Source organism: Strix uralensis, chromosome 12, assembly GCF_047716275.1.
Source record: "Strix uralensis isolate ZFMK-TIS-50842 chromosome 12, bStrUra1, whole genome shotgun sequence".
NCBI lineage: Eukaryota > Metazoa > Chordata > Aves > Strigiformes > Strigidae > Strix > Strix uralensis.
Genome location: NC_133983.1, coordinates 15,109,716 through 15,181,804, shown reverse-complemented (window position 1 = coordinate 15,181,804; position 72,089 = coordinate 15,109,716). Strand labels below are relative to the sequence as shown.

Genomic DNA, 72,089 nt, shown 5'->3' with positions numbered 1-72,089 from the left:
CTAGACTGTGCTTTTGCCAAGAAAGGTCAGACCAGATGATCCTTGAGGTCCCTTTCAACCTGGTATTCTGTGATTCTATGATATTTCAGAAGAGTCATGCCACTTTCTCTCTCCCTCTCTATGTATACTTTTTCAAAAGTTCTATATAACAGCTCTTCCATGAACAGCGAACACTTCCTCTAGTTTCTTCCTCTCTTTGAAGATGGAGAGGGGAAGTTAATACCTCTTCAAGCAACTTTAACTTCCAGAGCTAGCATCATCTCAGCAACACACAGTGCCTCAGTAGCATCAGGATGTATGGCAGTCAGATGTTCAGTTGGATGAACTAACTTTTCAAAGTATCTTGCATTATCTTCCATTCTGAGTTACACTGTTTTTTCTACACACTCTACCAGTTGCAGCCAGAACATTAAAAAAAACAAACAAAAAAAAAAAAACCCAAAAAAAACCAAAAACAAACAAACAAACAAAAAAAAAAAAAAAAAAAAGAACAATAAGCAATTTTCCATTCAGGTTCAAATCACTTTGCATCTTAACTAAAGCACAAAATTCTATTGCACTTTTTAAGGGCACCACCCAGTGTTGAGTATAATCAAGTCAGAATGTAAATTTACTATTACACTCATATTTCCAGGAGGAACTTGCTTGTCTGTTCATTGGAGACAGCAGGGTCAGACCAAGCCGGTGGCTGCTGAAGACACAGCCCAAAGCTGTTCGTGGAAGTGGAACAGCCGGACCCGAGCACTCTGGTGTGGCCAGTTTATTCCCCAGAGGTTTATCTCAAGTGTCCACAAAAACCAACAGAAAGTTTTGCTGTCTGCATCAGGGGAAACAAATATATCATGTTTTGTTCATGTTTTCCCAAGCAGTTTCCTGTGAATATTTATAAGGTAGGTTTAACGTCAACACAGTTTCAAGCAAACCCAGAGAGCACATCAGACAATCTGAGAAAGCACACATTAAATGCTGAAATACTAAGTGAGACCTCGAGAGAAATAAGCTGCGGAATTAATTTATAATGCTATTGTGTTTTTCTGAATAATATGGCCTGTTATATATAAGGTACCTATTTAAGTATTTTCCCTTTTCTTCAACCTCCAGAAAATAAAGTTTGAAAAGCATTCTTCTCCTTAAAAGCTCTCTTCGGTGTTTTATATTACACATGAAGTCTGAATTTCTTCTACAATTATTCAGATAATTTATCTACCAAAAGTGTAAAACGGATAATTTCCCAGCAATGAAAATAACAGGATTCCACTTCAATACATGCTGTTATTTCCTTACCTACAAAAAAAGCAACTGAAATCATTATCTACCTGTTACAAAGAGATTTCAACTTTCTAAAAAGCTGAGATAAGTAGAATTCCCATTCTCAAAGGTCTCCTTTAAAGCAAGTAAGGTACATTTTATATTTAAAGGTGAAGTTTCTTCTTTCACCCTAAGGGCTTTACATTCTCATCTTGATGTATTAATTAAAGCACATTTATGGTGAATTTTTAATTATCTCCCTAATAAATGGCATCACAAGGAATAAAATGGTCTCTTCACAAGTCTCTCTAGACTCCCCTGTGTCTTGGAAACAGCACTAATTCCACAGCAAAATAAGAATGCAAATTGCTGGGAAGACTGTGAATGCTGACGGGCAGGGACCAGATGGCTGTCTTGCACTCTTTCTTGATCAAGGAGCGCTGCAAAATACTGCAGCCAGAGTTGGCCACACAAAAAGATGAGACTGTGCTGTATTTCCTTCTGAAATGTATTTCCTTCCACTGAAAATCAGAGGGAAAGGAGGAAATTTTTTTTAGTGAGGTTAGTTCCTATACTCTCTTCCTTGAGTCAATTTATGCTCCTCTGTATTCCAAGGCAGAGAGGGAAAGGACGAGACATTTGAGGTATTTCCACTCACCAGTGCTGTTGACATTTATTTAGAGTGCAGAGTAAATCTTCAGCCAGTGGAGGACCAGCCCAGGAGTGCATGACAGCAGCTGCATGACCTAGCATGGCCAGTCCCAGGCCAATTCAGCACCTCCTGAGCTACAACGACTCCACATCACCAGCAGTCACGCAGGTTTTTCAGCTATTAAAATACATGGCTAACAGGGGAAGCATCATGACTGCTATGGAATACCATCTAAGGTCACTCAGCTTCAAAGAAAAGGAAGAATGACTATACAAAAAAACAGTGATATTGTCAAATATGAAGAGAAAAAGTGCAAATCCTTGTACAATATCACCAAGGCATTCAGAGGGTGAAGGAACATGATTCTACCTTTTAAATGTCAAGCAATGACAGCACACAGCAGGTGACAAATGGGATGTTTACTATCCAAATGATAGACAGTGTTGCCTATTCACCCATATTTACGTACACACATGCATAAAATAAATATATAGGGTGGTCTCTAATCTTGTGGGAAGATTTGATTCTTGGGTCATTTTCCAAGAGCTACTTTACACAAGATGCTCCAGACCTTGCCAGACAAAGTTTACAGACCCATATTGATCAGAGAGTAAACCACAAGTACAATAAGCCTCACCACAGTGAACTATGGGTTTCCCCCTTTAAGAAAGGGCTAATAAACACCTCTGGGGGAGGTGAGCGCAGGCTGCTTTGCTTTTTATCACCCACCTATCCCTCCTGCAGAATACCAATGATAAAATCAAGCCAACACTTCTAAATAGCTTTCAGTGTATTAAACGAGTAGAGGTATTACTATTTCACTCATAGCTGGAACTATGGACCCATCTTTTTTGTGAAAGCTAGAAGCCAATTGGTATCATGCAGCTAAAATCCTGTTTGCTGTTTTCAAAACAGACTGCACCCCATAGCCTCAGTACCTTTGGCCTGTTGCCGGTCACTTTCAATACAGAAAAATATATCAGAATACATTACTGCTAGACAGAATACTTCATCGATTAACAGGGAACTTATGACTATTTCTTTAAACCACAGTCTAGCTGTTCTAATCAATTTTCTCCACCTTCAGTTAAGAAAGCTACTTCAACTGTGCAGAATAGCAATAAGTAGTAGCATTTTGTAAATACACTTGCAAGACAAGACCCTAAAGTATTGTGCCACAGCATTATACAGATGAGCATTAAGGGACTACAAGACCAAGACCGTAGCATTAATTGACAATTGCACATTTAATTATTTGTGAAATTGAGCTTCTTGTGTTTCTTGTGCAACACTTAAAGGCCCAACAAGCAGTAGATAATTGAGAAGAACTGGTATCTCCTAACTTGTACTGAGAAGTGTCTGTACACATTGACCAAATTGATGAGAAGTATGTAAATAACATTTTCAACATATTTAATGATTAGAATCCCTGTGGTATTTTCCTGCTCAGCTACAGTTTGATGCTTTAGCAATTACATGTTTTCCAAACTGCCTCCTCTTAGCTGCAAAGACTTCAGGAGTTTTGCAAGACTTCTCCACTTACCATTTCAGAAGCTACTATTCGTTCAAGGTGCTAAACAGCAAAAAAATCAATAGGAATTATATACATTATGTATTGTCATTACATGCTGGGATGATTTCCCTGCATAACAGATTAGGCTACATCTCCAACATGTTGATTTCCTAATAAAGCATATTAATTTGTCTATGACAGTTATTGCCCTAAACCACCACAAATTAAAGATGAAATAAAGTATTTTATTTTTAACATTTTCATTTATATGCTCATCTGTTGAAGTACAGGCATTATTTTAATGCAAGTTATGATGTGCATGAATTAGATTCACTTGCTTGTAAACTCTTAGTAGCTTGTAATTAAATAGCTTATTTTATATGCAATGCAGGGTAGAGATTTACTGCATGTGCACTGTCCTGGCATGCGTGCAACTTCCCTTGCAGACCCGCACAGTATGGGCACTACAAACCTCTATTTTTATACTTTGAATATTCTAAGTCATGCATGATTAGCATTACCCTACAGAAGAACAGACACAAAGCCAGGGGATGACTGACCTAGGTCTGCTGAGGCCACCCAGTTCTGAGCGCCCTTAACTCACACACAAATGCATTAAAAGCCAAATATTCCTTGGGTTTTCTGGTCCTGGCTGGCCATGGTTAACTCACAGCTGCTCACTGGGGCTGTGTGTTCCAAAAGCACAAGTAACCAGACTGGGTAAGAGTGTGAGGTGGCTGCTGGCTGAGTCAGTAACACCACAATAAAACATTCAGATCATATATCATGGCCTTAAATTGCAAAACTCCCCCATGGCTGGAAAGACAGATCAGAGCTCTTCAGTTTGAGCACTCAGCAGTCAGAATTTTCATCAGCTTTAATGTGGGCTTTATTACCCCCCACAGAGCAGGCAGCACACGGGCTGCCTCTGAGAGATGGGGACGAATCCTCTTAGCTGTATTCTGGTCACAGCTTCTGCTCACAGCTTCTACAATAATTCAGTGTCAGAGCATGGTTCCTCATTTTCATATTCCTATCTCATTTGTGTCACGGGGCCAAACTGGAACAGGAGCATTATTATGCCAGATATTGGAGGGAGGTCACAGATGCATACTGCTAACTACAGCAATTACTGCCAACAGAAAACCGGCAGTTGCTACAGAGCTACAACGCAAGGCATTGCAGCATACCTTTCAACTGGGGGGGACACTGAGGACTGCGTGAAAACAAAGTATGGGTGACTTCATAAAGATGACTGTGCTTCCATTTACAAAGCAGTATGTGGCAATCAGGATACAGTTAAAATTTAAAAAAATCTATGGCACTTACAGTAAAATAACACAGACAGCTGAAGCCAAAGTCATGGAGCATCATTCAGAAAGTTACTCAAGTATTCTGCAGAAAGGTCATTCCTTTCTAAATCATGCAGCAAGCAGAAATGTCTGCAGCCTTCTAACAGCAGAGAAGCCACCAAATCACAGGCTTTGTCCCTTCCAGCTAAGGCCAAGTCACAGCTATAAAACCCTGTGAGGTACCAGGGAAACCTCCAGCTTTCTCACAGAGCTGCCTTTTGTTCTCCAAAGAAATCCCACACTGGGTGAGCCCTTCTCTCAAACAGTAAAGCAGGTACACTAAGTACCAATGGTCAACCTATAGTCTCTGGTTTCCTTCTGGTCCCTTCAGCTGATCTCAGAGCACCTAAAATTTAGCTCTTAAGCAATTGATATTTCCACTCTGACATGAAACACATCGGAAATTACACTATTAATAATCTCTTGCACCTGTCAGCCACTGAAGTGTCAACTTTTTGACAGCTGAATTGTTGAGGTTGTGTCAATAAGTGACGTTAATAAGTTTTTCCATAATAGTCAGTGCAACCATTGGTTGCTAGGCAAACTTTTTATTATAGCATTGCATTAGATGAAGAGGTGCAAAAAGATTCATGAAAAAATGGCAAGGAAGTCTCCCTTCCCCAAAGCACTTTAAGAAAAAGCCATTTATAAAATCAAGACAAAATAGAGTAGAAATTACTGAGAAAGTTGAAGAAGAGGAAATGTGTTGAATTATGCATCATTTGGCTGAGTTTTACACAGCAAAATATTTATCAGAAACTTTGAAACAGTAGTTTCTTCCTGAAAATTCAACAAAGCAAAACATGGATATTTGCCAGTTTCCATATGAATTCTCCCAAATCACTAAGTATCAGCGCAGCTGCATTAGCATCAAAGGGAGTACTTGGGAAGTAAGGCTCTATTCACAGGAATCTATCCCCTGGTTCTGACTAATATTTATTCTGGGATATGTACTTAATTTCTAAATAATTCACTTTCAGTCATGTCTTCATTTTCTGCATAGACCTAAACTCACCTGAATAGCTGCATCATATTAATGACAACGAGGGAACATTTGTCCCAGAATTCACATTTTTACAGGATGTGTGTATACTACAGCTTTATGCCCTTAATGGAGACTCTGTCAAGTGGCAGAATATAAAACAAAGACCTGTAATTAAGCCTCATTCACCCTAGCCACCCTCTAGCAACCCCTCTCTCTTCCTTTGTCTGGCTTTAAATAAGAGACACAGCCTGCCCCAATCTCTCGCTCTCGTTCCTGCACCACCTCAGTATCTGCTGATAACCCCTCCTAGACTCGGAGGAAGAAATCTATCTCCTTTTCTTCAAAAAGGAGATTAAAGGCTCAAAAACCTCTTACCACCTCTCACCAGGAGGTTTGGCTAACGCCCTGAAATACTCCCTTTCTTGCGACTCTATGAAGATTATTAATCCTTTCCCACCAAGCCTGTGCCACCCGGGAGCTTTCACTCCAGCCTGCGGTGGCAGGGAGGCCCCTGCAGCCCCCATCACCAGACAGCAACCAGCCCGGCTGCACACTGAATGGATTTTCTGTCTGCTCTGTGCTGTGAAAAGCTCTTGCTCTTCACTTCCAACCTATCTAAAATATTTAATGAATATTTGAAATGGGCATGAACGTTTAGTTTGCCTCCTGAAAAACAAGGGGGAAAACATATGGGTAATATGCAGCTTGTTTTGCAAAACAATAATGAAGCATCTGGTAACTTCTCCAGGAAAAGAAATGAAAGCTGAGGGGATATTTTACAGAACTTGGAAGCATACATGGGATGGTGTACTGTTATCCAGCATGTGTCTAAACACACACAGTCTCCTAGCACAGCTTGAGGAAAGATATTCGGTATATTCATTGTAAATCTCTGGCAAGCACACCATACGGCTACTCTGTTCCCGCCAGCAGGCACAGGAGCCAATCCCACTCCCATAGTCAGCCTAGACACAAGATAGGTCTGAAAATGCAGAGACTAAGGTTCGTGACAGAGCTGCAGGCAGAATCATACCTTTGTTGTGGCATCAGCTGCCAGAGCAAACCCCTCACATGCGGATGGATTACTTCCTGGCGGGGTAATACACCTAACCTAAAATTCAGGTTTTCCCTGTGTTTAAAGTTTATCATCAAGTCTAATACTATCCCCTGCTATGACAAATAAGCAAATTCAGTTTGTATGATTGAAATCTGAGGCATCAAAAATATACCTTCCAGGTATTGCTCTTATTGTATTACTGTACTACCTGTAACCATGTATAAAATGCCAAATTTAACAAGCATTACATATTATGCACTACATATTGCTCATGTACATGTATTAGGTAGTATGTGTCGAGCCACACTATCAGCTGGTATAACAGACCCAGGATTTGCCTTAGCAGTGTAAGAAAGGAATACTAATTAGAGAACTGTAAGACAATTTATACACAAGTTGTTATAAAATACTATAAAAAGGATCGATGCTGCTAGAGGGAAGGGCATGCAACTAGAATACAGTCAGCAAGGACATGATCAAAGCTAGGACAAATAGACTGCAAATACCGTATAATGTGCAAACACCTCTAAGGTATGCATAAGAATCTGTGAAGCATCCTCACAGCAGGAGGCTGCAAGCACATTTGGTGTGGCCTAATTTGCCAACATATCACAGCCAACTAATAAAAGCATTTCTCAAAGACAGGCAAGTTCTGCTGGGCTGGCCTAGCACCATGTAGTAAAATTAAAAAGCTGTTCTCCACGCAGCACACAGCATCCATCCAAATCTTTGTTACACTTTCAGCAGTGCATGTAATACATTGTTAGAGCGTGTTGCTTTTTGCAGAAATCAGTGGTGGGAGGGCATTCATCAGCAGGCAGCCTCGCATTAGCAAGGAAGACAGTTCAGCATCAGGCCGCTGATGGGGTCCCCGCTTGCACCTCGCGCAGGATCAGGGCCTGCTGGCCCCCCTCGCACCTCAGAGGGGCACCTCACACGCCCCACTCACCCTCCCTGCTGCCCTGGGGCTGGCAGGCTGCAAGGCCAGGGTGCTGAGCCCCTGCATCCCACCCACACCAGCGAGCATCTGGGGTCCCTCAAGTTAGCCTCCATCTGAGGTGAAGAAATACTTTCCTTTCAAATGCAACTTGTTTCCCAGAGCAATCCTCAGAAACACAGTGCCTCGGATGTGCTTCTTTCAAGCAACAACTCTGTCCTGCTTTCCCTCTGTTCAGGAAATCTCACGGGGGAACGGTGCAAGGGAGTGGCCATGCTATCGAGCACCTGGGGGTTAAGAGTAGCCTCCAGCCAGACAGTATTAGCCCCAGATGCCATGCAGTAACTCTGCTGCCGCATCAGCTGCGTTGAGCTGCTTTACCTATTCCTTTCATGTCCCAGTGCAAGAGCAAAAAAGCCCACACTGGATAAGGAGGGTTTCATACCTGTTCCCCAGCTGTAGCTAAAGTCACAGTTTGTTCCCGAACTTGTTTTAACTCTCTGCACCCATCACTGCAGACAGTCCCTTGGGCTCCTGAATACCCATGTCCTTTGAAATTAGAAGGGGAAGGGGGCACTTATGAAAATTCCAGCCTTAACCCAAACCAGTCTTTTGTACAAGTACGTGCAAAGCCTAAGCTCACAAATTTCCAAGGAAGAATTAATTATTAATAACTTAATGCAATGAGAGCTGCTGTTTTCATTCTCCTCACAGCTGTCAGGGAGGCACAGATGCAGCACCACCTTCTGTAATTGGAATCTTTATTTTACAAACAGTGCAATAGACTGTGTTTTATCTCCTTTGATCCCTGTGTAATACAAACAAGGCTCACTAATCAAGGCTCCTTCCCCTTTGTTTGCCCTTCAAATGCTGCAGAGAGCCTCCTCCTGCTGGATATTGTCATTACGTACATTGCACAGTGAAAACGTGTGTGATACAGCCGGCATTACAGAGAGTTTTCGTCCTGACTTTAAGGTATCTCTGTAGTGCCAACTGGCAGCACATACCAGCCTGGCCAGGTGCTGTTCTCCTAAAGATACCGTTATGTACCAACAATTAACAAATCTATCAACAGATTTCCTTTATGATTCTTGGTGCTACTGAATTTAAATACACTGCAGAAGAATAATAGTGCCTGGATGGTATACAAAAACATATCTAGCTGGCAGACCTGAAGCATGAACAGAGAGCAAAGCAGCTACTAAACCACAGAAGGGATGGAAGCACAAGCAAATCATAACCCTGTGGAAAGTCCTGCAGTCACAGCCAGAGCAGAGGCTATTGTTGAGGTTGCCTGACACTTGTAACTGCAGAACGCCATCTTCAGTTGGAAACTTTGTCAAATCTTAAGCAGTTAGGGCATTTCCAAACAAAGGGTGACATTTTTTTATGAGCATTTCAAACCCAACACTTCTGCCATTTCTGAGTAGGGCCCTGAAGGAAGAACAAGTTGATTTTGCCCCGGTTAACTACAAATATTTATAAATTTTTTTTTCTTTAAGAGCAGAAGTGTCCCAGTGCTGTGGAGGAAGGGGATAAAATACAAACAATGTAAGTTTTCATGATAACCTGCCTGATTTTGACATAACTTCATGAGTAAAGTTCACATGCATTGAGTATGTCTCTTCAGAACATGGTACAGCCAAGACATTTCATGGAAAAAGCTTTTTCTCTGTGCTCTTTTTGCCTGCTTACTCTAGCTTGTTCTAGGGGGCATGAAGGATAACAGTTTAAAATTAGAAAAGATAAGTGCTAGATAATCAGGGACAGCAAGATAGATCAGCAGTTGGATAGCTGGACTGGCTAGGGAAAAAAAGAAATCAACAGGAAAAGGAATGAAAAGGCAAAACCTAAGTTTTGGCTACAAGGAGTACAAAAATAAACACAGATGAATTGATGAGGAAGCAATATACTAGAGAAACAAGCGCTCGCTTGACAAAGAGCGGTGTCAATGGAAAGCCAGAAAGACAGATTGGTTGAAGAGCCGGGAAAACAGCGGCATATGATGCGAGGAGCAGAGACTGTTACTGAACAGAAGTGGAGACTGCATCAGATTTTGCAGGTGAGCCAAGCACCTGCAGTAGGAAAATTGGGACTACTTGAGCAGTGATTTGGCTCTTGGTAGGTGAGGAGCAAAGGTTCTGCTTCAACACAAACCACCTAAAGAAAGGGCTTGTTTCAAAGGGAAGAAAAAGCAACTGAGTTTTTGGGTAAGTAAGCAGCAGAATGTGTGTCCAAAGAGCACATCCTCTCCCTAGCCTTAGCACACATTGTGGGGATACAGACATCTTCATTATTTTAGGAATAGGGAAAAAATGTTTAAGCATAATTAGAAAGCTGATTAAATCAGTTATTACATTATGCAGTTAGTTTAGCCTGTGCAATCCTCTGGTAACCCTAGAATCCAAGATCAGGGCAGCTTTTGATGGTCTCTTTTTCCTCAGGGTGTGAGTTGGTCCTCAGCAGTTGAGGCCCAAATGGATGTCTCTGCTGCCATGAGCTGCAGCCACTTTCTTCACCAGCCAGCAGTAGTGAAACAAGCAGAATTTCTTTTTCCTTATGCAGAGAATCTGTAAAGGTAGGTGAAGCTTACCTGCCTCCCAGCCTTGCTGCACTAGGCTGACTGCTTTTCTCTGTAAGCGCACAGGGAAACACAAGACCCTCTCTCCAGTGAGACCAGGGTCAGGCCCTCTCAGCTGCCTCTGTCCTGATTCTGTACCCCAGAGTTGCCTTCCTGGCTATCTTCCCTTTCTCCTCTCAAAGAGGCGGAGAGAAACCAGGCAACAAGGAGATAAGGAGGCTTTGGATCAGAGTCTGTGTTCCCTACCTCAGTCCCAAGAGCTCAAAAGCTTTCAGCTGCATCCTATTCATATCTTTTCCTTGTCAGATATCCCTTGACGAGAACAAAGCCTGACAGGAGGGGAGGAAGGAGGAAATTACATAAGCAAAACAAAAGTGTAATTAAATTCCCTCTGCAGATGAGCAGATCAGGTCTTGGCTGTTACTTTACTTCATTCTGTCACATTCTGGACTGTTCTTTAAGGAACTCCCTGCTAAATGAAACTAAAAGGGCAGCTTAAGGTTTCCTTTTTCCAAGGAGTGCCATATGTCTGGTCTCTTTTTTCACTCCTGCTGACTGGGTGAAGCACAAAGCATATATTTTCAAGGTACTAAAATGAAACCACCAAAACCATGGTTGAATTATGCAGGAAGAAAGCATGCGTCCACCAAGTGTCAGCCTCCCTGGTATAGTCCTGAGCTGTCTCAGCAACTGGTTGCAGCAGTAACAAAATGCCAGCTGACTGATACTGTTAGCATTTCTAAGGCATCTCATCAATCACAGCTTGAGTCTTTCCCAGCAAGTAACAGCAAAACAAGGCCATTCCTCCTGCTCATCCTGCTCTGATGATTTTCAGTGGTTCCATTATTCTGAGTTACTGACAGATGCTTTGTTTCTCCCATTGCACAACTTCTAGGTGCAAATTACTTTTGATTTAGCACACACATTATGTCCTTAGCCTATCTCACTTTTCTAATTGGAAACAGTGCTGTGGCAAATTCGAGGAAAATTGTCCATGCTACCTTCTTTCAAAATAAAGCTGTGATATTTTTAAAAAGCACACAGAGGATGTTGGTGGTACACTAAGTTTTCGACACTGCCTGGAGAATAAGAGGTTCTAATGAGAACACTAAGTAGTATCATACTGAAGTGCTATATTTTTGTTCAGAGTTATTAGGAAGAACAACCTGAAGATATTCCTTATAGTGGGAAAACGAGATCGACTCCAGATATTTTATCTGCAGGCAGTCATCCACACATTCCTGGAGTGCTTGTAGAGACCAAGACAAACTTAAGAGACCAAGTTCAGGTTCAAACCTAAACCAGATAAGATCTTTTAAGAAATAAAATGCAAACTACTGAACTACAACAGTCTTCCATGTCCTATGTCCAATGAGAAGGTTTCTACACAGCAATATTTTTGCTCAATTTTTGATAACTTACTTGCAATACATGCAACCTGAGACATTGCAAAGGCTACTATGAAAGGTGCTGAAAAGGTAGTTCAAATTAGTAATTTAATAATCACTTACACGGAAATGTTACCTTCTTTTTTTCAGACACTTTTTAGAAGCTAGCTGTGAAACTCTGGCAGGCAATTTGTCCAAAAACTCTTCAAGACTCATAAACTTAATAAGCATATATCCAATTTCTTATAAAAAATTATGTCTGATTTTTTTTCTCTCTTTAATCAGCTGAAACCTAAGCCTTACTTCTTGGGGGCATGAAAAAGGAAACAGCAAAATTTTGAAGTTAGGAATAGAAATTACAAACTTTCAAAAAAGTTGGAGTGAAAAGGAAGGAAGTGAATCTTTCAACTCAAAAATGCAAGGTAGACAGCAAATCCTCAGCATTTAAATCAGCAAAGACCACATAATGGTGCAATCGGGTTTATTGCATTGACAGCTTTTTTTCCCAGCTTTTAAATTTATAACACTTAACAGAGGTTTCAAAAAGTAATTAGTTTATATGGATGTTTTGTTTACTTTTAGGGTACTTGATTTTTTTTTAAGCTAATAGGAGAATGACAATGATAATTTAAAAAAAATAAATTATAGCTAAAGTAGATGAAAACTCTCTGAATACCATTTCCTTTCCATGACAGATTTATTTCTAAAATTCAGACTCCAAAAACTATCAATTTAATGCATTAGATGGATTTGCATGCATTTAAATTCATGACTTAAAATACCAGCAACTGTGCTCATACAAAATTAACATGCACACACACTTGCCTACATTCACTCATTATAATTTAACTGACCCTTATTGAGAGCTACCAGTGTTTTCCCAGGTTGAGGAAGTGATTTACATAAATGATCCCTAAGAGGGGGAACTAGGCGTCCAAGTTCTGCCTTCCTCAATCTACAACCAACTTTAAAATCTCACCAAAACTTCTAGAGAAAACAGTTCCTCATCTTTGAAGCAATGTTTCAGACTACGAGCTGCTACGCTGGAACAGACTAACAGCAGCCTGTATGGGAACACGTTTCTGCTCAGTTCAAGAAACAGTAGGTTTGGTTCAGTCTGACTATCACAGAATGATTTCTCATTATATTAGCCACAGAGTTAATTGGTCTTATTTAGGAAGGCATTAAATATGAAATGGAATGGCTTTACTAATACTGCAGTATCCTTAATGACACAGATTTTGAGAGTATTGTATCATATACTTTGGGGAGGCCTTTGTACATGCAGTCAGACAGATGGCTGGATGACTGCATATCTATATAGTTTATTAACTGTATGAGTTACTAATGATCATATTTCCAGCCAGTTTTACCCACAGTTTCTAGCTTTTATGCTCAAAACTGCACATGCAATTGCTTAATCCCTGCACTCAATGGCTCACCCCTCAACCTCACATAACCCAGATCCCGGCATGCGGTCAGTCAGTGCAGTTCCAGTAAATAGGGTAGTGCGAGGGAGCAGACAAAGATGTCATGCCGGCGTGCACTCAGCGGGTGCAGAAGCTGGCTATGCGCTTCATCTTTTGTGCCCACAAATCCCCAGTCACAGTTACAGAGGACAGCTTTCCAAAGTCTGTCTTCTGGTCTTAGGTATAATTTACACAATCATTCCAGGAAAAAAAAAATGAGCCATTAAAGCATTTCTACACTATTTAAGAAAGTGTAAGTAATGGCATGAATTAAAATTGCTAAATGAGTTGAGGCTTACAGTTAAACGTGTCACTTCAAGGAACCACACTGCTCTACAGTCCGTGAACGTTTGGCCTTCAGGCTCACACAACCGTGCTATGTAATGAGCACATACCCACCATCATACAGAAACAAAAGCCTGATCTTGTTAGCATGTACTCAGACATCACTCCCAACTGTAGTGAAGCACAGAAATGTCAGAGTCTGTGGAAACAGCAGAATTTGTATTAGTTGAAAATTCAAATGGAGAGGTTGTGGGATGAAGTTGTTTTAGGAGAAGGACTTGGGGACCCATAGGCTCAGTTTAAAAAACTCCTTATAGGTGTTTCTTGAAAACCAATATTATACTTGATCTCTTATGTAAAAAAAAATATTTTCTCAAAGAGTCAAACTAAGGGCAGCATATTTCTTTAAAAAAAAAATTCTGAGAGTGACGATTGAATTATCCCTCCCATCAAATCCTAACAATAATTTCATTATAAATAGGAGCAATGAATGTTTGCCTGTCCTAGCAGCAAAGGACATACAGCTTATATGCTCCAAACAATTGCCAGTAATAAGCACAAAGGTGAGGAAAAAACATTATTCAGATTACTGAAGTGGCAACCTGCTGTAATATGTTTCTATAGTCTAACTTGTAGAAATATTCATTTATCTATTTGCTTAATGCAATGTCCAGCACATAAAAATTATACTTTACACCATCTTATTTACTACAGGGAAGAAGGTTAATGCAGGAGAACATATTAAAGGTCATTTTCATTCTTTGAAATAATTAAGTGTAGCACTTGCAGAATCCTTTTGAGGAGATTTGCAACAGAAAGTGCTTTTAAATAACTCCACAGGTAACTGCATTAAAATAACCCTCCGACATTGGAGATTTAACAAAGAACCTGGAACAAAACAGAAGCCCCCTTTTGAGAGGGCAGTATTTTCTTGTCCCATGTTTTTTCAGTTTTCAAACCAGCAGTGTCCACTGCACACCATTTTGTTCTATGGCTCTTGTAAGCACAATAAGAAAATTTTATTGTACTTATAAATAGATTAATTCCAGGTTTTCATATTGGAACAAACCTTTAATGGATTGGAAATACAATAGTCTGCACTGTCATTTCACCCACATCTCTTCATGTCCTGAAAACACTGAAGTCATTGCAAAACTGTAAAGGGAAGCCCATTAACCAAGAACAGGAAATGAACTGAAAACGCCCTGTTCTGTGGACAACTGTTGTGTTGGACCCAGAAACTCATCTTGTCAGCATGCAGAAAAGGTTTTGCTCATTTGGGGTAGAAAGAACTGTCAGAAGTTGTAATCCAGCACAGGGGAAACTGAGTCTGCAGCCACACTGAGGAAGACCCCAGGAAAGCCCATCACCACAGGCATTGGAGAGCAAACACCTTTTCCTGCCTTCATTTGGGGTGCAATATTTTTGTTAGATAGGGCACTTTTAAGAAATTAATTTTAATAGCTAATAGTTCAGTGTTGTCTTTTCTCGAGGTAAAATAGCTAAAATATACAAAGCTGATGATAATGAGATACATGCACAAAAAAGAGGGGGTAAAGGAAAGAGAAGTACCCTGAATTTTGATCAGCAGTTATACATGGCAGGAATCACTGTGGTCATACCACATGTAGGAAACACAGTAGTAACAAGCATATTTTTCCTAAATGAGGTTATAAAGGTAGCAATGGGATGTGTCAAAATTATTGGGTACAGAAACTCCAGCTTCGTAACATTTTGGTGGTCTTTGTTAGTGCTAACAGATACAGGGACGCTGTCTTGTTCGAATTACACTGGGGGATATTCTTCAAAACAGTGGCAAGCTTATAAACACTGTGTATCTGCTCGCCAGTTTCACTGAAACATGTCAGCCTTGAGCTGACCACAAGGAAGTGTGAGCCCTAACAAACTCCTATATAGTGCTTACTGGGCATCAGCACCCAGCAAAGAGATTAACTACAAACCAGGTTTTCAATAGCAGTCGTGGACTTGGTTCAACTTTGTAGATGTTTTCATTTTGACAATTTATCACTTTTCAGGCTGAACAATAATCACTTGTTTCTACACAAGAGTCAGGAACACCTGAATGGAAAAGCCAAAGGGACAGGAGCTTTCACCATGTTCTTTAAACATCCTTAAGCTGAGAGCTGGAAGTGGTGGGGCCAATAAATCCTGCTCATTAATCTTCATGCCTGCATTCCTACCTGTGAGGAGCAGGCAGTGTTACTAACCATGCCCACAGTCCCTCTCAGGTCAGGGTAACCCTCCAAAGAGGGCAGCGAGATGCTATTGAAAGGCTTCTCCTTCTGGCACAAATCACAGTGGCACAAACATCAGAAATATTTTTCTGCTGAACTCTGCTGTCATCTACATGGCCGTATTTTTACCCTTAGACACATTACAAGCATAATGGAGAATACATAAATGAATGCACAATGATTATAGATATTTATATGCATCCTGCTAGTGAGAGATCACACCTATAATTCATATGTGGTAAAGCCACAAAATTATGAAGGTCTCCCTACCACTGCCATTTATAATCCAATAGGAATCCATTACATTTTTATTTCTCATGTTACAAGAGGCAATTTATGACTGTCTGTATATCACATTTTGTTTTAGAGGTGATGATAATGTAAGAGCAGCCTGACCTCAAAATGGGATAACTGATTCAAGCGAAATGCCATTTCACAAGCATACTTGGTTTCTTCAAGAAATAAGTAACTATAGGTAAAGCTTTTTAATTTTTAGTTATGGCGTTCATTTTAGAAAATCATTTTCATCAAAGTAATCTCTTTCTAGGATCATTTCATTTAATTGTCATTTTAGGAGCAGAGGTGTGGTTTTATTTGATTTTTTTTTTTAATCACAACCAAGCATACAAATTCAGCCTATTTCAGAAGCTTTAAATTAGCTCATTCTCCAGTCTTTCAGTCCGGTCATTCCCAAGCCATTTTGTGATCAATACTGAGCTGTTCCTAGCCCAAATGGAGATTTCAAGACTGCTACTGTTTATCCACTTCCTAACTGCATTGTGAGGCATAAGCTCATAAGCGATATGAATGTTCCTTTATCACAGCTTTTATTGTTGAGTTTTTTATTATTTCTAAGGATAAGAGTTCTATTACATTCATTTGGTTTCTTGACAGCAACACTATTTTGAAAACCTATCTCATTTTAATTTTCAGAATCTTAAATTTCCAATATTAAGGATAGCATTGCCATATTCTGGTTAGTTTTTTAAAAGCTGTAAATTCTGTTCTCAGTTAAACAGCTGCCTTTCTGTGGGCATAAGTATTTCAGAACAGATCCATAAAAATTGAATGCTAGCTAAACTTTATACATCTTGACCTCACTAAGAGTTCAGTTTCACCTGCAGTAGAGCCATTTATATTGGCATAATGTGTTACACAAGTATAGCTGAAGTCAAATTACACTTAATAATCTAGACTGTATTTTAAAAAGAAGATTAAATAATGGCTATAATATTTAACGTGCCACTTAACTGTCACATTAATAGTAAATCTATCAGTAAAGATGACAGAGTTACTGAAAGAGAGCAGATTCAGATTAGATCTAAGGAAGAAATCCTTTCCTGTGAGGGTGGTGAGACACTGGCACAGGTTGCCCAGAGAAGCTGTGGCTGCCCCCTCCCTGGCAGTGTTCAAGGCCAGGTTGGACGGGGCTTTGAGCAACCTGGCCTAGTGGAAGGTGTCCCTGCCCAGGGCAGGGGGGTTGGAACTGGATGATCTTTAAGGTCCCTTCCAAGTCAAACCATTCTATCATTCTATGATTTAGCAGTTACCAATCCAGATCCTTAGAGCTTTATGAGTAACACCAGCAAACAGCATTATGGGACCAATTCATATCTTTTCTCATACGGAAAATGAGTCTCTTGAAATTCCCAAACAGTCCCAACTAAATGGGACCAGATATGAGGCTACCCAAAGTCAGTCAAGGTACCAGAATGTGGATCTAACAAGTGTAAAACACTACTCTATTTTCCAGGTTTTAGTGGGATACCTCTTGACGCGACTTCTATGCAACATCTGAACGACCTGCTGGCTGTGTTACTCTTACAGTGCCTAAAGACAGACAACTCTTTTTCAGCATTGGACAGGAATTCCTTCTTAGACTCACCTGCACTAGCAAAGGTGAACTGTCTTCAGTCAAACCACTTCCCTGAAAACAACTCAGTGCATGTCATGGAGGGACCAGAGATCAGAGAGAGCAGGACATGGGACCAGAGTAGCCCAGACTTAGATCAGTTTAAGCTGCCATGAAGCCAAATACCTAGAATGGAAAGAGCTGAGGAATGATTTCAGTTTCCATGTAGCCCCCACCACCTGCTGACTGCAAGTACAGATAACGACTTTCCCATGCTGTGTTTTCACACCAAAGTGTTAAGGAATAAGCTGTCTGAATCTTATTTTTCCTATGTAACTTATTTTACTTTATATAGGTTATATCTAAGTTTAACTTAATATTAGTAATAATTACATCTGAATTACAAAAAATTGTATTAAGTTACAATTTTAAATCCATTTATTAAAAATTATTTCTTTTTAAATCTTTCATTGTTGGAAATGGAAAAACAAGTTTAAATTTGCTTGCTGCATGCAGTGCCTGGTCTACTTCAATTGTGTATCTTGTCATTTAGTACCTCTTAATTGAAGGTCTTAAACTGATTCGCACTGTATTTTATGTCGGTATCATTTAGTATATCCTATAACTCATTGAATGTAAAAAAAGCCAAAACTAGAAATTAAAATATATGCTAAAATTTCAGGACAGCAAAAGACTTAAAAACACAGGTCAAAATAAATCCTCGGTTAATTTCTCATCTTTTCAGAAAGCCTGCATAATTCTTAAGTTTACCTGGGTTGTGTTTACCAAAAGACAAGTTTTGTTTGTGAGCAATATACAAAGTGTTTTCTTTAGTTGTCAGCATTTTATACCAGAACTTGAACTCTGCTTAGAGTTGTATGATATTTGAAGCAAGTAAATTATTATCTTGACTTTGATTTACCCTTTCAAAGGAGTTGCTTTGAAGCAGTTCAGCAACAACAGACCTATGTGGGATGCATTCAATTTTTAAATTTCTTTTCTAATAAAGGATAATCTACAAATTCTAAACTTTGTAATTCATCTCTTTTTTCAATAATGTGATTAAGGGACCAGTTTCAGTACAAACTAGAGTAAATTATATGAGTGTGTCTGCCTCAAAATGAAGTATGTTTTCACTGTTACAGCAGTGTGACACAACTTCCAAAAAGGAACGACAGGCAGCTAAGCAAAAATGATGAGGAAGAGATTCTTATCAAGGTTTCAAAAATGTCAAAAGAGGAAACAACATTGGTTTAACTACTTTGGTTCTGTAAACATTTTGCTATTTCACAGAAACATCTCTGGTAGTAGAAGGGGGAGAAAACGTTGCTTTTGTTAGATTTTCAGGCCTTCCCCACCTATCAGGATACTATTTTAATTTTTTTAAATATCACCCTGACCACACACCATTTCATACTGAAACAGTGATTTCTTCTTTTCATATTAAGTGAGCTTAATGTTGGACAAAGGTGCAAATTTATCTCCCAGAGTCTAACATTTGAACTTTGAGCTTCTTAATGTTTTGGGAATGTCAGCCCCAAGCTCTCTTCACTCATCAAGGAAAAATGCAATTGCCCAAATAGCCTTCTTTTTACAGAAAGACAACAGCTCGAGTTCCACCATGCCCTATTCATCCCCTAATTCATTGAAAAGGCTGCCAATACAGGTTTAGCAGAAACCACTTTTTCCTTGGGCACTGATCACTGTTCCTCAGCCACATGCTAGAACAAGTGGAAAGCTCCACGGTCCATTACAAACATCCTGAGCTATTTGATCATTCGGATTAGAAAGCCTCTAAAAATTATACATGAAAACATGCTGGTTTACAATTAGCTGCTTTAGGCTGTATGCTGTATAAATTTGTGCTCGGTGCACTCTCTGAAAAGCTTTCTCAACAGAAGCTCAAACCCTTGTTTATACCTTCAATGCCGACCTACACCAATAATAAGTTTCATGGCCACTGTGGTCTGCTCAGAAATTCAGTAGCCTCTGGCCACAGGTAATCATCCACTAGGTAACCTTAAATGTTATCCTCTCAAGGTTAAAAAAGTGTGTTTAAGATTGCTCTGGCTTTCAGTTCTCCTTCTTGCATTCTTCCCGAACTCCTGGCTTCCCAGGAGATTCTGACTGGTGATGGATACAATGTGTTTTTTCCTCTTGTTCTTAAAAGTCGATTCATTCATCACACTAGGTGGAGTACATTTTTTAAGCACTGGAATGAGAGCTGGTCAGCACAAAACAGCATGCCTGAAAGATAAAACTGGGGTGAAAACAGACCTGGGGTAGTATTGAGGAAGAGTCCAGAGAAGTGCAGAAAAACCTCTCCTACCAGACATGAGACCTCGTAGCAAGCAGCTCACTGCATCTCCCTCTCAAAAACTCTGTAAGTCTCAACTGATGTTCTAATTATTATGATGCGTTAAGGATTATTAACATTAACCTGGGATATTACCCCCCAAAATTCAAAATTTTTTCTCATCTTTGAGGCCTATTCAGAGAAGGCACCCAGAAAGAAAACCGCTCAATATACAGCCTGGATTAGTATTGTCTACATAATGAACCCAACTTCATAGATAGAAATTATTACAAGTATTTTCCACATAACTTCTTAATAGACAATTACTTTTCTTTTCTCCATATATATTTTCTGCTTCATGGTATCTACACTCATCCTCTTAAGTCTCCCATATAACTGCCAAAGAAGATCTTTTAGAAAATACTACAACCGAAGTCGCACATGTCGTTACAAGATATGTCTCACCACTTACTTTTCACATTACAATCAAAAGGAATTAGGATGTAATTAACACACATCAAATAACAAAACTATTCATAAGATTACTGAGAAAATTTCCTTTTAAAATCAGAGGGAATTAATAACAGGGTTTGCCTTTGCACAGTACAGATATTTATACTTACTAGAAAGTCCTCAGTCATGGAGGATTTGACTATTGTAAGTACAGCTCTGACTTTGGGACACGTCACAAAACTCAGGAATGTAGTTTTCATCTATAGGGGTAGTTACTATTGCACTGTGTATACATAACAAAACCGGCTGTTTTAAAACTCAGGTTACTTATATATGCAAAATGCCAGAACACATTTTGAATTCCAAGCTAAAAGCACCATTGCACTATTGGCATAGAAAAAAATTAAACCCCAATGATGTCTTTAAATACAGAAAAAAGACAGATGACACAGCCACAGAAGAGATGCTAGCAGGGCAGAAGATGTCTGCTTCCTGAAGTCAGATCAGCATGCAAGGTTATTACCATATCTTGGGTTACAACAGCTCTTCAGAAGGGGATTTCATATGTAGGCAAGGTGAGACACACCCCTTATCTATTGTAGGATGCTGATATATGCAGCAAAGGGAATATGTTTTATTTTTTAAATGGGACTCTTTTTTCTCCCCTCCTCCAAGATCTTCTATTGCTAAAACTTATTAGCATTAAAATACTATACTAACAGAGAAAAACAACATTCTCCTTTTCCTTAAATTTTGCTTTCTTTCCCCAACAGCGAGTTTCTAACGTGTGAAAAAAACAATTCCAATAGAGAAAAGTGCACTTTAGAGGTACAGATTTAACATTTTACAACAGTCTATACCTTATTTCAGCAAAAGTCCAAACACAATGTGCTTCCTGTTCCAAGCTTTGTTATACAACGGAAATCCTTTCGATAGAAGCATAGATGGGTCAAAACAAACCAGAACTACTGTATTCAGAAAGAAAAAAAAAGTTCCCATTCCCACATAGTATTCTATTCAAAGTGTATGTGATAGCATTTACTGGCATCCAGACTGCATCTTCCCCTTGCACCACGATACGTGTCTTTAACTGAATGCCTTCAAAGAGCTGAGAAATTAGTTGCTTATTTTCTCTTAAAAAAATCTCCTCTTGTGACCACGGAGGGGGGACATTTCATAAGTCATCCAGTAAGTAAACACATACAACGAATGTCATGGGAAAAACTAGCCTGGAATACCTGAACTCCACAGCACCTCCTGGCATCACTCTGTGATGGATGGACAAGTTAGTGACAGAGCGGTCATCGGGGAGATGAATACCTCCCACCTGACTTCATCTGGTATGTTCCACATTTTGCTTTCATGAGCTTCAGAGAACCTTTGGCCCTATATGTCCCTACAACTATCGTTAAACCAGAGAATGAAGAAGAAACCCTTGATAGCAAGCAGGCCTCCCCTGAAGAGATGGTAAGAGTCCAGTACATGTACAATATGCATCTTTGCAGCATCATCAGTTTAGGGTTTCATTGCTGATGAAGTGCTTTGTATTTGCATCATTTTATAACTGAAAGTAACTAACACTACAGTTATATAATGCATATAACAAAATGCAGAGAAATGTTACCGATCCGATTAAAATCAGAAGTCAGCTTCTGTTTTCCAGAAAATGAACACAGCATTTGATTCTAAATGGTAATAAAAGTCTTTAAAATCACCATTGTATTTCTTAGTACTCTAGAAAGACACATTTCCAGGTTGTATCAACCTGCAGTAGTAAATCCGAAATTCAGATCACCTTACTCATGTTAGGAGTACTATTAAGGGAAATGGGATAATTCTTCCGAACAAGGGGTACACAGTTAGTTGTGTTATCATAAAATTGTGGGTCATAGATCACAATCCAGAATGAAAAATCTAAGCCATTCTTAAAGAGATATGATCTGCAAAAACTAGGAAATCAATAAGGAAATCAATAGGAAATAATATTTGACTCATTCACAAACAGATTTATTTCAAGGGGCTTCATCTATATTCAGTCATAGAATTTAAAGTAAGCCCACTTTTAAAATCTAATTAAGCTACAGCTGGGTAAGTCAATAAAGATGTTACCCTAGTGCCTTCAAACCCTTGCAGGAGCAGAGAAAAGAGCACTTCTGTAGGCCAAGTCTGAACTGAAGATTTCAAACCAATAAGCCACCTGCACAACGATCAGCACAACAGGGCCCTATTTCATTCTGGACATCATAATAAACTTGATCAGCAAATGGTCCCAGCAGGTCTAATCTTTGTTTGTGGTACTGCACACTTTTTGTAGATGAGGTATCAGTGAAGCTAAAAAGAGGTGGTTTAGCCCTGAAACATATAGCACCAGTACAAGCTCTTACATCACACTGTAGTAGGGTGACTTATGGCAAGTGTATTCACCCCAGAAAATATTTTTGCCATTGGATAGGCAATATTTATTGTTGCTGGGAAAAATCAGAAAAGCAGGAGACCCGTATTCAATCATCCTAGATTCCCTGGTATCGCAGGCAGGGGGTCCTCTTCAGAGGTTTAAGGGGTGTGGTTTCATCTGCAGTACAAAACAGTTTGGAGGCGCTACAGAAGAAAGCAGGGCAAGAGAAAAATTGGAGGAGCTGCAGGAATGAGCAGAAGAAGTATACTGAGTGTATGTGAACTGCCAGGGACAAAGGAGGAAATGCAGTGTGCTGGCTGGAAGAGCTGGGGGTGAGAAGGAAACCCCTAAACAGCAAAAGAAAAAACAAATTCTCAACTTTGTGACAGGAATATCTGCAATTACCCAACTGTTACCACCTGTTTAGTCCCAGCAATTCCCTTCAAACCAGCATGCCACACCACTACAAGCCAAGGAATGTCTCCAGCACTCCAGGCTCTTGGCTACACCTTATCAGTAAAGGTGCATGCAAACACATTGCTCTGCCTAATAGGCACAACTTCTGCAGAAGGAAGAAAGCCTCTGACCTTCCAGCAATAAGCAGAATGAAGCAAAGATTGTTCCATCACCAAATTCTTTTGGTTACATAAACTGTAGATTAATGTTGCAAACTATATTTGTACGTATTTATTAACAAAGGCACGCAACACAGCAGTCTCATTTTCTCATCTGCTAGTTGGTCTCTTGCTCTGTAAAGCCAAATCAAAACCTGGAATTTCTCATTTTCCTGATTTGTGATGCATTAAGCCCTCACTGAATAGTTCAGCTCCGTGACAACAATTGCTCTTCATTTTCCTCTCTGCCTCCAAACTCTCAAGTCAAAATAAAGCACAGCATATTTTCAAATATAACCCAAGACACCTGAACTGGTCAATCACTGCTAAAGAAGGAAATCCACACTTTCAAATATTATTCAAGTTATTGTAAAAAGTGTTTAAACAACTATTGTTCACAGCCTCGGTAGAAGCTCTTTATATTTACACTTGCATAATTGTCAGAGATCAAGTCTGCTCCAATAGTGTAAACTGACTCATCATAAAAAAGCTTATTTTGTCACAGGCTTTCATGTAGTGTATTAAATATCTCATCCTGCCTGTAGATGCAGCACCACTGTCAAATCATGCTCAGGTACCTGTCATTTTAGTCTTAATTTGACCTCTTAAAACAAATCTATTTTTTGTAATGATAGCAGTAACAGCTTTTTTTTTTTTTCCCTCCGGATAAGACAGGACAGAAAATCTTTGCCATGACAGTCAGAGAGTGCTTATGTGAAAGAAATACTCTGTGACACACAGATGTGCTTCTCTATTTTAGCGCTAGGCAAGCAGTCCCATGTTGGGCTGGAGAAGGCATCTTTTAGCCACAGTGAAATCCCACGCAGTCAGGACTCCCTCCACTTGACGGAAATGCTCTCTCCGGAGCCACACCACACACGTTTTTCTCCCCCCACCCAGATGGAAGCCACTAAAGAGCATCACCCACAGCCAACAGCACATTCCAGCTTGTTGAGTCACTGCATTTCACTGCTGTTGGGTTAGGTGCCTTTTTGTTTCCAAGCAGCCAGATTTTTAAAATCTGCTCATGTTTAAAGCTTACATTTCAGAACGATTCTGCACTCATTTCCTACGTGCAGCCCTAGCTGTGATAACGCCCCACAGGGATGATTAGAAATGGCTCATATTTCATCCAAGCCTCCCCTAAACCAACCTTTCTGAAGATTTAAAGGAAACACGTAGAAGGCGTTTCTCATTGTGCTGCTGCACACCTGCAGACGCCGGCCAAGGTCAGGAGAGGAAACAACAAAATTCTTCAAGAAAGCCAGTTCCTTTGTCATCTGAACGCAGGCAGGAAACACTGGAAGTGTCATAAGAAAGTTTTTCTAATGAGATCTTAGCCCGCCCTTGCAGAAGCCAAACACAGATGATCATGGTAGCTCCCTTCCAACTGAAATAGTCTATTCTATTATATACAGCTTTGAGGAATAAATGCACTAACATCTGGCTATTTTAGTCCAATATTCAAATAGGCCAGATCTCACATTCACAGAGGTTTCTGTGCTTCAGAACACGGAAACAGCCAGAGAACTCTGGTTTGAGGAGAGGGCAGGGTCAAGGTCTGGGTCAGACCTGCTCTGGCTGAACTACTCCATCTGTCAAAGAAAGGCCTGGATTTGGGATCTATTGCTCTGGTTTAACCTCAGGCAGCCTTCAGAGGAGGCTATGAGTTATTCTGTAGCACAAAAAATTTAATTACCAGCCATTTTATGTCATGGATACTTGAAGCACATTTACAAAATATTGCACTTGGTGTGCAAATAATACATAAAAGGTGGGGGTTTTGAAAATCAAGTGTTTTAAAATTACACTTTCTCTTCAAAACAAAATTTTAAAGTTCAATCAGCATAATTTTCTGCTGCATTAAACTGATGACAAGTCAAAATAGCTGCAAATCTACTTGCACTAATTCATAAACATTTATCTTTCCTCTTGTTTATTGTAAATATACCTTTACATAATAAGTTATTTTAATGGCATATTTTTTCAGGAGCACACTCAGGAAGATAGATCCTAGTAGAAGTGTTCATGCACAACCTTTGCAAACTAGCAAGATCAATCATTTTTCTATTTTTCTGAATTTCCAAAATTAATGTAACTCCTGAAAAGTCAAAGCAAGGATTTAACTGTCTTAAATTTTCCATTGTGCTTTTCAATATATATATTCTCTCCTTTGAGATTCTGTTTGGATGTTAGTAACAAACTCTTATTCTTTTTAATCTCTGTTAAAGTGCACAGGGATGGGCACCGCATAACCAATTGTACGTTCAAGATGAAATATCAGCAAAAGAAAATTGTCCAGGGCAGATATATTTCAGCATGAATCATTAATTCCTAAAGCTTGAGTCTTTTCATTATTCATTACACATTTTTCATCCTGCATTATTCCCTCAGTTAGCAGAGTTGCAATGAGATATTTACAGCTCAGAAGTGTTAGCATATAGCTGGGGAGACTAGTCCCATGCCTCAAACAGGTAACCAGAAGATTAAAAATGGCTTTTCCACTGCATTGCAAAGATCACAGTCACTGAAATTTGGCATTTTATAGACCAAGCCCTTCAACCTCTGTGCCTAGTTTCCCTGACTATTTTTGCAGGGTACTTTTTTATGCCAAAATTACAAACAAGAAAACCCAAACCCAAATCTTCAGATTTCCATCAGATTTGCATTGTCCCCATGCTGTAGGAAGCTAGGAAGTTATTTATACAATTATAAATACATTTCTTCTGTTAAGAATGAAATGCTGTTTTAGAAGTTCCAGGGAAAGGCTGCAACTTTATATTCCACATTCCACTCCAATGGCTAAATTCAAACTAGTGCAAATCAGAGCAGTTTCACTGAAGAGAAGGGGACAACATCACAACAGAGAATGGCCTCCAGTGTTTAAATAAAGGAAAATACTAGCTGCTGTTGCCTCCACATGGATGGCTCAGTTTCAATGGGTTGGGGGAAAAAAATCTATACTGACTGATTTCCAAGCCATTAGGAGTTCTTACACATACACTCACTGGCTAAAAGAGGCACAATGCAGACTGCAGAACAGGAACAATACATGGGGGACTGTCAGTGATACACTTAAACCATCTGCATTTGCACAGTGTTTGGCAGGAAAACCAGAAATAAGGCAGCCTAGGTCTGGGGGTATAATAAAGGGAGTGCATATAAATGAGTAAAAGTCACTGAACCAATTTACAAGGCATTAGTGCATTGGCTCCCAGACTTCAACCCCTCAGCAAGAATTCTTTCAGAGCAGCTCTCTCCACCCTCCTTTTGGCGAACGCTCACACTCAGCCCAGTGGACAGATCCATGAACAGCTTTTATAGAAAGCACATGTCCCTCCTTCCCTTTTCCCATGTGCTATTTGAACAAAACAAACCCTCACTCTGAAATCCTGTGCTCTTGGGAAAAGGGTGGCAGCATTTGGAGCCTCGGGTCCATCTGATCTCCACTGCAGAAGCCTGTGGAGTCTCACACAGTCTGTGCCGTGCAGCGGAGCCTGGACCCCACGCCTCGTGCTTCTCCATCCCCTCACTGGCACCTCACACATCGATAGCAGGGTGTCGCAGCCTCTCTCCCCCTCCATGAAACCATATGCCAGAGAGATCTGGCCAGCCCCAACTGTGATCTGTCAACCAGCTGGGGCTGGCAGACCGTGCTCCAAGAGGGGCCATGGCTGCGCAGCGGCGAGACGGGGGGGAGGTTGTGTGTGCATGCACCTTAACGGGGCACAGCACAGCACTGCTGGGAGATGCTCCAAGCGCAGCAGCAGATCGCTTCTGCTCACCCCTGCATGATGAAACTGGGGGGAAGGGAGGGATGATCCGTGACCTGGTGCGGGAGATGCTAATGTCAATGGCATGACTTCATGCATGGAGATTAAATCACTGGACTGCCGGAGGTTCAATGCAACAAGATAAAAGGAAAATCTAGATACTTCAAGGGGCATCAAGGAAAGCATTTAAGATATGGGTCATCTCATGTCCTTTAAACACCCAGTGCAGCTTCCCTTCCAGGAACTTGTTTATTCACAGACTTATCTGGCATGGAACAAAGCACTAGTGAGACACATCCCTTCTCTGGCAAGTTTACAAGTGGATATGGTGCATCAGCACTAGGAAAGACACTGAGGTGAACGGCACCCCAACATCACTCTGAAAGCAACCCCAAGTCTGTGACCTACTCTTTGTTGCACCCTGCTGTTTTCAGCCCAATACTGTAAAATCTTACTCTCAAGATAAAACTCCTTCTGCACTTAATTAGCCACATGAATCCCAGCATCACAGAGCTGTTTGCGTGCTGCAGCTTTCGGGATGACATCTCTCCAATGTCTGGAATGGTTATTTGCTATATAGCTTGTAGTTCAAGCAGTAATCTGACTTTTTATCTCCCCTGAGGGTCTCACAGAATAAGAGGCAGAAAAACTAGGTTTCAGTCTTTTTTGAAAGAAAAATCAACATTATTTCAACCTTTTTAAAAGTTTATCTAAAATCTTCTGGTTTAGAGCTTCCTAGCAGGCATTCAACTTCAGAACAAGTCAAACAGCCAGTGTTGCTGAGTGGAGGGACCGAGATCCACTACCCTTGGTCACCCCACCACTGAAGTCAGGAGCTTGCAGCCAAGCATTTCAGCTGGCAAAATCTGACCCATTAATGCGGAGAATGTCAAATGAAAGCCAGTCTCAGGATGGGCATATCAGTTATGTAAATAGTGTAAGAAGGAAAGAGAGGAGGCCATATCCCTGCTTTTCTCCAGCTCCCTACTCCCGATATGCTGCCTCCCTTACAGAGCAAGGAATTGCAGCACAGTCAGGACGCGAGCACAGTGTCTGGAGAAACGTAAGACAGGGCTCAAACAGAGGGAAACCTCCCCAGTCCCTCCTGCCCCAGCAGCTCCACAGCACTACCTCTCCATCATCTACTACAGGCTCTGGTTCTGTTTTTTTTTTTTTTTTAAATTAATGCCCCAGACATAAAGACTGTTAGTACTGCAAACTTTACCAAAAATTAAGATGGAAGTTATCCCTCTCATTTCAGACCTGGCATAACAGAGAGAGAGAAACTCTTCTACACCAAAACATGCACTTCCCATTTACATTACGTCAGAGGTGAAAGCTGGGCTGCTTCTACAAACAATCAGCAGTGTTAATGAAAGAAAGGTAATGATTTTCATCATTTTTGCTTTAGTAGGAGAAGAAGAGATTGTATTGAGTTTCTATTTTAAGGGATATTTCAATTAAAGCAGATATGTTCTTTGGGTGAAAAAGTTTCACTGAAATCAAGATTGTTTATCAAAAACATTCCTGGAAAAATTTTGATCAACTTCATACCTCTGCATTAGACTTACTCTTCAAACTCAAATCACATATCAAGGTTAGTGTACCTGAGTTAGCCTGCAGGCTTGCTTGTTAAAATCCCTGTGGATTGTGTTTTCAGTGAACAAATCAAAGGGATTCATGATTCCTTTCTTTCAGTTCAATGGTGAGGCAGTTTCATTTTACAGCTCCTGCTCAGAGTGCTACTAAGAGTTTTAACACTATATGGGTGCACTTTCTACCATCTATTTTTTCCTGTCATTTCCAAACAAGGAAACAAGATCATTTGGGATCGTTCCCTGCTGAACATTTTAGACCCAAATCCTGCAGTCAGTAGTCTTTATGCAGCTAGAGGTCTCATATATGATGAGAGATTTGCCTGATTAAGGAGCACAGGATTTAACCTTCCATGAGAGATCAAGTTTAATGAAATGCATATGGTACAGCCGTAACTGTACTCTGGAAAACATTTCAGAAAAATGCTATCTTATGTCCCCAGCAAACATCCAATTCCAGCAGCTTTAACTAAAATTCCTCAGCAGTTTTTTAAATACACCTTATATTAAAAAAAATTCAGAGCTACATTCTTTTGTTTAACAAACCTGACAAAAGGAAGCTGAGTCAGACTCACTCCAGGATACGCACCTCAGTCTGTGACAAAAAGGAAAACACTTACCAAGTGGAAATGACTAAGAGCCCTGCATTGCCCTGATTAAAAGTCCCAGAAATAACAACACAACGTTCTGCAGAAATTATGCTTTCCACATGGAGCAGTAATTGTTATTTTTTAAACTTTAAGTAATGTTTCTTCCAGAGAGGCTTCAGACAACAGTCAGATATAACTGCACATTTAAAATGGGAGGGATTTTACAATTATTATCTGAGCTGTTCAAAATTAGCATTTCAGGTTTATTTTTAAAACCAAAGGAGAGATTATGCTCTTCCCTATCATAATTCTTAGCTGGTCATAAAAACACTGACAAAAGTATTACTGCTGTGACTGAATTTCAGATCTTGGCAGACCTTTACTTGCACAGTGCTTGTAACGTGCTGGCTTTAGCAAGACAGACTATGAGGTCTAACCTTTATAAACTGTTACAAAAGCATTCTTGAGCTGTATTGCCAAGTGTAAAGCCCTTCTCCAGTGAGAGTCAAACATTAGGACGATTCCTTTTGAGAAATTAAAACATCATTAGTTGCAGCTGTGTCAATAGCCGTCTTTGGTTCTGATGACCGTGCTTATTAAGAAGGGCTTATTCATCATGTGAAATTTCACCGTAACTAGAATTACTTGTAAAGGGAAAAAAAAATCCATGCTCACTCAGTGAAAGGCATGGGCTGTTCTACCAACTTTGCTGGTTAGGAAAGCAATGAACTTGTTCCTACAACTATGATTTCCGTGAATTCTTTGAGGAGAACTTCACAGACCACTGCCCAGATGCGACGGCAAACAAGTACTATGGTGAAAAACTGAAACAAGATGTAATCAACAGCTATTATCATAACAGACAGCCTGCTTTGCTGGCTATGCAGAAAGTAGTGAAACTGGAGTTTCAGATCACCTGACCAATTTACTCAGCAACAGATAAAATATAATTCTGAAGAAAGATGCAAGCTTTAATCTCACATTTATTCTGTGCAGTTATCAATTCCATTAACTTATACTAACCCATCCACAGGTATCTGTGTATAGTCAGAGCACTCAAATTTAATAGATTTAGCATAGTAAATGAGGGCTCTGTTTCTGTCCATTGTAACACATTATTCCTTTCAGCAGTAGCAAGATGACAGTTATTACCTTAGATTCCCAGAAATGTCAAATTCAAACTATGCACAAGCACCTTCAAAGCAAAACTTCCCTTTACCCAGGAAAGGATAGACTATTTTAAACTTTATTAGCATAAGTAGTCTGGAAGATTGCTCAGACACCAGCATTTAAATAACACAGGCTAACATTATAAAGTTTCATAGAAAGAAATGCTGATCTGAACCAGATGCATCTAATCCTGGTGCCACAAAGTCAAAAAATAGCAGCTAATGAATATCTGTGGGAAAACCTCAGGGAAAAAAGCAAATGATCCAGTAGGGACAGTTGGATATAACATGGAAGAAAACTTGTACAGCAGTGCTGAACAGACCAATGAAAAAAGCCTGGTGTAATTTGGAAAAAGGAACAGCAGACAAACACTGTGAAATCCCAAGTAAATAATTACCGCTCCTTTTACTCGTGCCACCAGCTCCATCATGAGTCACACAGAGTAGCGGAAAGTTGTTAGATGTTAAGGATTCTATACATTTTTTACCTATTCCCTTCAATTCCAGAAGTTTGACTATTAAATAAGATTTCATACATAAAATGAGGCACCTAAAAGGTAAGTATACCTGCCAATGTTGTCTGATCAGGCACAGGATGTTTCTCATTAGCAAAACTTGGAGTGAATTAATAATATTTGGTTTAAAACATTACCCCCTTACTTGCAAAAGACATCAGTCACCAAGGAATTTTTCCAAAGTCTTATGATTTGGCCCTAATGATAAACAGAAGAAGTCTAAAAGTCTAAGAACTACAAGAAAACCTGCTTGCTAGCATTTTGAGCCAGTAGCTTTGAAAATGTGATGAAATTCACTGCCTAGGAAGCACAGCAGTGTGAATGTCTGGGATTAACCATAGGGTCTGGGGTGGTCTGAACCATTAGGAGCTTGTTGGAGAGGGTTGCAAAGAGAAGCTTCACGCAGTAAAATCTCAATAGACATTTCCTTATAGCCAGAAAGACTTAAAGAATCAGTTTAGCAGAGATGAAATCTATAAAGCGTAATGTGGAAGGTTTTGAGATATTAAATCAGGTTTCTAAAATTTAAATGAAAGTATCTTCCTCAAAGCTTATAAATGGTTTTCAGTTATTCTATTGAGCTCTGAAACAAAGCACGCTGAAAATGCCTTGAGAAATTTTGTCACTTTGTTCCTTGAACTTTTCAGTAGAGATAAAACAAGTCAACTAATACAAAGCTTACTTAGCAGGCATCAAAACAGACTTTAATAATCTAGACCTGTTGCCTCAGGGCATATGTAAAGACCATGGGGGTTTTCTCTTTTCCTTTTCCGAGCAGTAGACATGAAGGGCTCTCTTACCCTCATCCTTTGTTTAGATTAGCTAAATAACGTGCTTACTCCCAAGTCCACAGATATGAACATCAAAGGCTGTGCAACAGTTGTAAATACAGTTGAAGTCATATGCAAAAGTAAATCGTATCTGGGACTGTTGTCTGCTGTGGGTACCAGATTATCACTGAGCTGTATCCTGACCTGATAACTGCAATTCCCTGGAAAACCCCTATCAACATCCTCCCTGCTCTTCTCTCAGCAACGACAGAGGAATGGTTTATTTTCTTATAAGGAAACTTAACTCTAGTTGGTCTCCTTACGTAAGATTTTGAAAAATGTCTCCTCATTAGTTGCCTAACTTCTCTGAATAATTAATGTATCAATTTTTTTAAAAAGCCATTCATCCTTGCTGCTGTACATCATACAAATGTGAAACAATAATCTAACCAACCTCAGCCTTCTAGCAAGCCAGGAAATCAATGCCATCACCTGTGCTGGACTGTTATGACAAATAGGGGCAAGAGAGTATTTAACTGTGGAACATTATTATTTAAAGTCCTACTTAAGATACATTGAACATTTGCCTACATTTATTATAACTGGTTCCAAAAAAGTGAGTTTTGAGTCAAGTCCCACACTTCTCAGATTTTCTTCTGCATTATTTAGTAAAAAAATTCCTCTTCCATTTGTACTGTACAATGCCAGATATACACCTTCACATTCAGTTTTAGCACACAGATAGGGTCAGAAAATGGCAGGTGGCACTGAAGAATGCATCACAGTCCCACAGAAGGGTTGGGGTACTCAGGCTAGGCTGTAGAAAAGCTCACTGGCTCATCAGACTGAGCTCACTGACCAGTATCCTGACTTCAGTTCTATGTGGGTGACGTTATTAGAGACACTGATGCCTTGGTGCGCTTTGGTGAGCCTCCCTCCCCCAGGCTGCCACTGCCCAGCAAGTCAGCCTCAGGAATGTAACACAAAGACTTAAAATTAACCATAATCAAGATGATACAAACATTTTCTCCCTCTGGAAGGCCCACCTACACTGTCTTGCTTCTGGGGTCATAACTGTACCTGTGAAAAATACTGTTAAATTTCATTTTTACATCCAGTGCTGACAGAGTTTTACAGGAACCTGGTCTCATTCATCTGAGGGCTCTAGCTTTTTTGCTTGTAGGTATAAAAATCCTTATAGATAGGACATCTCCAAACTGCTTTGAAAATCGTGTTTGTGTGAAACAGGCATAGTCTGTGTTGATCAAATATCAAATGCTATTTAAAGTACCATTCAGATGTTTGCTAACTCCTAAAACTCTTTATAAAATGATACTAAATAACATCAACTTTTGTGTTTCTCTCCAAACCAATTTCCTTTTATTCAGCTCCTTCATTAGAGTCAGCAACAAATAAGTAGGTATAGCGATAATAAGGCTAAGTTTATCTTGTTTCCTCCACTCCCTTTCTCACTGTATTACTAAGACTTGGAACAATAACAGGATGCCGGGATGCAGGATGGGAAAAGGCTGACTCCCAGCTGGAAAACCTTGGAGACTGGAGAGCTGAACACTCCCAGTATTGCTTAACAAAAAGAGAAGTGGATTATTCTATTTGATCTTCATTTTCTGTATACTGCTTAACATTTTGGGATACTGTTGATTTTAGTTTGCCTGATTTGGGAATAAAACCGAAGATCCACCAACTCTGACTCAGGTAAGAGATAAATGCTATTTGCTGTCCTTCAGCTATGAAATTCATGTCAAAGGTTTTTTTACCCCCACCAAAAATCTCTTCTAATTTAAGGAATACCAGCAGACAGGCTATGAATGTTATACATATCAACAGAATCCTTTGGGCCTAATACTGATGGCACTTAAACCAAATTAAGTGCAGACAACAGCAGAGCTGTTTACAATTGACACTGGAAGGGGAAAATCTCTGGCTTTCTTGGGCTATACCACAATATTCCCAGATTGCCTAAAAGAACAGACATTTTATGCTTTTTTGTAGTTCTGTTTTGTAATATTTAGATTATGTTGCTGACGCTCATTCATAATGGAAAAGGGACAGAAATGATACTGCAAATTGCACCCGTAAACCCTTTAGGAAAGGATTTCACTTGCAGTGTGGACAGTTACAGGCTTAGGACTCTTTTGAGTGAGCAGGTGTATGCTGTGGTACAATTTGATGGAATATGTTTTATCAAAATGAGGGTTGACTCACTATCTGTCTTTAAGGCGATATGGTTTTATTATGACCAATGCCAAGAGGAGGTGAAAGCCACCATGTATACTAGCCAGCTTTGGCATATCTCTCCTGCTAAGAGATTTGTTTAAGGCTTAGAGGGGAGTTTACACAAATATGTCAGTGACTTGGTTTCCTAAATCACAAGTTTAAAGTGGCCCAGGTACTTTAGCACCCTAACCCTGGACTACAAGGTTTTACAGCCCCTGTTCTAAAAGACCAGCAACTCTTATTTTAGAATGTTCTTGATCTCAGTGGTCCAAAACGAACAATTTTTTTCTGACAAGGTATTTTATGAGCAACCAACAAAAAGTTGGTTGAAAAGGCTTTTATCTTATCCTGAAGATAGTGTAGCAAGTTCCTGTGCTAACAAGTTTGCTGTACAGCTTGCAGAGACAAAGTGTTTATGCATAAGAGATGAACTGATACTGCTTTTTTGTAAGAACTCTATTCTGCAGTAGTGGGACTGTCAGTGCGCACAGTACCTTACTGTGCTGGTTGTCACGCTGTAATAAAGATAAAGGAAGGAAAGAAATGCAAGGAAAAAAGATATGGAAGAAGATGGATTTCTGTGAGAAAATCTGTTCTGTTCTTAGCTACCGAAAACATTAAAAGTTGGTTACTACCGCAGTTAACAAAGATATAGTTAATCAATGTGTCTCTGCCTTCGCTGATTATAAATCACTGTATCAGCATTTGTAAAAGCATACAATATTATAGATGTTCATGTAGGAAAAAATATTAGACAAAAGCAAGGATACTCCAATGATTTACAAAAGCTTCTCATCTTAGGTTAATTTGTGCCTTATAACAACAACCAATATACAAGAAACAAATCACAGAAATGCTGACTTGCCATTTATCTGCAGCATCTCTGGGAGTTACTTTTTATTCTTAAATAAAGGGTGACCAACAGGAGAAAAGGACACAGGATTAATTTAGCATATGAAAGCCTTAGAATAGTACAGTATACTATAGAGAAGAATGTGAAGCTACAAACAATAAAACAAATTAATTTGAAAGAAAAAGATAAACTCAATTAACAAATCATTCCTGCTTTGTCTACAAACCTGGGCTTTATTTTTCAGAGTGCTACAGCTGCACTGCATTGCAAAAAGGAGTATTTCTCAAAGCTTTGCTCTTTAACATAAGATCATAAAACTGTTTCTTAAACATTTTAAAACAAATGCTAACACTAACATTACACCATGAAATAGCTACACGTCACCCAGCAATCTGCATCTTGCAGAGCTCTGGATTCAGGGCCCAGGGGTAAAGATGCAGCTCAGGCAGAGAAAGTTCCACCCAAACAGTTAACAGGTTTGTTGCCAGGTTTGCTTCACATCCTGCCTCTGCTGAGTGAAAAAGAACTGAAAACAGGATACAGGTAAAAATCACTGGGGATGGTTTAGAAGCTCTCCTGATTTATAGCACTTAGGGAACAAAGGACTTCACTGTGCATTCATAAATCAATTACTTCAATTAATATTTCTAAAGAAAAACAGATAAACTTTCTAAAAATTCTTTTTTTTCTTGTCAGGGTACATGTCTACAGAACTACAGGCTTAAATCAGGCCAGCTAATACTTTATATTTTCTAAAGAAGCAAAGATTCACAGAACAGAGGTAACCAATTATTTCCAGCAGCTGAGCTTTCTATAAGGAATCTTCATGGTCATTTTTGTCATGCGTTCATAATTCTGGTTTTTGCTCAGGTTCTATAAGTTTAATTCAGAGCTTCAAATGTTAGTGCCAAGAAGAAAATAAGAGGTTCTCTGTGAGAAATTGTTGACCAGAAAATACTTTTCTGTATTTTTTTAAAAACAAATGTCTTTCCCTTTGTTATCCTTGGGGTTTACAAATTAAAAACTCCTCAAAGTTTAGCCCTGATACAACTAGTTTCCCTTCTACCCTAGAACACAGCAGACAGTGATTATTTCTGTAAACTGGAGATTTGCTAGGGCAAAGAGATGCCCAGCTCACAATTACTAAGGTAAAACAATTCCCCACACATGCCTTTGAAGAGCTGATCAGAATTTGAACAAGGAGAACAGACCTTAGCAAATGCAGAGCTGGGTACTAGTTGATCCATGATGAGAGTTTGCTTAATCCACCTGTGGCCTTCAGTTCAGCACCCTACTCCATTCGAAGGGCCTACGCAGGTATATTGCCACTGCAAACACAGAAAGCAGGCAACACTCTGGTGCCACAGTCATGATCAGGAGCCACCATTCTTGCTGCCAAGAAACTTGCCGGCATCCTGCTCCAGGGCCTGTCCTCGGCCCAAGTACAGAGCCCACTGCAAACCCAGGAATCCCACCAACAGGACTAATGCTGGGAATAATGATGTGCAAAATGAATGCACATCACTCACCAATGCAAAAAAATTGTGAAGAACTTGTTTACAGTTCTTCAGAGCGAGAATACAGATTAGCCCTTTCATTCAATGAGAACCTGAGCTTCGCTCATCTTGATCTGAATTTCAGATCTGTCAATAAGCGTGAACTAGCTATATTTTGAATGTAAGATTTTGCTGAGTATTTCAAGTTCTCTCTGTAACATACTTCTGAGATGGATGTTATTTGTGCCATAAGTCTATACACATCTGTTGGGCAGCTAGTGAGAAGATTTGCGGACCAGCCCTCCCAGGTGCTAGTTAAAGCCCACAGACGTTCATAGGAACAGTGAAGAGCTGTGTTTTCCAGGGCTGGGCAAAGACGGGGGAAGGGCAGCAGGGAAACTTATCCACCTATTGCAGGTGTTCACACTGCCTATACTTCGGTTTTGGTACTCTGAGTACATCCAAGTAAACATTTACAATCAGAAAACCAGAAAGAATCATGCAGGTGGATGAACACTCTGGCAGATTTTATTCCAGACAAGTATTTTTCTGTGAGAGAGACAGCAAAAGTGTCTTACAAAAGATTAGGAGCTGCATGTGAAAGTGTTACCGAGTTTCATCCATTAAAGGGTCCAGAACTTATAGTGAAAAATGACTGATATTTTAGAGAAAAGGCAAGCATGGTTACCTGGGACACACTGCAGAAATCATATGGGGACCTTTCCAAAAGACCAGTGGAGGGAAAAGAGAAAAGTTCCCTAACATTGCTCTCTGAAATGCAAGGAGTTACAGAGCACGACCACAGCTAGAAGTAGACCAAAACCAGAAATGTTTTATATTCTTCATTTTTCAAAATCCAGAGAGGTCAGTTTTATTGTTCCAGTCTAGTTGTCATCAAAACCCTCCTGTTCCTGTGGGATTTTACCACCATCCTCTGTCAAAACTTTAGGAGAAAGAGCCCCCTGTTTCTATCGCACATTCTTTTAAAAAGCCTACTATCAGTCTCCACAAATGAGCAGTAGCCCATCTGGCTTTGCACGCACTGAAGTCATCCATTTCTCTGCATCCTCCTCTCTCCCCAAGCCCACCAGCAACATCTGGAATGGTCCTCCTGACACCTGGCAAAGCTCACAGGGTGCAAGGTGGGTTATCAGCAGCACACACAGGCCCTTGTTCTTATTGTGTATGACAGAGTAAAGGGAAATTCCACTTCCACGCTATGTCTGGAGGATACAGTTGAATTCCTTCTCCTGCCTTTGTCCACATTTCTAAGCAATGCTTTGGTAGGATCAGTCTTCCTTTTCCCCTTCCTTATATGATACTATCTGCTATGAATCTGTGTTCTGGAAATCCTCTAGGAGTGCAAAGTCTACCTTGCAACATACCACTTGAGGAGACTAAGGGCCTAATTCTGCTATCATGCAAATGCTAGGAAATCCTGCCATTGATGGGAATTGTTCCTGTGATAGCTTCAGCTTCATTGGCAGAATCTCCACTGGCACAGAGTTTTAGGTTAGCTTCTCCATTCTTTTTGTGGGATACTCCCTCCCCCTACCTCCAGTCTTAGACCTGAATTCAGAGGACATTTGCATTATCTTACTGGCTTTTATTGTCATTATCTTTCAGATCTATATTATCTGTCTGCAAGAGAATCAGTTTACTCATGTCAGGGTTAGGCCAACCAATCAATAGTACTAATAAGGTATCAGACTTTTCACCACCTAATCTATGAATCCAAACCTACAATGAAATAGTATATATGGTCTATTTGCTCAGCACTGTTAATTTAGGTTTTTAGGCTGTCATTAAAACATAAACAAATATTGCTACAGTATGCATATTTTAGTATCATCCAGAGTACTAATGCACTCCCCCTAAAACACATATCTGGCACAGAAATTAAGAAGCGAGGGCAGAAAGCAGAGAGCACAAAAAGCAGGAATGCTTTTTGTAATGGGTTCATTTTACACAGACAGTAATGTGAACTTGACAGTGACAAAGCTATTGCAGAGCTCTATCATCTGTAGCACCATTTAACAAACACATTTGTTTTGTACAATAGATTTGCCAGCAGCAGCCTTGGTAAAAGTTTAGGATTAGAATAGATACTGAACCCTCCAGTAATTGCACTTGGAGATGACTTAAGTTTCAAACAGGAAGAAAGGGGCACATTTCTCTTTGGAATATATTGCGTCATTTTCCTGCTGTGAAATGGTGAGCTGTATTACCTACCTTATATGGATTGATCTTCGGCTTCTTCAGATGAAGAGAAAGGCCTCATTCACACAAGAAAGGGGTATTCAGTGGCCATGACTAAAATATGAGCTGTGGGAGAAATAAACGTTCCACTTACACAGCCACTAACTAAGAAGGGAAAAAAATCCCACCTCAGCTTAAGAAATATCTCCAGCTGTGTTTCAGATTCAGGCAGCAAACCCACAAGTGCAGCACTGCTGTGAGTAAGAACTTCCCAAACAGTCGGGTTACTTTAAAGCCACCAGCTCCCCAGGGATGCAGGCTGCTCCCCAGTGCTCAGCGAGAGGGCAGCAGAAGCAGCCACCAGCCTAGATCCTGGGCGCTGGCTTGAGAAGACCCGTGAGCTGAAACATCCCCAGGTCAGCCAGCTGAAAGCCCCCAGCTCTCACTTTTATCACTTTCACAAAGACTTCTTACTACATGTAAACAAAAGCATGGCCTGTCTTGAAACAGGGTCACTCCTGCAGTCACGTCTTACATGTGGAACTAGCACCTACAGTGGCTGCAATCTGTGTGGTGAAGCAAGCTCTCCTTGGGTGCCGGTTTCCTCATTGCCTCTAGACTGGGGTTGTAAAATTCATCAGACTAATGACCTGCTTAAGCCAGTGCATAGATAATGGAGCAAAACACAACACAACACTGTGCTAAATTACAATCACTCCCACACAGAAACAAATCCACACAGAAAAAAGTCTAGCTCTAAAAAAAGTCACAAAACTTACAGCAGCTTTCCTCATCCCTAAGTCTAAGGCCTGAATTTTCAGGCCCTCCAGCTTTCCTTTACCAGCAGTGTAAACTGGAAATCTGCTTCCTGAGTTTTATTTTGATTTGAATATGAGATTTTCCTGACAAGAGCTAAACTGTAAGCAAAAATATTGAAAGGTTCATTGTGAATTCATAAGAGCAGTAATAATACCATTTGTATCATTTCACAACACATGGAGATTATGACAATGGAAGTGTTCCAGGAAAAAACTGTAACTATAGGGGTGGGCAGAAAAGGTCTTAAAGTTAATTAAGTCTGGTCTGGAAATCTAGTTGAATAAGGGCAGGAAACACAGAAGAATGAACTGACATTTGAATTAGACATTTTAAAAAGGGAGAAAAATACTGAATACTAATTACCAAACAAAATATGTCCAGACACACCCTGGTTTTTTATCCTCTTGGCCAGCCAGAAAACAAGAGATTTATGTATATGTACATGCTTTCTTTATCTGCCACAAAATTAACTTTCAGAGGAAATATTAATGCATTCAGTTACTCAGTAGAATAACCCTTGACAAAGGAATCAGAACACACAGCCAGCTAAACATGGTTTCTCTGCTTCAGATTACTGGTAGCACAATAAATATCAATTACTGTGACCTATGCATGATGCTTGTGTTCAAAACAGATACTTTTGCTCTTGAGCTTTTGTTGCAGGAAAACGTCAAAAAAACCTTATCTGCTGTAAACACAGCTACATCGTACTTTAAAAGAAAAAAAAACACATTTATTGCGTGCAGTTCCTCAAAAGATGGGGACTTCTCCTTAATCAAAGCTACTCAGTTGGAGCTCTGTGCTACGAAGCCTCCCTGATATTAAGGCTTTATCTGGAAACAAAGGGGAAGTGAAAAAAGCTCTATAATACATTATTCTCATAGTGTACCTTATTTTGTTTCAGCTTGGCCAAACTCTTAAACATTCAGCAACAGCTTCAGCTAATCTCTGTGTACAGCACAGCTAACCAGGGGGCAGTATCAAAACAGACCAGTTCTGAAATGTGCATGCAATTTATTGTAGGAAGCGCAGCTTCTGCTTAGAGATGCTTGAGAAACCTTTTTAGTGATCACAAACACCTTCAATATACACAAACTATTTCATTGCTGCACTGGGATGAGAGAAATAATTTTTGGAGGATTCCCCTGTCCCCTTCTCACTCAAACCCCAGCTTCCCCACAATCAAACAATATCATCTGAGTGTGGGAGGTGCTGGGGATGAGGGAGGCTTAGTGCTGAGACACCTGCACCTCTGTCTCTCCTACCCAGAGCCACCACAGTTTGGGCTAAACAAAAGGAAATCAGTTCAAAGCAAGTGAGAAAGAAGCTGAATCTACAGACACGTAAATATGCCACTGAGACTGACAGAGCCTCAGTCATTCTTCAAAGTCAGCGAGACCCTTCGCAGGAACGAGTACACCTGATTGCAAGATCATCCCTGAAACTACTTTTGGGATACAAGGAAGAGAACAAGTTCTTTGCCTGTCTGTAACACTGTCACTTCATCACTATTTTCAGCATCTGTCTTTATCAATAATTAATCTGGATGGGAGATGTTTTCCTCTTAGCTTTATATTTTGGACAAAGAATTCTAATTTGAGGTGAAATTGTTTGCAGTTCCTAACTATGCATGCAGGGTTTATCTCACCCATCTTAGTAGCTCACTTCAGAACAGAAGGGCTGTATTTAATGCAGAGTAAACCCCCCAAAATAGCTCAGATTTCAACAGCATTTTGCAACTGTCATCAAAAGACATGTGGCCAAGAACAAATTTTCTGTTATTTAGCTGTTAGCTTCACCCCTGCAACATCTGCAAAGCAAATAAATCATACTAGTCATAGGTACTATGAGCTTCCTGATTTTAAAAAATGGAATGCTAAATCAACAGAGCACAGAACCTATATGACACGATGATGATGAGGCAATAATATTCTGTATCAACACCCAAATTCTGCTTGTGGGTTTGAGCATACTCACTGAGCACCAGAATACTCCTGCTCCTTAGGAGTCATTCAGCCCTCATATACATGCTCCCAAAGCTCAGAAGCTGTAGAGACCTTAAACTCAATGTTGTCCACACTGTCAACAACTAAGACAAAGCCAAAATCTTCTGTTTATGATAATATATTTATTTGTTATGAAACAGTGTCACAAATTGGCTTAACAATTTAATCACAAATTAACTCCAAAATATTTTAGTGGCTGGGTTTATAGCAGGCACTGTGCTTAAACACATTTTATGCCTTGTTACATTTGGTACTAACACATTTGTATGCAAAGACTGGACAATACCATTTGCTTCTTTAAAGCACTCTAATCCATTTTGGGATCACTTCAGGGAAATTTTCTGTAGTAAAGCATTATATGATTATAGTAGCATGGCCAGAGCAAGAACTCTTAAGCAGCACCAGAACATATATATTTCAGTGCTTCATGTACTGTATCTGTCCAGTTTCAAATTGGTTATCATCAGTTCTCAAGTATCTCTACAGTCTCTGTGATGATAAACAACATTATCATGAAAAATGAGTAAAAAGACATTGATTCTGCACCTGGCATGATACATGATCTGCATGCTGAGAGTGTGAAAGGAAGAAGATTCTTAAAACTCACCTAATGATTCGGTGTGGCTCTGATAGACCTTCATACATATTTCTCTCCTGGGCAAGGTAAAAGGCCAGCAGTTTTACTAAGACTGGTGGATTACTTGCTAGACATACCAGGATGCTCATATGAAAGGAAAACAATCATCCATTAAAGCAACAATTAGACTGTATAACTGATCTGATGAGAAGAGGAGAAAGTCAGTGCTCTCACCACTCATTTTAATGATTTCAAAGTATTATTTTACCTTCATCACATATGTCATCCTCACCACAGCAAACAACCCTCACTTAAACAGTGCACTGTCATTTCAACAACAGAAGTGATTCAGGAGTTGTTAATTTATCTAGTCCAAAAAATAATGCTTCTTTAAAGTTCACAAAGAGAGAAACCCAGTAACTAAAACATGTATTTAATTTGCTTCTCAATTATCAGATTTGCAAGTAAGAAACTCAGATAAAAAACAGGTTACTATAGATCAAGAGAAAATGATTTAATTAAAGATTAGAATAGGAATCATAGCCTATGCACATGAAACACAGAAGCAGTCCCTCTTGGTTGGGTAACTTCACTATGTAAGATTTTTGACATGCCACATAAAAAAAAACCCTAGCTTCTCTCCAACCTATGCAGAAATTGCATACTTTTATACATACTATAGAGGTACACAGAAATACAGTCACATGTCTTATTAGATCATGTATGGGATTCATTTCCACAGACAGAAATGTTTTAGATCCCCAGACGTCCTTAAACTAACGCTACCCACAGAAGACTACCAGTCCCTAAAGAACACAGAACAACTAGGCACAATCTATGAGCCCATCTTTTCCATATTTTCCCAGAAAAAGTTGTTTGAGGTTTTCTTGAATTCTAACAGAAGCCAAATTCAGAGCTGATTCCAAGCTGTACGGGTGTTACGTACAGGTAAATCAAGATCTAAGCCAAACAAATGTATATTTGTGAGCAGGAAATTGAATCTGAACCTAAACCAGCAACACATTCAATAGTTTTATAACTAATCCATTCTTTATCAGATAGGAGTCATGTAGGAACACAGACAGCACTCTCCAAACTGCAAACATGTTTTTGTAAGTTCTTGGAAAAGATAAGGTTAACTAGAAATTGAGAGAAATCAACAGAAGTTAAACATCCTCCTACCTTTGAGATTTTGGGCCTTGGTGTTTGACTGTCCAACAGACTTGACTCTGAATTCTCTCAACTAAATCAGCATTTATCAGCAAAGCATTTTTGTGAGCCAAAGTGAGATTGTGACTGTGTCTGGCACACCCTGCTAATGGGCAGTAAATGTTATGTGTCTACTGATCCAGTTATCAGGGTACCTTTGAAGGTTAGTGCTGTAAGGAACAGTGTTTGAGCTGAAGTAGCACCACCAACAGAATTACTTCCCCGTTAGTCCCAGAGATCATGCCTGTATATAATGGGTCAGATTCAGAGCAATTCAGAGCCAAGATGGACAAGAGCACAAAGCACAATATTTCTGGCCTACTATGACATCTGACTGCATCTGTAGTACTGCACTGTTCACAGATTAAAATAAGCAAAGCCTGCTATAGGCTAGTCTTTCCCCACTCATGTCAACATTTTTATTTTTGTTAATCTACCCAGCCAAAATATTATCAGGCACATCACTGATGTAAAACAAACTATAGTAAAGTCAGGAGAATTTACTGATGCAAGATCAGATCCTGCACCTGCCTCATCCTGCTTCTCGTTCGGAGCTGTGATGAGGTGACTTCTAGTAAACAAACTGTAAATCTAAACATCCCTTTTCCATAAAAGCTTCTTGGCAAGGAACAAAGGAGGTCTTTGTGACCTCTTACAACGTTCTCGCTCACTCATTTCTCTAAAATCACTCTGTTTATAGCAAATGTCTTCTCAGACCATACATTTCTTATTTTCAGTTCACACTCAGCCTTTCCATATGCCCTTCTCAATATTTACTACAGCACCTTAATCCTGGAGTTGCTAAAATGCAAGCAGGGTGTCAGGAAGCTCTGGGAGGACATTCAGGTAGATTTCATTATTGCTGCTCACCCGTCTTCTGTGCACAAGCTCTCACTCACTAGGTTGGAAGGTGGCCTTGTATTTTTTTTTAAAAAAAAAAAAAAAAAAAAAGAAGAGAGACAAACCAGTACTTGCCTCTCCCATTTCTAGCCAGTTCTGTATCTGAGATAACAGAAAGACTGGGAGACCAATTTGGGTGCCTGTTTTCCACTACGCAATGAATCTTTAATGTATACACAGTAAGTATTTACAGATCTTTTATAACCAAATTTCTTCATTTCTGAAAGAGGCATCTGTCCTGACTGAGGACTCCACCCACCCATGAGATGAAGTTGTATTTTATATCATTCAGGAGAGAATTTTCTGGTGAGCTGAACAGGGGAAAAAATAATTAATACACTTTCCCCAGACCTACCAGAAACTTGGAGCAGATACCACAAAGAACTTTCAGTTTAGAATTATTCTCTTTTTCCCTGGAAAAAATATGAGTAACCAAAACCAAAGCCAAAATCCTAAGTGCTGAATTATCTCCTCAGCTATATTGACGTACAGTGCTGCAGCATCAACACCAAGAATTGAACAGCACCAAGTGCACGCAAGAGTGCTCTCACAATACTGAGTGACGTGCAGGGGTTTTTTTAAGTGGCAAGTTTAGTTAAGATATCACTGAAGTGGTTATTCATTCAAAGGTACTATCAGAAATATAAAATGTCATTTTATAATCAGTTTTCACGCAAGCATTTGCACTCCAGATTGTTTAGTCATTGAGGTGGCTATTTACTCAAAGGCACTATCATGCATATAAAAAGTCATTTTATAATCAGTTTTTAGGTAGGCATTTGCACTCCAGACTGTTTAGTCATCAGTGGAAGCCACTTCTCAGATGCATAAAATCGACATAAGGACAATCAAAAGTATAATACCAGGTAGTCAGGCACTAGGCCTATTTAAATCAGCTCAATAATCTGGAAATGAAAAAGCAGCAGAGTGTTCTCAGGAAAGGCCTATTTTAAAATGAATCATTGTACACACTGTTGAGGACAAGAGACAAGACAGCTTTAATAAGAAATAAGAGAAACACTGAGTAACCACCCGAAACAAGTCATATCTGAAAATGCTTGCTCCAAGTCAAATGCTGCACAATTTACTTAAACAGCTTTTTTAAGTGATGTTACTAAAGTTTGAAGACCTACCCTAGTTCCCGTTCTCACTGAACTCACTATGTGCCCTCAACTCTTCTCACATTGTAAGCTCAAGGGAGTGAAGGAGGATCACAGTTTTGCAACTTAGATGCCAAGCAGAAACTCAAGTCAAGGTAACAATTATACCTATGTGATTACTTTTCTGCCATGTTTCTCTGGGTTTGTTAGAAGCTGGTTAGAGCAATGTTGTCTAATTATGAGATGAAGAAATCAGGAGAACAAAATCTGACACTGTTTTTACTGCTGACCCTGGTTCATTGTCAGGAGATGGCAAACGCATTTAAGTCCTCTGTGCTTCAAATGTACCTTTTGAAAGGGATACTGCTTTTTATCTAGCTGCAGTACTTTTCAGAGAGAAATGAGGCTTTATCAATTTATATTTGCACAGCCATTTAAGGTCCCCGAGAGGCAGTGTTAAGTATTTCTAGAACTACTTTCTTTTAATAATGTTTTGCCTGCTTACAAAAACTACAGGCATGGCAAAGAAAAAGATAATTTATTCTCCTCCTCTGTTTGGTATGTTACCTTTCTATTTCTTAATGCTCATCACATTCACACATTCACCTTTAGTCTTAAACATCATACAGATGAGAAATGAATGTTAAAAATTGATTCTTTATGGCAGGGTTGTTCAAGGTCATTTTGTTACCTGACACTGGGTCAGATTCTGCTCTCTTTATATCTATCATGGCTTCATTGAGCATAGTAATTTTGGAGGTGTTTAGATGGTGTATCTAAGTAAATTTTTTGCATCTGAAAAAAAATCTTGTGGTGTTGTCTACTCTGTATTGTAGGGTTTAATCCACTGCAAATTCAACAGAATTTTTTGCACAGAGCTACTTAGGAATACTGGGGAGGATGCAGCAGACAGGATTGGGAAAGATAGTCAGAAAATACTTATTAAACCAAACTAAAGTTATCCAAAGTCAACTTTTTGCAAAAACTTTTCTGAAGAATGTTTCCTCAGTTTGCTTTCTCTTTTAGCCCAGCCATCACACCCCCGTGGGCACGCACCCATCCCGCCATGCCACTCCCCAGGACACTGCAGGGTCGGGGCCCACACCCACACCCACAGCAAGGGCAGGTTAACTGAGCAAACACCCTCCTTCAAGCTCCATATTTCTCCCAATTGATTGAATACAGTATTTCAGATATTTAGTATTCCCTACATTTACATGGCTGCAGGCATGACAGCTGAGGTTTGATTAACAACCAGAAACAGCAAGATTTCCAGTACTGTGGAATGGAATAGATTATGTCCTATAGTATTGATTTACTAGTAATTTTGCTAATATTTTCTGCTTTCATCTTCATTACATTGTTCAGATTCCAAACAAGATACTGAAAGCAAAATGAATCATTGTTTCCAGCTTAATCATCAATAATAATTTAGTTCCCAGCTTTTCTGGCAATCAGGTATGCAAATAATCTGAACAATACAGACAGAAAACTTTTAAAATGTATTTTTTTTCTGGTGTGTGATAGACACTTTAAGCAAATTTCTCTCTTAGGATGTTCCTCATCACTATTTCTAGCACTATTTCTGTTTTTCAGATGCTGAAAAACAAAAGTTCTCAAAAATGAGCATAGGATTTTAATCTGATCAACCAGAAAAATACATAATCTCAGCTACAACTGTCTCCTCATTTACCCAAGTGTCCATACAAAAACCTGGTTTAACTGCTGTTTATCATGCAAGAATACAACAAATTTCTTTCCTAACTAAACTAACCTTGCATAAGCATTAATATACGTTTTTAGAGTGAGAAGTAAACTAGGTAAGAGGCAAATACCAGAAAAAAACCCCACAAATGTTCATAAGAATATTTTATCAAATGTGTTTTCATTACACGGAAACTGTATTTATATTAGCTGCTCATCAACCTTAAAGTTAATTACTTACCAAAACAGCCTGTAAAATGCAAATTTTTAATTAGTACAGTATTGTCTGTATCTCCACCTGATATTTTTTTAACAATTACTCCCCATCTGCAAGAAGAAACTACACCGTATGAGTCATGTGTCCCATAAATCAGTTTGAATACCAGAATTTCTCAGTTAACTGTCTATAGTACCCTGCAGACCAAGAGTTATTTCCTAAAATAATTCAACACATAAAATGAATAATGTTGGTGGAAAAACCCATCATTTACTAAAAGAAAATTTAAGAGCAAAGCAAGAAACTTAGCTATTTGAATAAACCATTCCCCTGCTAACTTTAAGGAACATTTATGGTCCTGCTTAAATTGAAAAAAGTTTGAGTTATTGGTCTAATCAGTTAAAGCAAGAGCAGTAACTGGAGACTGTACATTAAGGTAGAGCAGCGATGGGACCTCATGGCAGCCTGACAGGGAGAGCCATGCATGGGACAGGTCGGTCACAGCCCATGCTGGGCTGTCCCCTTCTCCGGAAGCGTGTGGCCATGGGGGTCATTACTTGAAAAGGGTGCATCTTATTTCCTTTTCTCAGTCCTGGCTGCCACAGCAGACTTGAGAAGAAATGAAAAGCCACTCCTGACATGTCATCCACCTGTCATCCCCCAGAAACTTTCTTGCTTCTGACTCCATGGGAATGCATTCCCCTGCTCAGGCATGGAATATATCTCTTCTGTTACTACCTCTGACATTTCAAATGAGATCTGCTGGAAAGCAAAACTATCATGACCAGAAAAAGAGAGAGCATTTAGTACAGCTTGTCAAGAGCTAACATCCATGGAACATGGCCTTCACACCAGGACAGTGCCCTTACCCAGTTACTGCTCGGCAGGGTCCTGCTTCTGAAGTGTTTGTATGGGCTGTCAAAGAAGGGTATTCTTAAATATCGTGATGAATTCAGCTACAGATTCAACAGCCGTGGACTCCCAGCTGAGGAATGGAAAACTTGCATGGTGTCCTAGGGGAATTCTTCTCAGAGTCAGACTGTCCTATGGAGCAGTGCACATCAAATGTCCCTAGAAAAGACAGCATACAAAGTTCTTGAGTGTGTGGTGTTACTTCTACCAAAATGAGACTTTCTGAAAGATGCCAAAGACAAAGCAGAAGTCATTTTTTGCAAGAGGCTCTTCTATCTCAGTCTGTGTTTGACCTACAGTGCATATCAGAGGGCAGACCAAACATCACCAAATTGCTCACAAAGGAACTGTTAACATACAAGGAGGCTGGACAAGTAGTAACAAGGAATCCATTAATGAGGAGTTAAAGGAAGTGAAGCCACCTTAAAATCTAAGAACACAAAGATGGATCTGCTGAGTGGAGGAGTTAGCTTACGTTTCAGCTGAAATGTGCATATATTTAAAAAGATTCAGTCTAGCGCTTTCTGTATTAAAGGCCAAGCTTTCAAACAAGGCCTGAACTGTGAAACATGCACAGGCCACCTCCTTCAAAGGAGAGTTTGCATTTGCTGCATGGATCCTCAGGAATATTCAGGATATTACCACAGTCCCAGAGCTCCTATACAGATAACCGTACACTCGTTATGAATTTGAGCCTTCAATTTCCGATAAGCTGTGCCCCTGTATGAGGATACCAAAGGTCCCGGAGTTGCTGTTACTAGTAATCACTCTCAGCAACAGTGAGAGAAGAACCGTGAGGAGTCTGACAGAGGGCATGGCAGGCTCTGAACTGAGCATTAATAAACAGAGAGGCAAATCCTAGGACAATATTACTGGGAAGACAGAAAATTTGTCTTTACAAAGTAGATTTATACTCTACTCTGTAGAGTGACCAGTATGCTTTAGTGAAGATTTGACTAAGTTAAAAATGCTTTCTGCAAGGATATTTGTAAGTGTATCACTTCCAGTGAAATGAATGGCAATGGAAGTGGACAGGACTGTCCTCAGTTTTCCCAACTAATCTCTTCCCTACAGCAGTACAGGAGCTCTCCACTGTACCAGAGCAACAAGAGAAAACTGCTTTTTAAACACCACAGTCTGTTTTTTCCAAAACTACAGCTTGTACTAGTTCACGTTAACCAACTGGTTTCCTTTGATTATCATGTTTTGTAATTTTATGAGTAAAGACAGACTTATGTGATCACAACTGAATCATACCAATGCCTTCCAGTTTCCAGTTGTAGAATGTTCATGTACACAAATAAAACAAAGCAAAACAACTAAATCTTAATAATTTTTCTAAAAATATTCAGAGCCAAAGTAAGTGCATAGAATACAAAACAATCCTAGCTAAATCAAATAAATGTATATGAATCCATAAAACTGTATAAAACACAGTTTAGCTATTAAAAACAACTTCAAAGCCACCTTCTTTGGTCATTTCCTACACAATCACAAAGAAGGAATGTTCCTCAGCTTATGTACAACAACGTAGAAGAAAGAAAAGCACAGGAAAGCAAAATTTCATGGTACATAAAATCTTTTTACTGACAATGATGCGGCACCACGGGATAACACTGATTGCCTAGTTACCAAAGAGTAATTTTGGAAATGTCTCAGCACCTTCCTGCCGAAAATATTAATTTAATCTCGCATCTAGAAACCTGTTTGATGTCAACTTCTCTATCACAATTAACAGTTTTATTTTTGATGTGCATGCTGACAGCTCCTAAAAGCTAATGGAAAGTCATTTATGTGTAATTTGAAGTCTGATTATTTGAGTATTAAAGTTCCCTGACAGTTCTTTATATTGGGAAGGGGGAATTAGGAAGAATCAGCTTTGCTACATTAAAATAACTTCTCAATCTGATACAAAAGTCAGGCCTAAATTTTGCTAATATTAATATGTGATGCAAAAGTATGGTTTCACCTGAGAATAATTTCACAAATTATCATTTTGTAGATGGTAAAACCTGAGAATAGGGGATAAAGGAATTTTATATGTGTCTTCAAACGTTACAAAATACAAGGAATTGAATCAATAAATGAGCTCTCTGAGGAAGATCGTTTTCTACATTGTACTTGGAATCGATTTAAAATTTCACATGAATCATTTTTTCCACCAAAACAACCAGATTTTATTCTAAATCAATATTTTCCATATGAAGATATTGACAGCATATTTTGAGTCAGGGCAAGTCAAAACATTGCATTTGGGTTTGTCAAGCCAGAACATTTCATTTCAAGTTGAGTTAACATAAACTTTGATCTGGCTCCACCTTGGTGTTGCTTCCATGGCTACTCTCCCCATGAGCTACGCTCTACAGCTGGACTAGGCTTTCTGTAACGCACAGTGGGTGGTCTTCACTACTGAGCCTTCTCTTCAGATTAACTATGGTAGCTCAAGTGGGTGCTGGTTTTTATGCTAGCTTTCAAAACTTGTACATTTTTTATTTCATTAAAATTTTTTAATTGTTTTTTACAGCTGTCATCTAGTTAAAACTTTCATGGAAGGAAGACGACTGGTATTTCAAATTTTGATGATAAGGCAGATGAGAAGAAATACAGAAAGTAGTCAAACTTTCCTATAGAAGGGAAGTCCATTTGCACTTCTATGTGCACTCTCTCTAAATAATCTGATTCTGTTGTTATTTATACAGTTTTCATATTTTATATTACTTTCCAGGCTACAGAAGAAGATGAACCACCTTATTCTACTTTTCTCATTGTTCTTGGCTCTAGCATTTGCTGACAAAGAAAGTCAGAAAACAAACCAAAACTTTTCGTCAAACAATGTCAGTCATAAACGACTGAAGAGAGACTGGATATGGAATCAAATGCATATCAAAGAAGAGATTGATACACCGTTACCACACCATGTTGGCAAGGTAAATAGCAGTCTGTTAGCAATGAATAATTAGAAATGCAGATAGGAAATCACTATCTTGAAAAGCATTACTTATTTGCAGTCTAGGCAGAATAGAAGAGAAAAAAAAAGGAAATAGAAATGGGACTTAATACCAACATATTAACGTGTTAAAAATCTTAAGAATGTGGACACAGAGTAAATCAAGAATATTGTCAAAGGGACTCTAATTCTTTTGAAGAATACAAATAAATTTTAGAGAGTGGCAAGTATAGAGCATCCGCCATGCAGAAACAATTGCATTGCATGCAGGTGCACAGTTAGGAAGGAAGTCTGGCAGCTGATGTATGTCAATATTTTTCTGGCAGCTCAAGATTCTTTCAAAAACCTAGGAGATCAACTAATAAAAACATATGGATTAAAAAATGTACAGTTTACATCTCTCAGCTTGGATACAAAAGTGCTATGTTTAGGAACCCTGTTACACAATCAAAAAAATTGTTGCACAAAGTGAAAAAAAAAAAGGTAAAAAAATAATAACAAGCATTGACCTGCTTGCAAACTCATTTTCTTCAGGGCTGCACTCATAAAATCCTATGATTAACTGCAAAACACCCAGACAAAGTTCTCCCAATCTAGTCTTTCAAACTGAACTACTTTGACACTTTTCAGATAAATGCAGTTGTACGTTTTCCTCCCATGTACAACAATCAGCATCTGTCAAGGCTGTCTCAGCAAAGTGAAACAGACCTTTCTGGATCAGTGCTGCTCACTGGCAGAAAGCACGAGAGAGAGAGAAAAGAGGCCATCGGGTAGACTCTGCTAACACAGGGTATCTCTGTTTCATTTCAGACCAATTCAGTAGCAGATTGAGGAGAACGCTTCTATTCCTGGAGCTGTCCTAAATAAGAGTAATTCACTTTGTACTGTGCTCTGTGGTATTTCAACAGTGGAATGCTTCTGATTACTTTTGCAATGGCTGCGTTCAGTGCATTGCATTTGCAGGATTGAACACTTGATAAACCCTTTAAAAAAGGCCACAGCAACAGCATGGCAGAACTGACAGCTGCAGGAATATGCTGATACATTTTGATTTTATCTTTCATGACCTTAGATGCTTTCCTTTGTATGTTCATCCTCAGTTTTAAAAAGGCAATCTTGGAATTCTATACCTTTCACACTGAAAAAGTAAACAAAAACTGAAAAAGAAGGCACAGACTATACTATCTTTGAGACAAGGGTGAGGTTATTTCTCATGTTACATCTCTGGACTTGTAAACTGTTCTTCAGCAGCCCCAGCAGCCAGAAGCATGATTAAGTATGTGGAATGAGGGAAGAAAATTTTAATGACACATTTCAAAATAGAAAACAGAAATGAAAGAATGTTCAACAGTAAATGACAACTACAGGATAAATCAAATCCTGAATACCAAACAGCTGCAATGTATGATAACATCAATAACAAAAGACTACAAATTCTTGGTCAAACCCAGCAATTATTGATAAATAGCTTGCTGAAATAAGAATGCTGATAAAATGCATGGAAAATTGTGGTTTAAACCTTCTATCAGTGTCCTTAGATGGGAGAAGGTATAGAAAGGGGAAGAATCATTAGATTATCTGCAGATTAAATAATGTGCAAAAGCATTGGGGATTGGATTACATTTTAAAAAGGATTAATGTTCATTCCTTTTACCCCATCCCTTTTTCATTGCATATAATCTTAAATTATAAAATCTATGGGGTGGAAATTTAATCCTGCTGTCATAGCATGAGCCTAAAGACTGACTATAACAAAATTGCATGTGACTAAACACAAGAAAGCTGTCAAGCAATGGCAGGAATTCTGCAAAATGCTAAGTAATAGAGACTAATGCTGAATAACGTCAGTAGCTGTGAATATAGATTTGATTCTGTAATTCTGTGAAATCTAAGCAAAATCTCTGCTAAGTTCAGAAGGTTACTTGCAAACAAGAGTAGCTCAAACTGAACATGGTGGCACATGTTATTTCAGACATAATGAGGTTAATGATTTGTATGTGTTAACTGCATGAACAATTTATATCTTTAGGAAATATGAGATATGATCTGAAAAAAAAAAAATGCTTCTTGATATATAAGCAAGCAAGTTTCAGTCTGGATGCAAGTTTCATCCTATAATCCTGCATGGCTGTAGCTGTTGTGGTGGTGTTTGTTCAGTAATACACCAGCTGACTTGATGGCTATTCTATTTTCAAACTGAGTCTGAAGAAGCCCTGATTGTGTGTATCTCCTGGTAGAAACCGTGTTGTATCCAGACGCCAAAGCCCACTTTTATCTGTTTGAATTATACTTTTCTTCTAGATCACATCAAGTGTAAGGAACAACAACGCTAAGTATATTATTGAAGGTGAATATGCCAACACCATTTTTAAAGTGGAAGAAACCAGCGGTGATGTATATGCATTTGAGAGGCTAGACAGAGAAAAGAAAGCAGAGTATGAGCTGACAGCGCTCATTATTGACAGAAGAAACAACCAGTCACTGGAACCCCCATCTAAATTCATTATCAAGGTTTATGATATTAATGACAATGTCCCCGTGTTTGTAGAAAAAGTATTCAATGGATCTGTCCCAGAAATGTCACCAGTAGGTATGTTCTTCCATCACTCATTTCCCTTCATGTCTCTGGTTAAAAAGCAGAATTTATACTAAATATGCTGTTTGAAAATCCTTTTCTAGGAACCTCGGTCACCAAAGTGACAGCTGTAGATGCTGATGACCCAACAGTTACAGGTCATGCCACAGTCACCTACCAAGTCATTAAAGGAGACGAATACTTCACAGTTGATGACTCTGGTAGGTCAGATACACAAACATCCTTACACTTTGTTCTTACTTTACACTTTAAAGAAAATGCAGTTTTAAGCCTTTTTCATTCTGGACAAGGGGGAGAATAATTCAAAAATATAATTTTAACCATAATTTAGAAATATTTTTCATTCACACGCACACAATGCCACTGCCTGCATCTGGAAATGAACTAATAAAGTCAGGATATCAGGTGCTGTGAACTAAATGAGAAGATAAAAGGTCATTTTTTTTCCCACTGATGAACAGACTGACTAGGAGCTAATACAAATCCATGTTTTCAGTTCAGCACACATTCCTTTGACCAAACAGAAAAAGGGAATATATAAATTCTGTAGCAGTATTCAATAATCAATACCTCAACCCTTCACTTTCCTAAACTTTCTTGTTTAAATTTCACCCAGTTTTAAAAACAATGTCAGTATCTCTTGTAACCATACTAGTCCTCTGGACCAAATAACTCAGACAAAAAGGTACTCAGACAAACTCTCTAGATGCTGTAGTGACCAAGTTTAGACATCATTAGATTACTCCTAAGCAGCAAAGATCAGTTTAAAGGCATGCATCGTAAAAAATCTCCCAAATACTCCATCATGTAATTTCTAGCATTTCTAGCCTTAGAAAAATACCACTGTAAAAATGCTACTTAAAGCTGAATGTGTGGCATACAACAAAAATTTGCTGTCAAAATTAAGAGATGTTGGACATGCTGCAAAATCTAATCATATTCAATGTTTTTTTTCAAAGGTGTGATTTCTACAACAAGGGCTGATTTAGACAGAGAGAATCAATCAACATATGAAATTATTGTTAAAGCAAAAGATGCTCCGGGGTCTTCTGGGGATTCAAGCACAGCTACAGTCATTATCACTTTAACTGACATCAATGACAACTTCCCAGTATTCAAACACCGTAAGTATAGTGCAAGCACTGTATCATTTAGAAACCAAGGGCTGACACAACTATAACAAATTTATGTCAGAGTTCATCCCAATTCAATTCTCCTTAAAAGTGGACAAAAGAATCTTACATATTCAGAAGGTCTTCTGTATTTCAGCCCTAGCTACATTTCCTGGGTGACACACACTTAGAGGAGAAAATAAAAATCAGTATTAATTTCATCACTTTGTACAAGATTTTGACAATTTTGAGAATTAATTATACTTTTATAAAAAAATACATCAAAGTGCTGTCTGTAGAGATATATAATGCTGAATTCTCAATGACATTTTTCTGTACATCTATAAACTAAGAACAATTTTTAACTAAGTTCTAACTTCCGTGTATATGCTCTTTATGTCTTTTTTGTTCTTTTTTCTTTAACAGCATCATTTCACTTTAAAGTTCCTGAAAACATTTCAGTAGGAGGAGAAGTTGGCAGAGTCAAAGTAGAAGATGTTGATGAACCACAACATAGAAATACGAAATACAGTTTTGTCAGAGGAGATTACAGGGACACCTTTGAAATTATAGCAAATCCATTCACAAATGAAGGAATCATTAGGCCAAAGAAGGTACTTTTCCCAGTAACAAAGATTATTTTTTTGTTTTTCCATGTGTAACGAGAGTGTTTGATTCAGTTTGGGACTAGCAAAAGGAAAAAATAGAAATGTGTGGAAGTCAACGTGAAATACGTTCATCCTGAAAACCCTGTTCTGTAATCTCTGGTTTACGGAAGAGCTGGCAATTTACTAGTCCATTTCAACTGCCAGTCCCGGGAAAATCTAGAATTACTGCAGAATGCAGTGGGGACTATGTCAGATATTCACACTTCGGCCTCCTCTCAAACTTCAGATACTTGGATGCTTCAAAGAATCAGTGATTTTAAGAGCTGAACCAACTGACCAAGTCAAAGAATCTTTCCCTTCTGCTGCCCAAGTGAAATCAAAGTAGAAAATGTGACCAAGTCCACCTGACCACTCTTCTAAAAGTGCCCTTTACAATGTGGTACTTGCTCCAATCTGAGCCACACCTACCTTACTTTCCTCAGGGTGTTTTCAGAGCTTCCCCACTAACTCCTTATAACTCTTTCAGAGGGCCCAGACTCTCCAAAGCCTTTATTATGGCTTGCTCTTTGTTTTTTAATTCTCAGACCTACTTGATTTGTACCAAGGGACATTCTTGTGTTATGCAGAGCACTGCCAAGCCAAGAGTTCATTGATTTCATTGACTTACAGTAAAAAAAAAAAAAAAAACAAAAAAAAAACACAGAGGCAGGAGGACTATAAATCACCTCCTGTAATCCACAGATTGACAGGAGTGTTTTTTCCACTTCCAAATGTCTCTCTGTAACTGTTAAGACTAGAAATGTCATTAAGAAGAAGAGAAAACTTTAAGGAAAAAAAACACCAAATATTCCACCACCAGGAGTAAAGTCTTCAGCTGTGGTCACACTAGGTGTAAGCAGTTTTCCTTCACCAAACACAGCCCTTGCCCTGGTCTTTCCAGGACCCAAAGAATGCACTGCTTGCAACTGCTGCCCAGAGGAGGAGCAATAAGAGAGCCCACACATACACGCACTGTGTGATTTGGAATCAGCTCATCCTTTAACATGCAGTGGGCAAAGATCACCCCACTGTTTTGTAACATGCTTTTGGCCATGCACATATCAAAATTTTAAATACATAGCCATGTGAGATAAAATTTCAACTGCTAGATAAGCACTATCACTTCCATTTGCAATGTCTACTCAAAGAGAAAAACAAGAGTCACCACAATTAAAAACTGGGTATTTCACAGTGCTTTAATAATCTCAGGTGATAGTGCAAAGGGACCCAAACTTCAAAATGAGTGATAGCTTGGGCATTTTGTACTGCCCTAGTTCCTGGCCTTCCTTCCATTGTGTGATTCCTTTTATAATCTCAGTCAATGGGAAAAACAAGGAAGCGGATGTCATTTATCACTAAAAGCCCCAGCTATCAGTCAGTGGAGCTATGAAGTCTGCCTTGAATGACTTCAGAACAGAAAGCCTAGCCAAGAAGAGGAGAATCTGGTCCCCAACCTTTGAGAAATGGGAATTTAACAAGTTTTGGTAGCTACAGAATTACAAAAAGAAAATTATTTAAATTAATAAATACTTGCTGAATTTAGAATACTAAATTAATCTGTTCAAAACCAGAAGTTGCTCAAGCCACTCCATGAAAGAGAAGTTCAGTTTGGAAATGGTCTCCCGAGAGTCAAGCTAAGATGCAATTTGGTAGTATTTCCAAACACGAATTAGAGCACAGAGCTTAAATTTGCAGAGATAGCTAATGCAAAGTTTACTTAGACATCTCCAAAGACAGAATATCTATGTTTGTCTTTTTTCTAGCCCCTGGACTTCGAAAAAGTAGCAGAATACAAGTTTGACATTGAAGCAACAGATCCCACGGTTGATCTTCGCTATTTTAAATCCAGTGGCTCTAGGAGCATTTCAACAGTCACCATTGAAGTCACTGATGTTGATGAGCCTCCTGTCTTCACTAAACTACCATATGAATTTAAAGTGAGGGAAAATGATCCAGAAATGAGAACACTGGGTTCAGTTTGGGCATATGACCCTGATGCAGCTAAACGGAAAATCAGGTAACACAACACCAGTTGTAGTAATTCTATTTTAAAGTGGAGAATTTGTTAATGATTCCAAGAATTTGACAAAGAACTGAAACTGTGGCCCTATTTTTCAGAATCTGCATGTCAAAAAAAATATCCATTTTTATTTTTTCAACACTGCAGCCATGGGTATATATGGTAACCATCAAATGTGACAATAAATTACATTTACCCACATAATTACCACATGAACTTACTGATAAAACATTTGCACATTTACAGGAAAACGCATAATCCTGGATATCTTTACATGGTTATAATTTTTGTTACATTATTTTATTGTAATAACTCTCTCAAGCATGTGCTTTGAAAAGAAAATAGACTTCTGAAACAACAAAATACAATAATCTGGAAACTTTTCCAATGGATATATTTTGCTGTCACAGCTTGCCTAATTTTAGGGAAATATTCTGAGACCACCTGGTCAAGATATTAATGTAATTTGTCACACAAGAACTCTCTGACCTTTCACTATGAAGAACTGAAGTGAAACACAGTATTATCACCCTTGCATTGACATATCTCTTTTTAAACAAAAAACAGATTTATTCAACGAAGAGCTAGTCCTAATGGAGACTATATTAGGGTATCCGATACTGGAATTATCCAACTTCCCAAGCCCCTGGACAGAGAATTCAGTTCCTCATACAACATCACCGTAGCAGCTCAGGAAATCCTTGAAGATGGTAAGTGCTATCCACTTCCCTATTTGAAAAAAATCAGTGTACAACTTTACAGCAGGGTTGTAGCTTATCGAAAAAGGAAAGCTGCAACCTGACAGCCTGTTTCCACTGAAAGGGATGCTTGCAGGATTTGCACAGCAATCTTCCAAATCCAATGAGTACCTACAAATAGGTCAAATACAGTTCTAAGATTTGACCCCTAGCTATTATGAAAATGCATTCAGTTTGTTACAAGGAATAAAAAGGGCATTGAGGAGAGGAAGCAGCTTGTGAAACGGGGCATAAGCCTGTGGTTAGAGCAGAAACATCCCAGACAGCTTCACCCACTTGCACAGAGTTACAAAATCCCCCTCCCACGCTGCTGCCCAGTGTAGCTTTGCTCAAGGTCAGGAAGCAGGGCAGGCTCAGGGGCCATATCCCAAGTCAGTTTGGGGCAGGCCAACCTTTTCTGGAGGGTGAAAGATATGTAATAATATAGAAATGGCCTGTTCTGTGCCTGTTGCCTTAGTGCCAGAAACAATGCTGGATCCCATAGCCACACAGTGTGAAGAATCAGGAAGCCATAAGGAATTATCATTTTCTTCCTCATAGATCCTTGATGATTTAGCCCAATAGCAGAGTTTATTATTTAGGAAAATATCTGAATATGTCAAAGGAAAAGTTTAAATTAACAACTGAGGTAGAAACTCTCCATATTCATCATGCAGGAGGCACAGAGGTGGACACAAACAGAGTAAAGGGGGGGGCTAGACAGCACGGAGATGTCAGACATCTGAGACCTGTACTGTTGTTCTCGTCATTTCAGGCCGTCTTTCCGACAGAGAATCACATGCCCAAGTTCACGTAATAGTTACTGATGAAAATGATAATGCTCCAGAACTTGTTTATCCTGAGGAACCCAGAGTGTGTGAAAATGCTGCACCAGGAAAGGTGAGACAGGAGGGAGAGTTCTTCCCTTAAACTTGAATTATCTACTTGCAAACTCAAGCAAAAGATGCCTTTTAATAAAAACTAGTCTCAGTTTTCATACCCAGGCACCTGATCATTTCACTGATTTCCAAAACATCTGTGGTCAGAAATCTCTCTTTGGGACTTTACACTGTTGGAATAATGACTTTTATCTGCTTATGCGCATGGGCTGCACAGTTCCTCTCCCTGTAGTACGTGCATTAGCAATTGAACTATGAAGTACAGTCAGGCCTTTCAGAGCAAACATTAGAAATTCAAGTTTATCACACAAATGTTCATACATGAAACTGAGAATGAAACCATTTCAAAATACTATGAGAAACATTGCTGCATATAACATTATTGTAGTATTCATCAGAGTGCAAGTATCTGCATGCAGAAACAGTGTTAGTATTTGTGCTTTTAGATCTTTGGCCTCAGACACAAGTATTTAGCCCATACATGTAATGGTAGTTTAATTATGAGACTTTGTCACAGACTAGACTCTCTGATGTTAGAACACACAAGGTACTATCTCACCTTTAATTTAATTTTTAAGATACCTTTGGGACACAATCATACACATCTTTTATATTTTATACATCTAATCTACCCCAGGTTGAGGTTTTCAAAAACAGGCATGTCATTCAGGAGTGTCAGTCTCAATGACATTCAATGAATGAGAGTCATACTTCTAAGAAAGTTGAACACTTTACAAGACAGCCATCTTAGGTATTTAAATGAGCCATAAATCTTTGAGCATCAGACTTTTTTGATGCTTTAATTACACAAGATTTCCTCTTTTGTTTCCCACCTGTGAATGAAGGGGCAACAGCGTTCTTTTTTAAGACCTACAACGAAATTGCTTGCCTTGAAAGAACTTGAAGAGGAGCATCACAAGATATCTGTGACCTCCCCTTTACTGAAGGGTTATACAGGATACACAGCCCAGCTTTAACTGTAAGTGGTTTTATCACCGGAGGCAATGTATATTTAAAATTATGACCTCTTCCATCTTTGTAGGTAATCATCAGGATTTCAGCTACTGACAAGGATGAAATATCACCCAGAGGTTTCTTCAAATACTCCCTGGCCACAGAAGACAGCAACTTCTCCTTGGTTGAGAACTATGGTAACGTATCCCTGCAATGCATTTTCTCCACTAGCCCAAGTGAGACATTAGGACACAGGGGAGAAAAGCTGTAGCGACGACCTATGACTGGTCTAGCTGAGCTAAGTAACAATTTATTTTTAAAGGCTTAACTGACTGAAAAAAAAAATGTTGTTTGTTGCCACCCAAGTTTCACTGGGTTCCTTAAAGGCTGGCTCTGTCTAAGGAGAAGATGTACGAACTGACTGATAATCTATAAGGAAAATCTGCTAGAGATTATCACTTAATTAGATGTTGTTACTTCTTCCAGATAACACAGCTAATATCACTGTCAAATACGGACAGTTTAATCGTGAACTTGCCAAAATCCACTACCTGCCTGTCATCATCTCAGACAACGGTGATCCTGAGCTCAGCAGCACAAATACACTTGTCATCAGTGTCTGCAAGTGTAATGAAAAAGGCAACTTCACTTTTTGTGAGGAAAGAGCTAAACAAGTTGGAGTTAGTATACAAGCACTGGTGGCAATTTTTATCTGTATCTTCACAATCATTGGTAAGTATTTGACTTTTGTAATGTTCTCTGACTTAAAACGTGGGCATTGTTTTGTTTTTTCTTAACTGAGATCTACAAAAGCTTTGTGGCTATGAAATGGTCACAAAGGCAGAAATATTTTAACTAGTTGATTCATCTCACTTGCTCTTTCTGTTTGGCCTGTCAGCTACAAAGCTGCTCATTCTATTGGAAAGGCTGAGTCACTGGGAAGGTTATTGCACGTATGCATAACATACTTGATTTACTGTTACTAGGCTCCCATGGAGCTATAAAACAGGAAATTTGTGCTGGGGCAATAACAATAGGATTCCTATTTTCAAAGGCTGAACTAGTCTGGAAACCCTTTAAACAGTACAGTGAACATATATACATAAATAAATCTGTAACAAATCAGCAGATCAGTACCTATTTGCTGTATTTGGAATCTACCAGAGAAGGGGCAACATTTTTCCTTGCTTGAGAGAGGCCTCCTTTGCAATTACCACATAAGTAGCATTTGATGCCTGGCATTAAAAGATTTACCAGTTCAAGGCAGTAGTTGATTCAGTGAACTTGTGACACTAGGCATTTGTACTTGTGATTCCAGCTCAAGAGTCAGTTCTACAATTCCTGTACAGACTGAACTGCTTTGAGAACATACAAATCCTATAGTTAAACAGTATTTTAAACTATTTTTTTTAATAAATATGTGTTAAAAAAAATTCACTCTGGAAAAAAAAACATTTCAGACTGTGTTACGTATCTTAAATGCAATTTGTTTTTCTTCCTTACTTCTCTATTTACACGTGCTCATCTAAGTTTTCTTTGCAGTAATCACATTGCTAATTCTTCTAAGAAAGAGACACAAGAAGGATTTGAGCGGTCTTGGGAGGAATGTGGCAGAGATTCATGAGCAGCTTGTCACTTATGATGAAGAAGGTGGTGGTGAAATGGATACCACCAGCTATGATGTATCTGTACTCAACTCTGTTCGCAAGAATGGTGTAAAGCCGGAAGCAGTTCCCTCTCCATATGCACAAGTCCAAAAGCCTCCTGGAAATGTAACTTCAGGTGCTGGAGAAATGGAAATGATGATTGAGGTTAAGAAGGACGAAGCCGACAATGACAGGGATTTGCTGCCATATGACACGCTTCACATCTATGGCTACGAAGGTGCCGAGTCCATTGCAGAATCTCTCAGTTCTTTGGAATCAGGCTCCTCAGACTCAGATATTGATTATGACTTTCTAAATGACTGGGGACCCAGGTTTAAAATGTTAGCTGAGCTGTATGGATCAGAACCAAATGAAGATTTTGTGTATTAAGTTCAAATTAACCATGAATTTTCTCCCTCCCGCTACAGATAGACATCAAGAGCCTGTCAATGGCCAAAGAAGGACTCACAGCTCTCCACCCAAGCCATACTAGGATTTCAAACAGACATTAAAAAAGAACCTGACAGCAGTAGGGTTAAAAATAAACACACAGATCACGTATATTGACTTCCCCCAGCACTGCTCTCCTTGCTAACATTCAGTTCTTTCCCCAAAATTGCTGCTCAAGGACCTGCTTGAGTCTTCTAGGACATAACTCCTCTGCCTACCCAGATAGACACTTCTCCTTAAAAAGTGGTTTTGTTCCCAGTTTCTCCTTCATTCCTCTCCTCCTGTACTGTTTTCATCAACATGCATTGAAGGTCATCACCATCCACTGGAACAGAGAGGTTCAGTGGCATTGGGAAGGAATGTTTTGAATAACCTCCTATATCTCCAGCCGGTTGGTTTGCCTGGTCTTCTTGTAACATCTTTATTGATATTCCACACTTATGCTTACCCAGCAGAGGAGCGAAGGAACATATGGTCTATCACTTAATATTAGAAATTATTCCATCACTTTCAAAAAGAGGCATGATGCTTCCTCCTTTCCAACCTATTAATTATTCTTGCTTTAGTCTTCTACTACATATATGAGCTACTAAAGATAAAATTAGACAGATTTTTAGATGCCCAATCTGGTTTCATCTGTCATTTTTAACAGCCTGATGATGATTTCAGGCACCTTTCTGGCGTGCTAGAATTTGCTCTAGCTAGCAGCAAAATTGTTTTTTCTTTCTGTAAATAGGATCTCAGTGTTAATGGAACATATCCTGCAGGGCAGGAAATGTGGAGAGCAGGGGAATGTTAAGACTCCAATACTGTAAATCTCTCTAGATGGCAACATAGGCCTCTCTAGATTTCTAAAGAGGTTGAATAGGGTTTTTATTCAACGCTACTAAAGCAATTGTATTTTTTCAGGGACAAACAAACGAAGGGCCTCATTACTGTGAAACTGTTTTGATTTTTTTCTAAGCAGGTACTGTAAAACGGGTATTTTCCACCTAGGAAAATATTGTAGACTTCCAAACCAGAATGCTACACACCCACACATTCGTCTGCATAAAAGAACCACAAATTTAAGTAAGGTTTTGGAGCTGCAACTACTATGTCCCTGATAAGCGTGTGTTTAGTTTCTTGCCTGATGAAGAGCCACAGAATGAACAGAATGAAACTTCCCATGCAGGAAGTTACCCAGCCAAATACATTTTGTAAAAAGCGGGTCTCTTAGGACAATGGCCTGTCTCTGGCTTCTGGCAATGCAGATTCTCATTGCCTTCAACAGGAACAGAGTCCTACCACACAGATACTCAATTTTGCAGAATCTGTGCTAGAGCTGTATGTATTAGTTTAGTTGATTTGACTATTTAAATTTGGTAGCTAACCAAGTAACACGAAATCTTTTTTTTTTTTTTTTCCTAAACCAGTATAGTGGAACCTCACCAATTTGCTTTTTACTTATTCATATCATCTTTAATTTACACTCCCTTCCCCCAAAATGCTTTCTTGGCAGGAAATAGCAATGCATTCTAATATGGTCTCACATTAGTCCTCACTACTGTAAAAAGTTGTCCAATACAATACTTAGCTGGACACTAATGCCTACTATCATCAATAATGCAATCACTTAAATTTTGAAATACGAACTAAAGGAAAACTAAGTAGAATTCTGTCCATCAGTCAAATCAGCTTTGCATCACATCCTTTATAAAAATGTACATGTTGGGATGACAGCCTTGGTTTTATTTTGAATGGGTTCATTCTCTTCTGTTTTGCTTAATCCAGTCAACAGTGTATGCTATTGAGGTTCCACATGTTAGTATATTATAAAGAATGCTAACTAATAATACTTACAGTTTAAGGTTTTCATCAATAACTAAGGTATTGGCTATCAACAGGTAAAGCTAGTTATGAAATTATTTAGTGCAGTAAGTAAAGTACTTTGGTAAGCATCATCCAGATAGTATTACCTGTAATCGCTATTTTTAAGCCTGTTTTATAAAGCTATTTTAAGTAACACTGTATCAAGTTCCACTGTATAGAGATGTTTGCACTGGATAGTTTCTTTTTATATTCCTGTACTGTTTTGGGTTTTTTTTACTACATAAAAGTCAATCTCAAGTTTGGATTTTCTGTGCATTAATGAGTTTCACAGAGAAGACAATATCCGGCTTTGTGCCACAATGAACTCAACCATAAAAACACTGGTATCTACGCTGTAGGCTAACTCAGACTAGACACAAACTCACCAAAGGACTTTCTGTAAAAGAAGTTTTCTCCCACTCTTTAGAAAGCTGTCAGTAAAGCTCCTCGGGTAAGGAGGAAAAACGTCCCAACAGTGCAGTCTGGTTTCAGCAGCAGGTAAGTTCTCTGACTTTGGAGAACTCGTGTTTGCCAGTGGTACAGGATGCATTCAGTTTCCGAGCAGATGTTTGGTATTTTAGCAGCCAGGCATCAGGGTGATTTTGAACCACCACGTTTACTGAGATCCTGCCCTTCTTTCCTGCTGGAACAGTGCTCCTCTCAAATGGTGAAGGACACACTGCAGAAGTACTAACACCCTGGGTCAGCACATGCCACCCACCTGTGGGGGAACTACACCTGTGCCCACTACCCAAGTGGTCTATCCATGTTACCTCAGTGGGGAAAAGGCTGACACCCCCAGCACCACTCTCGGCCCCTGGCCTGCTATCTTCTACTCCTCTGATCTGCTGCTACTGACACAGGCAAGCAGGATTACTCGGTAGTACAGAAAAAGCTCCAGCTTTCTCACAGTCCAGGATTTAGATAGGACATGACAGAAGAGTACACACATGTCACAGAAAAAAAAAATTACCCCTGAATTTGTAGCTTTAGATAGCACAGTTTCTTACCATTTCTTTTTGCTACTAATAATGACTACCCCAATATATTCTCAAGATTATTCTAGCACTTAAAAAAAATCACATCAATTTTCCCCAGATACGGTACTTACAATTTACAAAGCCTGGAATAAAGCAAAAAAGTTCAATTCCTTCATTGCTAATTGCCATGAGCAAACTCCAGATCAAACACACTTTAGCACAAGTTGTATTAAAAACAATAGATGTGTTAATTATGTTATAATGAAATGCATTTTTCCATAGAAAGAATTTGATTAAACAGCTACTTGCAACTTGTAGCAGTGATTCTCATAAAGGTTTTCATCATTCGTTTAATTAATATGCATTTTAATCTCTTATCCCTAAAAATATATCATAAATTATTATTTTATTACATTTAGATGCAGAAGTTCATGCCATTTAATAAAGATTTTTTACTCCCACCCCATTAGAAATTTTTATGAAATAATTACATGTGATCAGAATCCTTGATACGTATCAAAGCAGCAATGAAAAGCTGTTTGAATATTAACACCCGGCACACTGACGCACTTCCCAGATAGATGAGGTGAGCTAAGGTCCCGTTACCAAAACAAATTTCCACTGTTCACAGAAAGAAGGTATTATTCAATTACAGTCCAGTACTACTGATACACTGTCAGGAAGACTACAACAGTAAAACCAGTGAAAACAGAAGGATTACTTATAAAAGTGAAAAAAAAATATTTTCTGAGTTCTTGCTCTTCAATCAGTGGGTTCTTCCCTTTTCTCCTGTCAGCAACAAAGGCTTAGAATAGCACCAGAAAGGACCAATCACCCTGGCAATCAGACCTGCTCAGGTATTGCCATCCAGCCAGGATGTAGTGAGCAAGTCATGTAAAGCCACACTGTTTTTTGGATCTTAAGAGTTCAGAGTACAGATCCACCTATATACATTTATGTTAAATGTTTTCACTCTTACGCATATGTCACATGCGGAGGAAATCCTCATGATGGTAGTAAATGCAGATACACTATCCCATTTGTCTAGAGATAGTTATACCTATTTCCATTATATTTCAGGTGGAGCTAGGACAGAAAAAAAGAATAATCACCATCTTTGATGACCTGTTCTCCCTTCCTACTTTTTTTTTGAATAAATGTTTCAAGTTTGAGAAACTAAGAAATAAAATTCTTGTGGTTTTACCTTCACATGCTTCCTGAAATGAAAGAAATCACCAAGGTGATATCTTTCCCATTTAAGAAGCTATCACAATTTTACTGTAGCACAAGTCATCAAGTCTTACCAGGAACTGCATAAGAGTCTGATCAGATCAAACTGGATGATTTAGGCTAAATCTAGACCATAGAAAAAGCATGACAGAAAACAAAACAGCAAAGACACCCTTTTAGTCTGCATCAGAAAAAGGAAAAGAAAACAAAACCAGCAAAACTCTTTTATGAGCAATAAACACCCATGGATCTTTGCTGACCTCTCTCAGCTTCCTGACTTTGTTCCAGCCTGACCTGAAAGAAAAGGGAAAAACAGCATTTCCTTCCACTTATCCCCAGCGAGGGTCTGCCCCACCTGCTTTCCCACAAGACTCTCTTAATTCATTCTAGTTAACCCTTTCATCAATGCCACAATCAATCATAAATCTCTACAATTCTTTCATTCATTAGAAAGGAATCTCTACTTGAAAGCCAGTGCTCTGAATGAAGCTACCAAAACAACCAGAACAAAGCAAGGCAGAGTTCAGCAGGAAAACACATCTAAAAAATAAGCCAAATAAGGTTTTTCAGAAAGTCAATAACAGCTGGACTGCAAATGGTCCAAGGAGCTCTTCTGGCAGCCTCACTAGAGCTCAAGGCCTGACCTGCACTGTCATCTACAAACCAGTACATTCTCAAATGGAACGGTTCAAAAGGAGGTATCGTGTAGCCATCTGCTGTTCTGACCCGCAGAAAACCTCCGCAGTGCAGATATTTCTTGGGACAATGTCTAGCCACTACAAACTACTTTTATGCAACTGGGGCAGTACAGAGAAAACAGACTGAAAAGTGAGTCTAAATTCCATCATTTTAAAATGTCTTTTCTGAACAACTGTCCATGCTTTCCTCTCCCTGTTTAAAGAGCAAACCTGAAGAACCTAAAAATGCCAAAAACCTGAAAGGAATCTGAAGCGCCAGATTTTACTGCTGCATTTACTGCGCCCAGTATGTCTCACTCCACAGATGTACAAAATGCGCGCTAGTGCAATAGCAGAAAATCACAAGCGACTTTAGCACGAGTCAGGGCTGTCAGTACTGTGCCACTTCATAAACTGAACGGAGGAAAAAAACGAACCTCGCGCCGGAGGGGCCACTGGCTGCCATGGCCACCAGCGAACGCCTGGTGGCACTCGACGCCAGCGCTCGGGCAGGGAGGGCTCCCACCGCCCGGCTGGCTTTTCCACGGGCTTCCCACTCTTCTCTGCCGTATCAGCTCACAGGAACATCTTATTCATGTTCGACAAAATTAATACTTCCAGAAAGTTAATTCAAGCAGTTTCATGCTTTAACGCTGACTTCACAAAAATACTCAAACCTTTCCACAAGCCAGAAGGGCTACAAAGCCTGAATTTATAAAGGAAAATCTAGTGATCTTGTTCAAGCAGGAGTTTTGAAGGGCATAAAGGGCAGGGAAATAGCTTTGGGGAAAGGATGCAAGCTCCAGATGTCTCCTTTACTCAGACGTCAGTCCCGATCACCCTACTTGGGACATGTTTGCCAGGAGCAGTCAAACACCAAGTCCTGCTAGTTTGTCATGTGACATTGAAAACTGGTTTTGATAAAGATGTTGTCCAACCCTACTTCTTTAGACTATTTTTCCTTCCAAACCAAACTGCAACTACTAATAAGGATTTTCTCAGGCAATACCAAATAATTTTTATTTTCAGTGACTCTTGTAAAACAGTTGGATTTTGCCTTCAATGAGTATATTTGTGTATGAACATATGCATTATCCACTAGTCACTATTTGTTCATTATTGCTATATTATAACCATGCAGCAAAACTTTCCCAAGTAACCATACAAACAAACCAATAAAAAAAAAGTACCAGGAACCTGTCAGTGACCACCTACAAGTTGAAAGTATTCACAGAAATCACTTGTCATACAGTTACAGATTAATGGCTTCATAAAAGTCAAAGACTCCTTGCAAGTGGATTTAATTCAGTATTTGTAATCAGTAATTTAATCAGCCTTCATCCTCTCTCCTCCTACTACTCCTCTAGACGGATTACTGTAACTCTGCTGATCCACCAGCTCCGCACATCTCAGTGTGCGGCATGGTAAGAGAGGCAGGCTCTGCCTTCGGGACCAAAACAATGCTGCCTGCAGCTCTTCAGGATGAACTCAAGCTGGTCAGTCACAGAGAATAGGAGCAAACACCTACGCCAGTTTCAAATCTGTTTATAATATTTTACTGGGCGAAGGTTATGATAAAAGTTTATGGCAGAGTAACTGGCTGTCCGCACTGGCAATCTGCTGTGCCACCCACCGATGTCTTCAGCAGCTGCTTCTCAGTCCACCGCCTCTCCTGGTCACTCCTTTCTCACTCTTACAGCCAGCTCCAGACTCGCTCTCCTCCTCCCTCCCTGCACAGTGGCAGCTGTGATGTCCCCCCTGTTCTGCAAAAAGCCTGGTGCTCCTTATTTCATGTCACCCTCAATGCCACATAACCACAGTCAAATCATGCTGGACTACAGTGACACACACTGACTGAGAGCCTCGGTAGAGCCAGCCTCCCTTAGGAACAGGCAGAATGGCCCGGCTGAAACGCACAGACCTCTGAGCACCTATACAGCTGGTATCAGCAGCACTACCACAAAGGACTTGGCAGCAGCCACCACCTCTCCAATCCCACCTCAATCACTCCTTAATTACTTTTTGCCCATGCTACAGACTGAGCTCTCCCATCCATGTCACACTCGATTCCCCAAACACAACGTTCTGCCTGATGCTCTGCCATTGCCAGCAACAGTTTGCAATGCACCCAGAGCAGGAGGATGGGGGGTCCCAGCACTCCCACTGAACTCCCTACCCACTACCACCAACCCCCCCCCCCCCTTCAATGCTTGGTCACTTTGCAAAACATTGCATAAGAATATGCCCCAAAACAGCTTCTTGATAGCAAGCAAATCTTGCTAGTATGAGGAGAGAGGAAGAAAGAGAAACATAGCAGAATGTGAATTTGTAGGTCAAAAACAGGAGACAGAGAAAAAAAGTTATTTCGCCCTCTGATTCAAAAAGCTATGTTACATACAGGTAGAAAATTCTCTGTAAGCAGAGACTAGCCTGAGGGACACAGCTTCCTCATTCCTCAGCAGCAGCTGAGCCACCTTGGCCTGCTCAGCTCCCACATCTGTTCCCCTGACGCACATGGGTCCCATCCTGCTGCCATCTGCTCCTCGTTCCTCCCACACATGCTGTGTTCAACACTGCCAGCAACCAGAGCTCTGTGAGCAAACCTGAACCTACACCAGTAGGTTCAGCTGCACTGACCGTAGGTACCACCCTGCCAGGCCTCCTTCTCCTTTAGAGGACGAGAGCTCAGTTCCCCACTACGCGCAGCTGACAATAGCTGAGGGTTTCTTCCTAAAACTGCGGTCCTGGCAGACTGCCAAGCAGAAGTGACAGCCTGAGGCCTCCACCCAGGTTAGCAGGCCCTGCACCACTTGCAAGCAGCCCTGCTTGCCAGCCAGCAGGAATGTCAGTGAAGTTGCCGCTGTGATTTACCATGTCTTGGTGTACAGCAGAGTAGGTGGCTTTCTGGTTGAAGAATTACTGTTTGAACAGGAGGAAGGATGGATAGAGATTATACGAGTATGTAACACAACTGGGGAGACTACAAAGCTCTCCTCTGTATCACTCAGTTGAGTAAGAGCCATCCAGATGGATACTGAAACTTCCCAAATGTCATTGCTAACTACTCCAGCTCTGGGTGTCTGCCAATTTCCCAAACCTGGAGTATTTTGCCATTATAAATATGGGGGGCAAGCAGACACAAGCAGTGCACTGCCCTCCTAACAGTACCATGCTTGAGAATGACATGAGCTCTGCAACTGCAGCCAGGTAAGGATCCAGAGCAGCAAAAACCACAGCCTTTGTGACCAATGCAGCCCGGACAAGGGTCAGGAACACACAAGGGCCATGCCCAGTTGTGCTGCCTTCTAGTACTCAGTGGCAAACAACAGCAGAAGCAGAAGGCAAGGCTAGCAGGGATCCACCAAGAAAGCCGACCGTGCAAAAGAGCTGGCATCAAGGAATACACCTAGAAAGCTAGCAGAGGGCTAGACACAGGGCAGTCAGAAATACCAGGCAGCAGAGCTATGTCTCATGCTGACACAAAATCATTATCTCATTCTGTTGATTTGGCAGTGACCACTTGTCACCTGACTGAGTAATCACATCTTGAACAAACTCGGATCTGTCTCTCAGTACTTGCATGGATCTGGCAAAACTGCTCATCCAGCCAGGCAGAGTGATCACTTCGAGTAAGTGAAAAGCGTAAGACCCTTACTGAAGAGCTGTAAAAAAGTGTTAGAACACAGACAGCCTCCCCTTCCTCCTTTCCTAAAAGAGCTTTGAGTTAGCTAGAAAAATTAAGTGATTCTCTTCAATCCTAGTAAAACAATCTCCACAATCAGGTATCAACCCTAATCAGAACTGGGTTTCTTGGATTTTGTTGCAACATCTGGATTTTTCTGGACGTTGATGCAAGTGTTGGTGAGCAGACAAGGCATTCTATGGGCATAGCTGTGTGTAATCCATCTGTTGTCATATACATCACTTCTGAGTGAACTGGAAGCACCACAGGGCCTTCCAAGAGAAGGATAACTGGCAGAACATTAAATGGTCACCCAACAGACCTATACAAAGCTGACTTTGATGTAGACATATTTCAGGAGGAAATCTGTGACTTATAAACAATATGCACTAATAAAGGCTATTTGCAAGAGCAGAACTCTGGGCTTGTATCCTAGCTGTGACACAGACCTCACTTTTCATCTCAGATATGTCATGTAGGCCCAGATATTTGCTTTTACACATCAAGTGTTCAAAGTGGGACTCCCTTCTGAAAGGCTATCTGGCCATTGTCTTCCCCTTCATGTGCCATAGCAACTATGCATACACACTTCCCCACATCATTGCAAGGGTTAGTTAATATGCATTAAAGCATTCTGAATGAGTAACATTCTCTAATGCTTACACATTTTAAGGATGAAAGCTTTAGTACTATTCATTATTTTACAGCACACTTCCAGGCACAAGAGGTTTTTGCAAAGATCTACAAAGACTTGTAATTAAAACATCCTTCCCTGCACATATTTACAGCTCTGCATGATGTATATCGTATTGCAATTCCCATTGCAATTAACAGAGAACCTGTAGCGTAAGGCATGAATAGAGCCTGCATTTCATAGGTCACTGTAAGCAAGAGTGATGGGTAACACAGTTAATATGAGGGAGAGTTAAAGCAAGGTAGTCATGTACACATCTGGAAGTTAAAATTACCATGTTAGGCATTTAAAATCTGTGGCATAGCCACAAAGAGCATTTATTGCATGCAGAAAACACTACTGAGAAATAAAGCACAGATTTTATTTTTATGAGATGCTAAATGTATGACCAGCATACCTCATGTGGCTCCATATGGGATGGAAAAAGACTTACATTTAGTCAAGGGACTCAAGTTTCAGTGCCTTTTCATTACTTCTATTCTGCCTCTAAGAAACATATTTATTTTAGCCATTCATACTACTTACATCAGACCTTTATTGCAGCTGCCCAAATTACCCCATTTTAGACCACAACAAATAATCAACACTCCACTGGTCTTCTTGCATAGCTCTAATATTAGCTTTTTTTAATTTCTACCCACCTCTGATGTTTTTAGTCACCAGGTTCAGAGGCCCTCTGGTTCAAATCCTTCACAGCACAGGAAAGGACTCATGAAACACACTCACCTCTAGTTAGTATTTCCTTTGACCATAGAAAGCTCATCCCAGGACAGCTCTGAAGACCCCAAAGAAGAGCTGAACAGTTGGATAAGCTTTCATTTCCATGACAGCAGCTGTTTGGGCTAACATCCAAGGGATCAGCCTTGGAAGCAATCACATGAATAGAATTTAAACTTAAGAGCTGACACACTTCAAATGGGGCTAAATTGGACTCCAATTAGGTAGAGAATGAAAAGTAATACACACAACCAAGGTTCTACACTGTATGTGCTT

General features: G+C 39.5%; 1 protein-coding gene across 3 annotated transcripts; it reads left to right on the top strand.

Annotated features, from left to right (window-relative positions):
* The first annotated feature begins 33,327 nt into the window (after positions 1-33,327).
* Positions 33,328-64,096, top strand: CDH5 (cadherin 5). Of its 3 annotated transcripts, XM_074881682.1 has the most exons (13): positions 33,349-33,460; positions 35,532-35,616; positions 50,700-50,901; positions 53,223-53,511; positions 53,601-53,717; positions 54,477-54,641; positions 55,056-55,243; positions 57,040-57,293; positions 57,864-58,006; positions 58,809-58,933; positions 59,975-60,083; positions 60,373-60,618; positions 61,429-64,096. In XM_074881682.1, exons 3-13 carry the CDS (start codon positions 50,713-50,715, stop codon positions 61,920-61,922), a joined length of 2,319 nt encoding a protein of 772 aa, XP_074737783.1. In that variant the 5' UTR covers positions 33,349-33,460; positions 35,532-35,616; positions 50,700-50,712; the 3' UTR covers positions 61,923-64,096. The 3 variants fall into 3 exon arrangements, with proteins under 3 accessions (XP_074737782.1, XP_074737783.1, XP_074737784.1); XM_074881681.1 differs by lacking the exon at positions 35,532-35,616 and having other exon boundaries at positions 33,328-33,460; XM_074881683.1 differs by lacking the exons at positions 33,349-33,460; positions 35,532-35,616 and adding an exon at positions 45,177-45,296 and having other exon boundaries at positions 50,756-50,901.
* The last annotated feature ends 7,993 nt before the right edge of the window (positions 64,097-72,089 follow it).

Excerpts from the sequence above, each read along its gene's own strand:
- CDH5 (XM_074881681.1), top strand. The coding sequence starts at position 50,713 with ATGAACCACCTTATTCTACTTTTCTCATTGTTCTTGGCTCTAGCATTT. Across the intron at positions 50,902-53,222 it reads TACCACACCATGTTGGCAAG|ATCACATCAAGTGTAAGGAA; the intron begins GTAAATAGCAGT and ends CTTTTCTTCTAG. Across the intron at positions 58,007-58,808 it reads TCAGGAAATCCTTGAAGATG|GCCGTCTTTCCGACAGAGAA; the intron begins GTAAGTGCTATC and ends TCGTCATTTCAG.